Consider the following 72,089-nt stretch of genomic DNA (forward strand, 5'->3'; position numbering starts at 1 on the left):
TTTCTGTTGTTAGGATGATAGGTCGCTGGTACAGGCTGCTGTTGTCGCTGATAATTATTCACATACTGAACAGATTCATTGACAAGAGAACACTGATCCGTAGCATGAGAACCTGCACAAAGCTCACAAACCATAGCTATTTGATTAACTCCATACGTAGCCAAAGAATCAACCTTCATTGATAGCGCTTAGAGCTGGGCTGCAATAGCGGTGGCTGCATCAACTTCCAGAATACCTGCTACCTTGCCTGACGTCATCCTCTGAGTTGGGTTTTGATGCTCATTTGCAGCCATCGTCTCGATAAGATTATACGCCTCAGTATAGCTTTTAGCCCATAAGGCGCCTCCAGCTGCTGCATCGAGCATGGGCCGAGATTGGGCCCCCAAACCATTATAAAAACCAGTGATTACCATCCAATCCGGCATTCCATGATGTGGACATTTTCTCAACATTTCCTTGTAGCGTTCCCAAGCCTCGCACATAGATTCTGTAGGTTGCTGCGCAAACTGAGTAAGAGCACTCCTCATAGCAGCAGTCTTTGCCATTGGATAAAACTTCACCAGAAACTTTTGTGCAAGATCTTGCCACGTAGTGATGGACCCAGCTGGTTCAGAATGTAACCAGTCTTTAGCTTTATCCCTCAGTGAGAATGGGAAAAGCCTCAACTTGATAGCCTCATCAGTCACGCCATTATACTTAAAAGTGCTGCAGATCTCGACAAAATTCCTTATGTGCATGTTGGGGTCTTCAGTTGCCGCTCCTCCAGAAGAAACAGAATTCTGCACCATCTGAATAGTGCCCGGCTTGATTTCAAAGGTGTTAGCTTGAATAGCCGGAAGAAGGATGCTTGACTGAATGTCATCAATTTTAGGCCGAGAAAAATCCATAAGAGTTGGATCAGCTTGAACAATACGATCTCCCATGTTTACTGGTTCTTTCTGCTCAGTTCCTGAATCCGAATCCTCAAAATCTAACTTCTCCGGTGTATCAAGAACTTCGTCTTTCTCCTCAGCTGTATCTAAGGTCCTCTTGCGAGCACGAGAACGAGTTTGCATAAACGTTTGCTAAAGTACCTGAAACACAACCGAAAAGAGTAATTAACTACTACGTCCTAATCACTGAGTCCTAATGACCAATGATGGTAAGTACATAAACTAAACAAATACGCCGAGTCCCCGGCAGCGGCGCCAAAAACTTGTTAGGGCGAAATCACGCACTAATATTCACGCAAGTATACGCGTTCGCAAGTAATATAGAATACTTTCTAGTTCGTTCCCTCAGAGACTCAGACTAAGTTATTGTCTAATTAAACTCACTCACCAATGTATGATTACTTCTCAATGTTAAGATAACACTTAAAATTGTTGATTAAATATTAACTATAATTAACTACTTAATTAACCACTTAACTAACACTTTAATTTATCAATAATAAAACACTCATGAGATCACAACTTCATTATTACTTCCTTCTATAACCATTGTTATTACCTTTAGCATGTGACAGTGATGATATTAATCGAATAACACGAAACTGATAAAAGCCAACTTTCATTGTACTAATACCATTCTACCAAGCATCCACAATTAAGATAGAAGTTGAATAGTCATCAATTATGTTGAGTTCCTATATGTCTACAGAAATTGACAACACAACGATTTAAGCGCAAGTTATTCATTTTGATTACATAGGGCAAATAAAACTGTTAGAGTTACCCACTAATCATGCACAACGTACATGAACCTATGCTAGCATGGCAAGTTCTAAATCTCAAGATCCACCGTCGCTTCACAAGAGATTAACACCCTATCTTATATGTTTGCGACGCACATAAGACGAATACGCACAACCAATACTAGATATCATGCAATCATCACACACTAAAGTATTAAACAATTAACTAAAGAATTCCATAATAAATCCGTTACAACCCCATGATCACTATTAGCCCATAATAGAACTTATCGCCATCATGGGTTCATATGAAATCATGATAAACAAACACAAGAAAATAATAACTAAACTAATTATATTAAAACAGAGTACGTCACAAGAGTAAATAAGTCAAAGCAAGAAAACTAGCATCCAACGTTACAACGAAACAAGAATCACAAGAATATATGCTTCCTCTTCGATGCTGTGTGCTAAATCGGTCTTCTTCCTTATCTCCTTCGCTTCTTGCAAAACACAATCTAAAACATAATCTCCTCTTAATTCTCTATGAAAAACGTCTCAAATCTACCTATATAATAGTCCCATAAAACTCAGATTACATAGAAGTTGGAAGCCAAACAGAAGTAGAAGTCTAAAATAATATATCTTTTTCCCCAACCCTGCGCGGCCGCTCAGCATTTCTGCGCGGGCGCGCAAGGCTGCTGCGCGGCCGCTCAGCATTGCTGCGCGGGCGCGCAGGACCCTACTGGAAAATTTCCAGGTTTGCTCCGTTTCTTCGCCGTAATCTGCCCGTTCTTTTCCTCTCGCAATGGTGAACACATGCCAAGGCTTATTCTTGATGATTCCTTCTCCGAAATGCAACTAATACCCTGAAATGCATAAACACTAGAAAAACGCATCAAATACACAAAATACTTGATTTCAAGACACCAATTTAAGCCATTTTAAGACGTTCTAAGTGGTATAAAATGCCACTTATCAACTAGTGAAAGATCATTCAATAGCTTTATGAATCTCTCATATGTATCAGTTAGTGACTCATCAGATTTTGAGTCAAAGTGCTCATACTCCTGTGTGAGTATTGTCTTCCTGTTCTTTTTGATGACATTGGTTCCCTGACATCTCACTTCCAATGCATCTCAGATTTTTTTGCAGTCTTGCATCCAATCACCCTATTTGACATGACATTGTCAAGTGCACTATGAAGCAAGTGTCTTACTTTTGCATCCTTGCCTAGTGAAGATATGTCTTCAGTGGCGAGTTCTCTCTTTTCTTTGGGAATCATCTTCTGTGGCTCATTCCCAACTGCAATAGAAAGCTTTGTGGGCTTGTGTGGACCATCATAAATTATGTCTAAATATTCTGGACCTGTAGCTTCCAGAAACATGGCCATCTTCACATTCCATACAGGGTACTCAGACACCCTGAGCATAGGAACCCTGATGGTTTCATATCTATTGGTGTTTTGAATGGGTTGAACCTTTGCAGGTTCTTGAGGGTCTACAATCAATTCGATTATAAACATAAGTATGTAACAGAAAACAAGTTTATTCAATATATCAAACTCTGTTACAGTAGGTTTAATCTACTCTCTCAGTGATGTATAATATCACTAAGAGCTGCTAGGGCTACAATGAATAATATTCTCGTGAATGATAACACATATAGTGTAAACCCTAATCTGTGTTTATATACTATACAGTTACAAGATATCTCCTAATTGATATGATATATTCTGTTTCCTAAAGTACATCAACCAGAGATTATCTACTGTAGTCCATTAGCTGTACAACTCTCCAAGCATATCTTCTTTTGTTTAATCCAGATCCTCTCCTATAAATCATCCGCTTTTCATCCCTGAAATGTATCCGCACTTAAGTTCTGATGGCTTAAGTTCTGATAACTTCCTTTCTTCAGTAAGTTCTGATTTCCAGTTAAGTTCTGATGGTAAGTTCTGAAACTAAACAAATCAGATTAGACACGACATCACAAATATATCTAAAAGAATGCAACAATAATCTCATGGAGGTGTAGGTCCATCTTCGAATGAACAATCTGAATTGGAGGAGTTGAGGGTGATGTGCAAAATCCAAGCTGTTCCAATCAAAACTCTGGAGAATCAAATAGGGCAAATTACCAATGCTTTATTTAACCGATCACAAGGAACTCTTCCTAGTGATACAGAAGCTAATCCAGGCAAGTGGGAAGTCAAGGAACACTTGAAGGCAATCAACTTGAGGTCTGGAAAGGTAGCTAGCCCTAAAATTCATCAAAACGAAGAATCTGAAAAATTTCTCCAAAAGGTGGGCGCGCCAACACCCATATCATCAAAAAAGTGACCCAACCCATTTCCAGAATCTTATCCAAAAGCTTACCATCTCTCCTCGATGGTAAAAAACCCCTCTCCTTCGCTATGGGCTTCGATAGCAGCCTCGTACACTCCGCTTTAGCCTCCGGAGTAGCAAACCTAGACCTCACACCCCCAATACTTGAAGAATCGGTGGTGCTGTTGCTAACTTGAGTCCTTGCTTTCTTGGGTGCCATTGGATTTGAATAAGTTGAGAAAAGAGAAGTGTTTAAGAGAGATTTAGGTTTGAGAATTGAAAAGAATGGTGGAGATGATTGTGTATAAGTGTATGTATATATAGGGATTAAGAATTAGGTTTAGAATAGAAGTGGGATAAGATTATGGAATTAGTGGGGGTAATGGGGTGTAAGAATTGAATTGGAGAAGGAATTAAGGGAAGTGGAGGAGGGAAATTCGGTTGGTGTGTTTGATTTTGTTTTGAATTTTCGTTTTTCTGATTTTTTTTCTTCTACAGGAGCTCAGCGGGGCCGCCCACAAGGCAGCGCGGGCATGCCGTGTCCTTGGAGTTCCAGCGCGGCCGCCCCGCTTCCCAGCGCGGGCGCGCCGTACTTCTGTACTTTCAGAGCGGCCGCCCCGCCAGGCAGCGCGGGCGCGTCTGCTTTTGGAAAAAATACCCTGTTTTCTATTTTTTTTATATTTTTTTGTGTTTTCTTCTGCTTTTTCTTCCTTTTAACTTCTACTAATGTACAACAAGCTTGGGTTGCCTCCCAAGAAGCTCTTGGTTTACGTCGCTAGCTTGACGTAGAATCCCGAGATCAAGTGGACAATAAAATGGCACTAACCACCTCACGGTTTGCCGTATTCCCATAGTAATGCTTCAAACGCTGTCCATTCACCTTGAACGCTTGGCCTGGATCATTCTCAAAAATTTCCACCGCTCCATGTGGAAACATAGTTTTGATAACAACGGCCCTGACCAACTCGACTTCAACTTTCCAGGAAAAAGACGGAGACGAGAGTTAAACAAAAGAACTTGTTGCCCCGACACAAATGATTTGAGCATTAGACCCCTATCGTGCCACCTCTTGACTTTCTCCTTATACATTTTGTTGTTCTCATATGCTTGAAGTCGAAACTCATCGAGTTCATTCAATTAAAGCATTCTTTTCTTACTAGCTGCATCATATCAAGGTTCAATTTCTTCAAAGCCCAATATGCCTTGTTTTCTAACTCCACAAGCAAATGACATCCTTTACCATAAACCAACTGAAACTGTGACATGCCTAGTGGAGTCTTGTATGCTGTTCGATATGCCCAAACAGCTTCATCCAGCTTCAAAGACCAATCCTACATTGACGGACATACAACTTTCTCCAGAATAAGCTTGAACTCTCTGTTAGATACCTCAGCTTGACCATTAGTCTGAGGATGGTAGGCTGTAGCAATGCGATGATTCACATTATATCTTTGCATCATAGCAGTGAACTTGCGATTGTAGAAATGCAATCCCTCGTCACTAATTATGACTCTTTGAGTCCCAAATCTTGTGAATATCTTCCCGTGAAGAAAATTAAGCACTACATTCGCATCATTTGTCGGCAAAGCTTTAACTTCAAACCATTTTGACATATAATCGACCGCCAACAAGATATACTGATTATTGCAAGATGAGACAAACGGCCCCATGAAGTCAATTCCCCAAACATCGAAGACCTCAACCTCGAGTAGCACATTAAGAGGCATCTCATCCCTCTTGGACATATTAACAACACGCTGGAAGTGATCACACTTCAAAATGAACCGATGCGCATCCTTAAACAATGTAGGGCAGAAGAATCCTGCTTGAAGGATACGAGCTGTTGTCTTTTCTTCACCATAATGGCCTCCATAAACAGTCGAATGACAGTTTCACAAGATACCCTCTGTCTCGTTGTACGGAATACATCTCCTGATAATTTGGTCAGCTCCTGGGTGGAACAAAAATGGCTTGTAATAACCTTAATTTTTGGAAATATTTGAAACCCTGATGAATAATAACTTTTTGCTGATGATGCTGATTAAGGAAAATTATCAGACCACACTATATAGGAGTACTGTTATGGAAATTCTGAGATCTTATTAGTATTACATAAAGTAAATGAGTGTATGTAAAGGTCGTCAGAATTCAGATTCGAACACTTTTGTTTTTCCCGAAAATCCACCAGATGCCGAAAGGATTAAGTATAAGGTAACATAATTAAAGTGATTTTTATTTAAGGATTATAGCAGAGGATCATTAAAGGAATATAAGATATTAATAAAGGTTCAGGGAAGCCCAAGTAATGAGATTCCGTATATAATTCCTCAAACAATTAACATGAACGAGAGTTAAGCGAACCGTAAAACAGATACGTGGCCAAGAGACAAGCTTGTTCAAGAAGCCAAGGGGCTATGACATCATCAAACCATGGGATTTTGATAAGCGGCAACTAGGTGATGTAATGATGGTGACATAAGCATGGTTAATTAGATATTTGTCAAGAATTAATTCTAGTTAAGCATTTAAACTATAGCTAAACCAAGGTAAGTTGTTAACCAAGCAACAAAAACCACACAAATCATTTAATCAAACTAGAAACATTTTTACTTCACTTCTTCTTCCCTTGCTCTCGGCCAAAACCAGAGCAGCAACTTAAAATTGGCATATCTCCTACAATACTCACTCAAATATTATGTTCTATAGCTCTTTGGAAAGGATTTGAGATGACCTACAACTTTTGTTCACAAGTCTTGTCCAAATAAGCAAGGTAAGACCCTTATTTTTACAGTTCGTTCAATCAGACTATTAGGAACTTCAAAATCTAACTTTGTGTTTTCTTGATTGTTTGTGAGATCCAAGCTTGTATAAGGATTAATCAAGGTTGTAAGACTTCCTAGCAACTTTCCCCTCATAAATAAAGGTATAAAACTTCTGGACCTTTAAGTATATGTCGTTCGCCTAAATCCGAGTTACGAGCGATGAAACATGACCATTTTAAGTAACGGCATTTCGCGAGCGAACCCCGAAACCTCGAGTAACTTTGAGACCATAATTGAGGACCTTTAAATGATTAATCGAAATATGAAAGAATTATGTCAAGTGAATAAGGCAGTTAGTAAAGTTTTCGCGAAAGAGTCGCCTTAAAATTCGTAACGGTTAATTTATTAAAATTGGTGGAGCCGAGGGTACGCGAGTGATTAACGCAAATCGTTAAGCGTATAAGCGACTGTTAGGGTATGAGTGAGTTTTGACTAGTTTCTTAAGCGACTGTGGTCTAATTCCGGATTATATTGTTGTTCATAGGTTACCTAACCCACTCTAAGCTTAAGTCTATCTCGGAACACTCAGGCAAGTTTTCTACCCGTATAACTGTTGTTGTGATATATATATGTATATGCATTATCTTATGATAAGTGCATGATTGTTATTAGCAAATCTTGCGATATATTGGAGCATGTTGATATGATATATATATATGCATGCCTGTTTTGTAATCTTGATATCTTGTTATCGATTCATTTATTTATAAACTGCATAATACCTATGCCAGAGATAGACATTATTTGCATATACCCTTAGTATAGGGGACCCAAAAGTTAACATTTTTCTAAATCGGGAGGCTATGTTCCTGATTATATATATATATATATATATATAGTTTTCAAAACTATTAATCGAATAATGTTTATTCGATAGTTTTAATTTATAAGTGAATATTAGTTTGAATATTCATTCGAGGACTTACGACTCCATTTATTTTATTAAATAATATTCATTATTTTCTTAAAGAATAATGTTTCGCTATTCGCCAAGTATTTGAGAAATGATTGATACCGTCAATCATTCTTACCTTAAATATTTTCATAAAGTTATTTTCAAAACTTTTACTTCATTTGCTTTGATAAAAGCTATTCGTTATTTGAATATTATTTATAGCATAATATTCGGATATTCTTTGATTATCTTGGAATTGATTTATTCTATTAAATAATCCTTATTTTTAACACTTTCAAAAATATTTTCGAGTCTTTAAAATGATTTTAAAGGCTAGAGCGGATCCCAAAACTCGTTTTCAAATTTAAGATCTTCCTTTCGAAGGGGACTTGAATACTCGCTCAAAAATATGAGGGATCCGGCTCTGTGGGTTATTTTATATTCGCAACGAGGTTGCTGTTTTGAGAAAACAATTTGATTACTTGCCCAACGTTCGGGAAGTAAGTCCATCTAATTGAGTTGGCATAAGCGACGGGCCGAGGTACTGTCTATCAAGGTGTAAGAGGCATGGTGACAGTCCATCAACGCGTGAGTGGCCGGGTAATGGTCTAGCGCGAGGTCTTAATGCGGCCAGGGTGATGACCGACAAGGAATTCATCCATCTACTGGTAGAAAAGATTACTAATGGGTATTTTTGCCTAATCAGCAAGATATCGGGTTTATGCTATAGTTTTCTTCTTTCCAAATTCATTGGGTATTACAACTCTATTTTTACTGTTCAGAACAGAGGTTTTCAAGGAAAATATGAGATATATATATATAGGTGTATATATATCTATCGGGACTTAATGAAGTATCTCGTAACTTAATTTCTTTTGAATGATATTTTAAAGATTGATTCTATTCAAGTCTTATCTTGTAGTCTCATCTATGCGGTGAACTTTTGAAACTGATTATACCTTAAATGGTGGTAGTTCAAGTAGTATTTGGAAAATATATAAGTATATTGGAGTATCTTGTAACTTCATCTTTTCACCTTATATCTAGTAAATGATTATCTTATGCATGACAAAGATTTTCAAAAAAATATTGAGACAAGCTTAGATATATGAGATCACCTTGCAACGATATTTTTATATAGTTATAAACTGGAACTCTGTGTATATTATGTATGGAAGAGGACTTCCAAGATTTTGAAAAGTATATATACATATATACTGAATATTTTACGACTTGGTCGTGTTAAGATATCAAACTTGGTTCATTTCTGCTTGACCAAGACTTTCATGAGTACTATGAAGATGCTCATTTATTATTAATTATTATACATGTTATTTCGGTGGGCTTGTTGCTCACCCTTGCTTTATTCTTTTATCACACAACAACAGCTAGACAAGATGAACATGACCAAGCTCCCAATTCGCGAGCGAATAAGAAATGTTCCGTAGTTTCCTGTAGGCGTTGATGCCGCTGTAGCTGAGGTAGGAACTACCAATAGGCTAGGTTTTCAACTGTTGATGTACCAGACTTATGTATATTTATGAAATGTAATAATGGCAAAGAAAATGTAAATTTATTCAGAAACCCTTTTAAGGTGTAATGGTTTATAATTGTGGAATAAAATGACTTGTGTTATTTTTTTGGTATTCATCTCTGATACTATAACTTGTGGTGTGTGTGCATTTTGTGGGGTCACAATACGCAGTAGTTGGTTGTTTATTAAGATTAAGTGTTATTAAGGGAAATGGAACTTGTGACAACCCGGATCCCCGACCCCGGATTTGGGTGTGTTATATGACTCATCCATGTACCACTTCACCTCATGAAAAAACTTCTTCTTTTGAGCAGAATATAAGTCTGGAGGCGTAATGTTGCTCAAAAGGTAGTTCACAATGTCTGCGAACCACGGTTCCTCTTCTTGCACCCCAAACAACTGCTCATCCGGAAAAGACTCACGTATCAATGTCTTATCCTGTGAAGCCGTACTTGGATCTTCTAACCGAGATAGATGATCAGCAACTTGATTCTCAGTACCTTTCCTATCCTTGATCTCCAACTCAAACTCTTGAAGTAAAAGAACCCATCGAATCAATCTAGGCTTCGAGTCCTTCAAAAAGAGATAGCGAATAGCAGCGTGATTAGTGAAAACTATCACCTTCGTCCCAAGCAAATAAGATCGAAACTTCTCAAAACCGTAGACAATGGTTAAGAGTTCCTTCTCAGTAGTAGTATAGTTCAGTTGAGCACCATTGAGGGTCTTACTAGCATAGTAGACCACATGAAATATATTGTTCTTCCTTTGCCCAAGAACTACTCCAACTACATATTCACTTGCATCGCACTTCATTTCAAAAGGCTCAATCCAATCACGTGCAGTTATGACAGGTATCGTGATCAAACTCTTCTTTAAGCTCTCAAAAGCAGCATGACACTCATCATAAAACTTGAAAGGGACATCTTTCTCTAGCAGATTACACAACGGTTTAGAGATTTTAGAGAAGTCCTTGATGAATCGCCGATAAAAACCCGCATGATCAAGGAAACTGTGAATCTCCTTGACATAAATTGGTGGAGGAAGGTTTTCAATGACCCCTACCTTTGCTTTGTCCACCTCAAGACCCTTACTAGAGACCATGTGCCCAAGAATGATGCCCTCTTACACCATAAAGTGACTTTTCTCCCAGTTAAGAACAAGATTGGTCTCAACACACCTTTTAAGAACTACGCCAAGATTTTGCAAGCACTCGTCGAAAGAATCCCCAAACATAGAAAAATCATCCATGAACACCTCCATATTCTGACCAATCATGTCAGAGAGAATGGCCATCATACATCTCTGAAATATGGCAGGTGCACCACACAACCCAAAAGAAACTCTTCTGAAGGAAAAAGTACCAAAAAGACAAGTGAAGGTAGTCTTTTCCTGATCTTCTGGAGCGATGTAAATCTGATTATAGCCCGAATAGCCATCCAGAAGACAATAGTATTCATGCCCAGCCAACTTGTCAAGCATCTGATCAATAAAATGAAGAGGAAAATGATCCTTCCTCGTTTCTTTGTTCAACTTCCTATCATCCATGCAAACTCTCCACTCTATGACTGTTCGAGTATGAATGAGCTCATTCTTCTCATTAGCAACCACTGTGATGTCTTCTTTCTTCGGCACACACTGAACTGGGCTCACCCAAGAACTGTCAGAAATAGGATAGATGATCCCTGCATCTAGCCACTTGAGAATTTCCTTCTTCACAACCTCCTTCATGATCAGATTAAGCCTTCTCTGTTGCTCAACTGTCGGCTTGCTTCCTTCCTCTAGCAGAATTTTATGCATGCAATAAGAAGGGCTGATTTCCTTGATATTAGCTATAGTCCATCCAATTGCCGATTTGGACTCTCTCAGTATACTCAAGAGCTTTTCCTCATCATTACCTAAAAGGACAGATGCAATAATAACAGGCAAAATAGATGCATCACCTAAAAAGCATACCTTAAGTGTTCAGGCAATGGTTTAAGCTCGATTGTAGGAGTTTTCTCAATAGATGGCTTGAGACGCCCCTCAACATTTTTGAATTCTGACATTCCAAGAGATTCAAAAGGCATGTCCAGCCTTCGCTTCCAAGAAGAAGTATTTAAATACTGTAACTGCTCATCACCTTCATCATCTTCACTATCTGAATTTCCCAACAAGGCTTTCACTAAGGCATCAGACCATAACAATTGATCAAGTTCTGAAGTAACCACAAAATCGACCAATTCCACTTTTAAGCACTCCTCATTATCAGTAGGGAATTTCATGGCATTGAATACATTAAAAGTCACATCCTGATCCAATACTCGCATAGTGAGCTCACCCTTCTGCATAATAGTCAAGGTTCGGCCAGTAGCCAAGAATGGTCTTCCCAAGATTATGGGAATCTTTTTATCCTCCTCGAAATCAAGAATTATAAAGTCAGCAGGAAAGATGAGTTTGTCCTTCTTGACCAAGACATCCTCCACAATGCCTCGTGGATATGTAAAAGAACGATCGACCAACTGCAAGGACATATATGTAGGCTTTGAATCAAGTAAGTCCAACTTCTTGAAGACAGACAAAGGCATCATATTGATGCTAGCTCCCAAATCACATAAACACTTGTCGAACGACAAGTTTCCGATAGTGCAAGGAATAGTGAAGCTTCCAGGATCTTTAAGCTTTGGAGGCAACTTCTGTTGTGTCACAACACTGCATTCCTCCGTTAGAGCAACGGTCTCTAAGTCATCGAGCTTTACTTTCCGCGAAAGAATACCTTTCATAAACTTCACATAGCTAGGCATCTGTTCCAGAGCTTCAGCGAAAGGTATGTTGATATGAAGTTTCATGAACATCTCCAGAAACTTAGCAAATTGCTTATCTAACTTTTGCTTCTGCAGCCTTTTAGGAAAAGGAAGTGGAGGATAGACCTGTTTCTCCCCTGTATTACCCTCAGGAGGAGTGTGTTCCACAGTTTTCTTCATTATTTCCACTTCTACTTCCTTCTGCACATCTTCTTTAGCCACAACTTTATCTTCTGGAACTTGAGATTTTTCAAGATTCGCAACCTTCCCAGGCCTTAATGTAATTGCCTTTAACTTGCTCTTTTGCTTCCTTCTTTCCTGGAACTTCGGTGTCACTAGAGAGTGTACCAGGTTGACGATTCAGCACGACATTGGCAATCATCCCAATTTGATTCTTCAAGGTCTTAATAGAAACCGCTTGGCTCTTGCACATGAGCCTCAACTCCTCCAATTCAGATTTTTCATTAGATTTTTGAAGTTGGAGTTGTTGTCTTGGTGCATATTGCGGTTGTTAAAATCAGAAGGATTGAATTGCTTTGCTGCATATTGCTGATAAGGTTGTTGCACCGTATTCTGATTGTTGCTCCAGCTGAAGTTAGGATGATTGTGGTTATTGGGATGATAGGTGGCTCGAACTGGTTGCTGTGACCTCTAAAAGTTGCTCACGAACTGAGATGATTCACTAGAAATTGAACACTCATGCGCACCAACATAAAGCTCACAAACACCAGTGATCTGATTAACCCCATAATTAGCCAAAGAATCCACCTTCATCGTTAAAGGCTTAAGCTGAGCAGCTATAGCAGTAGCTGCATTTACCTATAGAATTCCTGCTACCTTGCCTTGAGGTAGTCGCTGAGAAGGATTCTGGTTTTCATTAGAAGCCATCAGTTCAATCAACTCATAAGCTTCATCATAGCTCTTAGCCCACAAGGCTCCACCTGATGCTGCATCAAGCATAGGTCTAGATTGTGCTCCCAAGCCATTATAAAAGTAGTTAATAATCATCCAGTCAGGCATCCCATGATGAGGATACTTTCTAAGCATATCCTTATAACGATCCCAAGCTTCACATAAAGACTCTCCCGATTGCTGTGCGAATTGAGTAAGAGTGTTTCTGATTGCAGCTGTCTTTGCCATATGGAAGAATTTAGTAAGAAACTTTTGAGAAAGATCTTCCCAAGTAGTAATAGAGCCTGGTGGTAGAGAATGCAACCAACACTTAGCTTTATCCCTCAGAGAGAATGACAAAAGCCTCAGCTTAAGAGCATCTTCAGAAACATTGTTGAATTTGAAAATGTCACAGATCTCGATGAAATCTCTAATATGCTTGTTGGGATCTTCCGTTGGAGAACCCCCAAACTGGAATAAGTTTTGCACCATCTGAATCGTGCTAGCTTTGATTTTAAAAGTGTTATCCGCGATGGCTGGTATGACAATGCTAGATGGAATATCATTAATCTTCGGTTGAGAGTAATCCATCAAAGCTTTCAGATTTGCTACTGGTTCTCCCATTGCAACGATCGCTTCTTCTGCAACTTTCTCAACTAAGACTTCTTCTTCTACTTTCTCCTCAGTAAGAACTTCTTCTACTACTTCCTCCACTTTATCCAGTGTTCTCTTGCGAGATCAAGAATGTGTTAGCATACACGCTCTCTAGAGTACCTGAAAAAGCAATAAGCAAACAAGTAAGTAAAATATCCGAGGGGTGTACTTTAACAACCACGGATGTCAAGCACATAAACTAAAAATTAACACCGAGTCCCCGGAAGTGGTGCCAAAAACTTGTTAGGATGAAAACACATGCTAAAATTACACGCAACTATACACGTTCACAAGTAATATAAAATTCTTTCTAGTTCGTTCCCACAAAGACTGGTTTAGGTTAAGTTCAATTTATCCACTTATACAACAAGGATATGGCTAGCGTTCAATGCTAAGACAATTAGCAAGTTGGTTTTAATTAAATTAGAAGATTATACTAACTAACATTAACTAAGAAAATTGAGGTTGAATTACCAATATGAAACAAACAGGTGATTCTAACTTCATTACTACTTCATTCAAAGTCATTGTTCTTTAACCTTAGCATACAATGGTGATGACAACTAATCAGATAACACGAAACTAGTAACGCCAACTTTCATTGCACGAGTACCCTACTACCAGACATCCAAAGAAGAGATAGAAGTTGAATATACACCAATTATGTTGAGACCCTATATGTCTATAGAATTTGACAACATAAAGGTTTAATGCGCAAGTTATCTATCGTGATTATATAGGGAAAGTAAGATGGTTAAAATTATATACGAATCATGCATAACAAATATATGAACCTATACTAGCATGGCAAGTTCTAAACCTCTAAATTCACTTTCGCTTCAATAGAGATTAACACGCTATCTTATAAGGTCGAGAAGTTCATAAGATGAATAAGCACAACCAATACTAGGATATCATACAATCACCACACACTAAGATATCGAAATAAATTAACTATTAAAATCTATAAGTAAATCCGCTAGAACCTCACGATAACGATTAGTTCATAACCGAACTCGTTATCACCGTGGGTTCCGATGAAAGGATGGTATAATAAACTAAGTCTTTATAAAATGAATTAATAATCAAAGTACGTAATCAAGAGTATTAGGTTCAATAAACAAGAAAACAAGCATCCAAGATTATAACTCAATCAAAGAATTATAAGTAAAAATAAGCTTTTCTTCTCCTTCATTGTATTTGTGTTCTTAGGTCTTCTCGTCATCTTCTCCTTAGTCTCTATTATTAAAACATCTTTAAGATGTCTTTAAATACCAGCCCAAAATAATCCAAAAGTCCAGCAGATCAATATTCTAGTAGCAATAGGATTCTGAAAAGCCGACCTGGTGCGGCCGCTCTGTGAAGCGGTGCAGCCGCCCTGACAAACTACAAACCGAGCGCGACCGCTCTATACTTGGGTGCGGCTGCCTTATATCTCAGAAAAAATTTATTTTCTTCACTTTCTTTTGCTGGTTTCTTCGCGCAATCATCCGAGGCTCCTTCCCTACACTCTTCCAAGCATAAGAACATTGTACAACCATTCCTTCTCCCGATTATGCCCTGAAATGCAAAATACTACAAAACCACATCAAATACATAATTAACTTGAGTACAAAACATCAATTCGAGCCTTTAAAAAGCATTCTGAGTGGATATAAATGCCACTTAACAACCTACTTTGTTTAAAGATGCTCATCAGTTCGTGTTGAGATGTGATCGCTGTAAATGATTTGGAAATATGTCCAAGAGAGAAAAGATGCCTCTCAATATGCTTCTCGAAGTTAAGATTTTCGATGTTTGGGGAATCGACTTCATGGGGCCATTTGTCTCATCATGCAATAATCAATATATTCTTTTGGAGGTGGATTATGTGACTAAATGGGTTGAGGTTAAAGCTTTGCCAACCAACGATGCTAATGTGGTGATCAATTTTCTTCATAAGCAGATATTCACATGTTTCAGTACTCCAAGGGTCATAATCAGTGATGAGGGATCGCATTTCTGCAATCACAAATTTACTGCATTAACGGAAAGATATCATGTGAATCCTCGTGTGGCCACAACTTATCATCCTCAAACTATTGGGCAAGCTGAAGTCTCTAATCGAGATATCAAGCGAATCTTGGAGAAGGTTGTGAGTCTATCAAGGAAAGATTAGCCGTTAAAGCTAGATGAAGCTATTTAGGCCTATATAACAACATTCAAGACTCCTCTAGGCATGTCTCCTTTCCAATTGGTATATGGTAAGGCGTGTCATTTGCCTACGGAGCTAGAACATAAAGCATATTGGGCTTTGAAGAAGCTAAAGCTTGACATGGAATCTGCTGGAGAAAAGAAAATGCTCCAACTTAATGAACTCGACGAATTTCAACTACAGGCTTATGAAAATAACAAGTTATACAAGGAGAAGGTCAAGAGATGGCATGATAGGAGGTTAGTGCATAAGACATTTATGCATGGTCAGCAAGTTCTATTGTTCAACTCTCATCTCCGACTTTTTCCAGGAAAGCTTAAGTCACGGTGGTCAGGTCCGTTCATCGTCAAAACTGTGTTTCCACATGGAGCTGTGGAAATTTTTGATAAGCATCTGGACCAAGAGTTCAAAGTAAATGTTCAGAGGTTAAAGCATTATTATGGGGATATGGTGAACTGTGAGGTGGTGATCGCCGTTCTTGTGACAACTTGATTTCGAAGTTTCACATCAAGCTAAAGATATAAAACAAGCGCTTCGTGGGAGGCAACCCACTTATTTTTTGTATTTTTGCTAAAAAAATAAAAAAAATCAAAAACCAGAATTTTTTCCAGAAGTGCGGCACGCCCGCGCTCTACATGGCGTGCCCGCGCGAGGTCCCTGGAAAAGAAAAAAAATAGTGAAAAAATAGAAAATCAGATTAAACCAAGCCCAAACCCGAAATTTATCCTAATTCTAACCCTATTTCTACACCCTAAACAACTCCCCACCCCTCCTATCTCTATCCTATATATATACATCTACATACATATAACACATCTTTTATACCTACAAACCCTAGCCTCTCCTACATACGATACTTACACCCAAATTGCTATCATTTGTGATTATAGCACCCATCCCTCGTCTACCGAGCATTCTATTATGGGTGGCACGGAGAAAAGATTTACTTCACTAGAGGCTCAGGCGGAGTTCACTAGGTTGATGTCTAATCCGAATAGCTGATTGCTAAGGAGATGGGACTTTTAATGATATCCCACACTTACAAACCAGTCTTAAAAGATTAATTTTAACCCACACTTACAAACCAGTCTTGAAAGATTAATTTTAACAAGTGATTTAATAAGTGTTTGTGCAAGTGACTCTTTGACTAAAAGACATGCTCTCGAAATAAATGATACCTGGTGTGAAGGTGCCTTATCATATAGTATTCCACAAAGTTGTTGGATTTGAGGTTATTTCTTATCATAATAAGAAATCAATCTTCTTCCACAAAGTTGACAGCTTCCTGAGATGCTTCTCCTGTCACTTAGGTTGACAGCTTCAGAGATGCTTCTCCTGTCTTTCTTTCAACCTGCGTAATCTATATCTATATAGCTAAACATGTTAAGCATAATATCTTTAGGGTACTATTGTCTGAAGGAGTTCTCATATTTTACTTGGTTGGAAAAGAAATAACAGGTAAGAGTCTGATCAATCATGTCCCGTTAAATGCTGCAAGAATGACTTCACTGTTGATCATCATGTTCACCAATCTTCCCAACTCCTTATACCTCCCAAATGTAAGATCACCAAGTGTTACTAATTGTGAGCTCCCAAAGGTCCCGAAGTATTCTAATCCAATCTGTAAATGTTAGGTCCCTAAGAGTTAGGTTCCAATCATAAACAGATTCGAGACCCGAAGTATCAAGAACCATATTTAGGTATATGGAATGGGATATGGTTTTTATCTTTCTTCCTCACTGTGAGTGTGTGATTCTGTTTTGTGTACCTCACATGTGTTTCACTCTTCTCTCCACTCGTGTTTACACTCATTCTCACAAGTATATCACTCCTCTCTTAGCTCCAAAATCTAGTTGTACCTGCAAGGAAAATCACCTTAGCCATCCTTAAGGAGGTCACATGTGGTGCAATGGGAGTTCACAAATCCCATCCTTGTTAAACTCATTAGATGAATCTGAGTCATAATCTACAAGTTTCTAGTTTCCCTTTTAGGGTTCCAGATTTGAACTATGGGAAGGAAAACAATGATCCAAAGAATTTAGCATAAAGATCAAAGTTTCCTTCTAATGTCTGTGAAGATATTTCCTTGTGACTCATCAGGTAATATCTGAATCATTGTCAACAAGTTGCCGATCTGCTCCCATGTCAGATCCACTATCCGCAGATACATCCAGGTTTATTAGTCTTGGGGCGGTAGACACTGACCACTAACATATGGCTATGGGATCAGTATCCTCTCCTAACACCTGTTAAGGCAATTGGTCTATTAAAGAACCTTGAACAATCGAATCCGACCATAAAATGGTCGAAACTCTTGTTTCCGTCAACTCTTCTTTTGTGTGTGTAACCTATCTTTGTGCATCAAGAATTGTTTAAATTTGAGGTGGTGACGCTACATCGGAGACCCTAGCCGACAAGCGAATTTCAATAGACGCACCCTGTTGAGAGGATGAATCTAGTAACTATTTTGTGCCTTTTCAGCCATTACATCTTTTTGAGAAGATGTATGGGGGCTAGCAGTTGTCTTTGTTTAAATACTACTCATATTTGTAGGAGACAGAGCTGCTGGGTTGACTTCCGAACCTTCCTTATGTGGTGCACTAAGGTACTTTCTCCGTCATGCTCATTCGTAATTCATTTTAGGGGTAAAAGAGTGTTGGTTAGTTCTGTTTCTGTGTTTGTCTTTATAGTCTGGGATAGAAGTTGTGGGTTTTCAACCTCACGACTATCAAATGAAAGAAGGCCATTGAAGGCTGAACCTATATCACAGAACATATGGCAATATAGAGATAAAATGCATTTAAGATCTATAATGAGTGAAAATTATGCATTTAATATTTTGAGAGAAATGATGTACCATAGTGATTTCAAAAAGATTTTAATGAAATAAGAAATCACCAATGTAGAAAGAAGTTTGATTTTCTCCTAAAACTGTTCGAGTGCACAAGTATGTTTTTATGAATAAAAAGATAAATGATTTGATAAGACACAGACTGATGACCTAGAAGTATTAAGAAGAGAAAGAAAGATTTTGTCTTTCAACATGAATGAGTTTTTGTAAAATCATTGATCACTTAGGGTAAAGTATAAGCAATTCTCATTCATATCAAAAGCTCCATAATCTATCTTTATAAAATTATAATCAACAATATTGTGTATTGATAAATAATCTTAATAAGACTGACTATGCTGCTGATTTCAAATTGTAGTGAATCTGTCAGATATAGCAAATCATATAAATCCACTATAACTTAAAATCTCACAATTATCTGCAACAAAATATTAACAATATATCATTGTCTGATACTTGTCTAGTACTTTGGATACCAATAATTATGTTGCATCCTATTTTAAATATTAAAATAAGATATCAATGAATTAAATACCAATTATCTATCAAAAAGATATTAGCATTTAATTTCAGATATCATACAATTGTTAACTCCTCACAACTGTAGTATCTCAAATAATACTGGTTCGATAAATAAAGCAACATTAACCAATATTGTTTTGTTTGCGATCTTAGAAATTTTTTTTAAGTTCCATATACTTTGATCCATTGAGTATTGCATCTATTATCAAATAAGTATAAAATTATTCTAACTTGACAACATATGGTTACTTCTAATAAAGCAATCAAACATTTTAACCATAGTTGTACTTAATAAAAATTTCCACACTTTCTATATTAGTATAAGTGACTAAAGATAAACATTGATTACTTGGAGGAGTTCTAAGTAATGTCACAAATACTAATATTTCATAATTAGTTCATAGTTAAACTCTTAACTAAATATCATTAACTGATATAAGTAAAAAATTACACACAACTAATCATGCTACAATCATATTCTGATTTCAGTGAATTTTCGAGATATAAGCATTGCTAAATTCACTAAAACCAAAATCTCATAATTAACTTATAACACACAAGTTACAATCAATATACTGGATATCAGTTGTTGACAAATTTAGTTATAATCAATCATGCTGCTTATTTATTTTAAGTTAGTTTGAATTATGGAGCAAATAAAATCATTGAATTGCTTCAATTTCCATAATCCAAATTACTCAAAATAAATATTAAATAAATAAATACTAAATATCTATGAGTTAGATACTAGCACCTAAATATTTATAATTATCCTTGAATAATCACCAAAAGGATATATGACTTATATACATGGCAATCACACTCTGGATAATTAGTAATTTTAGAAATAATTTCTAAGCATATAAAATATTGAGAGTTTTATACACATGACTTAGAAAATACTTCAATTTTCAATATCAGTGATTTTAGAAATAAGCATTGATTACTTAGAACAAAAATTCTAAATAATATCACTAATACTAAAAGTATCATAATTATTCGTACAAGATACAAATAACTATGCTGCATATTATTTTAATATAATTTAAATTATGAGACTGATATGGAATGGAATTGTCTACAATCATAATTTAAATCAGTTGAAATAATATTCAAACTTAATGCTATAATACTTAACTACCACAAATGTATATGATATTGTAATCATGATAATCAAGATAGTAGCACTAAGTACGAGGTACTGAATTACTGATAAATTCACAAGTCCTTTAAATATTGAAGATTTAATACATGTGAACTTATATAAAGAATTGCTTACAGATGGGATTTCCAACTAATATGCAATGAATGATATCCCACACTTACAAACAAGTCTTGAAAGATTAATTTTAACAAGTGATTTAATAAGTGTTTCTGCAAGTGACTCTTTGACTAAAAGACATGCTCTCAAAATAAATGATACCTGCTGTGAAGGTGCCTTATCATAGAGTGTTCCACAGAGTTGTTGGATTTGAGGTTGTTTCTTATCATAATAAGAAATCAATCTTCTTCCACGAAGTTTACAGCTTCCTGAGATGCTTCTCCTGTCACTTAGGTTGACAGCTTCAGAGATGCTTCTCCTGTCTTTCTTTCAACCTGCGTAATCTATATCTATATAGGTAAACATGTTAAGCATAATATCTTTCGGGTACTTTACTCCAAGAGTTTATAGTCCCTTAAGATATCTAATAATCTTGTTAATAGCTATAAGATTGGATTCTCTTGGATCCACTTGGAACCTTGCACTTTGGCATCTTGAGAACATTACATATTGTCTATTAGCATTTGAATAAAAGAGTGAGCTCGTCATACCTCTATAGCTTGTCATTATACCTGAGTTGCACTGATTAAGCTTTAGTGGTTTTTGTTGGTAAGTAGACTTGGCATGTTCAGAATCTTCCAAATTTTACATATTCAAAAGATCCTTAACTTACTTGTATTGCCATCATTCTTTTGGTTTACTTGTGCTCCTAAGAGAATTGTTCTTTTAGCTTGCTTGAGCTCCTAAAAGAATTATCCTAATAGCTTGCTTAAAGTAATCCCAAAAACAATTGCAACCTTTCCAACACGCTCCTCCATACCTACTCTACAATTACTTGGCAAATAATCTTGCACAAGTTTTTGTTAGTAGACCAACATATAACATTATCATTATATCACTGCACATATAAAACAATATGTTTGTGCCTAGTGATAAGAGAGTTATTAGTATAACGACTCTACTAGTTTATATTAAACTTGTAACTTCAGTTAGAGTGCCATACCATGTCCTTGACGATTGTTTGAGTAGTATACTAGTTCATACCAACTTGAAGTGAGCTTGTGAAGAAGAGATATACATAGTCCAATAGATCTGCAACTGAAAAGTCCATGAACTGTTGTGCATTGACTTCCTCTTTTGACTCACCAACCAGGAGTGCACTTATACACATCTACCAGAGTCCAATTCCAAGTGTAATGTGCGTCAGGTGCCTGATATGTCGTAATACCCTCAAGTCTCGTCACTGGTGCTATTTGTTAGATACTGCTTCCTGATAATAACCTAGCATCCAGTTTGGCCTTGTCCCTCGTAACAATGCCATTGTCATCCAGCTTGACTTCTGGTCATCCTAGTACCAATTATAAAGCTGTAATTTGGTTTGGATACCAGTTTCCCTACAATCTATTTGTTGACTGATTGAGTTCATCTTGCTTTGCAATCACCCAATCAATCCGGATCTATTAGAGCTTCTGTACCTTTCTCAGTTTCTTTTTCAGATAAAAAACTAGAGAAATAATCAAACTCACTCAGTAGCCCTGCTAATCATTACTCCACCATCTGAATCACTTAAGAACTAGACTCTGAGAATAATATTGACATCAAACTCTTTGTCTCAGCAGACATGTTCTTTAGTGTCCTCTAATTTTCAATGTGGTGTTGTGTCTGACTAGTTGATCCTTCTATTGCTCCCCCTAAGCTGTTGCTGGGATTTCCTGAAAATCCTTTCCCTTGCTGACTGGATTTATTGAAATAATGAGCTGTGTTATACACTGCCTTTCCATTGCTTGGATATAAATCATCAATACCATTAATTTCTCCTTTAACAGCTTGGAGCATTGAATTATTGAACTGTGCACTTAAACATTTAATCATCTTCTATTGATCAATCACAAATGCCCTGTAGGTTGTAGACTCTACTGAGTAGCCATGAAAAATATCCTAACAAGTCTTAGCTGCAAATGACAAGATCTTCAAACAACTGAAAACATTTCATTATTTGCTTCTGTAGAACATTCTCTCCAAACACTTTAGGTTATCCAGTGTTTGCTTCTGTAGGCCATTAACTCATTAGTGGTCTTCATGTATCCATCCTGATCAAGGCATGATCTTATTTGTTGCAAACTGTATTGATTGCTTCAGCCCTTTGGTATTTAGAAAGTCTTGATTAGCTTGATATCTCCCTTGTAGCTTTAATCAAGTTCTGGTTCTTCCTTTGTACCACTCCATCATGACACGGAGCTCCCAGTGCTGAATATGTCTCAGAATGTTCTTGATATTACAGATATTAATCAGAACTGCTTCTTGAATTCAGTCCCATTATCTGTCCACAAGATCATTTTTTTTACAGTTGCTTCCAGCTTGATCTTCTTTAATGTGATCAATCACCATCTGTCATGTCTTGTCTTGAGAATGCACGAATCAACACCTTTATGTTAAGAGTAGTCATCCACCATCACTAAAATATATCTTTATTTTGATGTGATGTTGTCTTTGACTTTTCTTACTGACATGCCTCACATTTATCATCCTTCTGAATTCCAGATGAGGCAGTCCTCTCACTAATCCCTTTTCACAAAAGAGTTCCTCCAGTTGATATTCAAGGGTGAGAGCTTCTAATTCCATAGCTAGACATTTTTCAGATAAAGCTTTACAGTAGAAACCATTGACTTCATCTTTCTTGAGATTCTAGTTTAGCTACGAGCATATCCTTTCCTTACTCTAAGAAGAACAAGCTTCTCAACCTTCCTGCTTAAGATGATACACTAATCCTTCTTTGAATTGACAATTTGTCCTTTGATGCAGAACTGTATGATAAGAGGATTTGTGCCTTGATTCTCCAGCAAGGAAGTTGCTTTAATTATTATCAGTGACTCCAATGATTAGTTGTTATCAGTGATAGCAATTGTTGAATCCCTGATGACTTCCCTTTTTCTGTATAGCTTGTCCCGTAATGAAAACCTTTGCTATCATCTCCAAAGATTATTGACAGAATAGCTTTTGTCAATCACATTTGATTGCGAGGCTCTTTTTTTGATCATATGCCTTGAGTATGAATTACCAAGAATACATAAGTATCAATTGACCTGTTATTTCCTGCACTCACAAATGGATTAACAGTTCTTAGTACCCAACTTATCAGTTTGGGTCCAGCTGGATTAGAGATTTTACTATAAATAGAGATACTAACAGCTGAAACCTTATCATGCTAATTCTTATCTTTGACTGACCATTTTCCCATTTTAACACCCTTGACAGAATTGTCTATAGGCTAAGGGAAAAATGGTTCCAACCTTACATAAGAAGGACTAGCAGTCTTTGCCCTTTTGAAATCCTAATCATGCTTTTTCTATAATTAATGCAAGTACTAAGAGATGCATTCATGGAATTGAAATAAACAAACATTGTATTAAGAATACATGGCATTCATTCAAAGACATTACACATAAAAATTAAGCAAGACATGCATGATATTGAACAAACAGACTTAACAGATAAATCACTAATTCTATCTAGTCCAATCCTGTTGATAAATCTCATCTAGCTATGTCAATCCAATTATAAATTAATACATCTTAACAAATAATTCAGATCAACTGAATAAATCACATTGTAATAGGATGCAGGAGATAAGCATAAAAAAAGGTCTTATATGCTGAAAAACATATATCTCACTAAAACAATTAATCATGTTCAAAAAATATTCAAACAATTATTTAAGATCATCTAAAGTAGAATGCACAAGTTATACATCAATCCTAGTTACCAGAATATAATCTAGTGAACTAGTTCAGCATTATCTATGTATGATGCTATCATGCTTGTGCGAGTATTAAACATTTAAACACTAAGATCTTATCATGCATTGAATATTGAGAACAAGATATTGTAATGGTTCAAGAAATTGAAACCTAAGATCTGTGAGTTGGATCATCTTCAGAGATTTGTATGAAAGCAAGATATTCATTATTCTCGTCATCTGATCCATCCCAACTCTTTGCCGTGCACTGTAAGTTTTGATTGGCTGCTTCCCTAAGAAAACATTCCACCCTTGTCTCAACTCTTCAACTGAATCCCTACTCATCCTTGTTTGTCAAGCTTCTTGTTCTCTTGTAGCAAAACCCCTGATAGTTACTTGACACATATGTCTTGTCATAACCGTATCTATCAAATCTTGTATCTGTCCCAACCTCAGTCTTCTAATCACCTCTTGAACTGAATTTGTAAAAGTCTCTGCTTCAGAATAGATAGGCTTGATCCTTGGATATAGCTTATGTACTCCTTGTGAATCTGATATGACCAAACTTCCCTGACATGTGAAATACTGCCCTGATGTCCAGTCCCTCAAGTACTTCTGCCTGAGCTTCTTCTGATTCAACTATCAGTGACTCTTACATTCTGTCCCGAGGTTCCAACCTTAATGCATGTAAATGAGATATTTGTTTGTCCCCACTATTCTCTCTGACCTCCACAATTCCTGCCTGTATGATCTCATTGATTCCCGGATAAATATAGGATTGGTACAAACCACTATGTGACTGTATAATCTGGAATCATAGAGTTGTCTTTAAAATCTTCGAGAAAAACTGTACCTGTAGAAATTTCATTCATTTCCTGCATTTGAAAACACAGTGGTATCCTATGGAGTAAGCCTTTGAGGAAATTCCACAATTTTCGTCTGTAGGTCTTGAAATCAGTTCCATTGGAGTAAGAAAACCATTATCTTCAATTTTCGTATTCGGGAATTTACCGTCTGTATAGCATATGGTCTTCGTTTTCTTCAAAAGATTAAAATCCACTTTAAAAAGCCCAGAGGAATCCTGAGTCTACAATACTTGAGTGCCCTTAATTTAATATTTAAGAAAAATTTAAATTTCTAATATTTTTAATTTTCTTAGAAAACAAATTAATCAAAAATAAATATTTACGTAAAATCTAATTTTCAAGAATTTCGAATTTTATTAAAAATAAAATAAAACGCAAATTATTATCTAAGAAAAATTTAAATTGAAGAATTTTAAATTTTATGGAAAAATAGATAAATCAGAAATAATTAATTAAGGGGCTACAAAAGAAATTGTTAAGTGCTATTTCTGTGGCGACTACAAGTTCACTCCTGTGTAACTTCTGTGGCGACTCAACCGACTTTTACTTGAAAAAGAAATTGTCTAGCGACTACAGTGTACATGAGGAATATAATTCTGCACTTAGTTTATTTCCCCATGCATGTGTGGCAACTACGTTATTGAAATAAATCGCCATAGAGAAGCTATGGCGACTAGGAGAGAACAAAAGCTGCAGTTTGCTCACACAGATGAGGGCCACTAATTTAACTTCTGCGCGCATGTATTTGTCAACCCGCCTGCTGCCTTCATTTCTTTGCCAACCAACTAATCACAGGGCTGCCAATTTACTTAATAAACAGAAGCTGCTATTTATAAATCAAAAACAAACTGGCAGCCTCAATTAATCAATATGGCAGCTAATAACTTGAATTTCCGAGTTAAAATTGGTAGAAAAAAATTATGAAAAGCCGAAAAAAATACACCCGAAAGAAATAAAAATAAATTTAAATTAAAACTTTTATTTACTAAAATTTAAATAGTAAATTAATTTAGTTAAATTCATAAAATAAATTTATTTAAATTAAGTTCATAATAAACTTATTTAAATTAAATTTATAATATAAATTTTCTAAATCAAATTTACTAAATAAAATTTATGTAAATGAAAAATTAATATAATAAATTATTTTTAAGGATCCTGATTTGTGTATTAATCAGTATGCTCTGATACCAATTGTTAGGTCCCGAATTATCGTAGAAGGGGGGGTTGAATACGATAATCACTAAATTAAAAATTCTTTCGAATCTTTAGCGGATATAGATATTTAGTGCTCGGTTAGTGGTTTCGTGTTCTTGAGAGGAATAGTGTTTGGAACGATAAAAATAACACAAGATATTCGGGAAAATATATATTCGTATATAAATCCTCGAGGGTGTTGCTACACTCCGGAATATTTCCGGTTACAATCTAAGAATAACAAAGATTCTAACTTCTACAAAGATTTACAAATCAAATCCTATACAATAATCTAACTTTTATTTGTCTAAGGATTTAATTACCGGGTAACGATTATAATGCCCCTGTGAATATACAAGAATTAAATCGGGCATTATAACATTACTCCGGTGAGAAGTTAAACGGATAAACAAAAATCTTGAACTTCTCTGTAAATCATTGCTGCCATTTTCACTTCTCTTTCGGGAGAGAAGATGAACAGAAAATGATCCAAAAATGAATGACTGAATCCTTCTGCTCCAAAGTGTACACTTTATCCAATAAAATGTATGGTTGAGGAGAGAGGAGTTTCTGTGGCGACAGGAAGCACAGGAGGGTTGTGTGGCGATAGGAGATACAGGAAAGTTGTGTGGCGACAGGGGGAGGGGGTGCTCTCTGTGGCGACACATTACTAAAACAACAAGTACATGTTTATGTACTTCACTTATACAAACCAAAAGCTAGTTCACGTTTTATTTGCTTTTTCTTTTTTTTTTGTTTTCTTTTGTTTCTTTTTTTATTTTCTTTTTATTTTTGTATTTTCTTTTTGCTTTTCCTTTTTGATTTTCTTTTCTCCTTTTTTTTCTTTTTCTATTTTTTTTTAAGTTTAAATTCTAATTAAATTAATTTATAAAATAAACTTAAATATAACTTATATAAATAATCTAATTTAGATTTATAAAATAAACTTATTTAAAGTTTATAAGATAAATCAATTTAAGTTTATTAAATAAATTATATTAAAGTCCACTAAATAAATTTATTTAATTTACCAATTAAACTTCGAGCTACGCTAGTCCCCTGAGCTGTTTAGCAGTGTACCCCGCACACCTCTTCTCGTACTTTAACATATAAATGTTCAATCCAAGTACGTTCCTCCACTTAACAATTCTTCTATAAATAATACCCAGATTCCTTTCACGAGCTGTTGACGCCTAGTGCAACTGGTCTGGTTCACAGATGACTAACCCCGATTCGGGTCTTCATATTATGGCCTTGATTAAATTGTTAAGCTTGCCTCAACTTTATTGCTTCAGACACTGACTGTCAATAAACAACTGTACTTTTACTGAAATCCTTTCTGGTACTTTAGATAACATCTTCATTAACCTCTGTCTATACCCTGTCTTCAATTCTTCAGATTCCTGTGCTTCGAACACTGTCTATCTTCAATCAATGCCAATACACTGAAATCTTCCGGTAGCACTTGTATACTAAATCTTCAATATTTCTGAAACCCTGAAAGTCTTTAACCTTTGTTCTTCACTGAGGCACGATCATATTAATGAACTTTTTTTAGTGACCTGTAGACAGACTTTAGGCCTTCTTCTAATCTTCTGATTCTTTGTATTTGCCTTGTCTTCATTCTTCCTGACTTCTTGTGTGGACGTTGTATTATTAATCTGTCCTGTTCTAATATTGTTATCGTGTTGAGTTATCACGTAACTGTTCATACGGCTACGCAGTCTCACCAACAATCTCCCCCTATTTGATTGTTAAACCTAACAAACAAATTAAATATAGAGGATAACTCAACTAACAACTAGAAAAATTAATGTACCAGGACTTGTAAATAAAGCTACTGGTTTTCTGGATCAAATACTGCATTTCCAGATTTCTTTAGTAACTGAAATGAAAGATGCTTGTTTCTCTAGCACTGAACTGATCTTCAAGTAGTTTCATCTTCATTTCCTTGGTTCTTCAAATCTCTGCCAGATAAAACTTCTCAGTCTTGAAGTAATCATCAACAACTTCTTTTGTACAACCACATTTCCTATTGAGAAGCACATATCTCTCTTGCTTCTGCCCTTATGAGAATCGACTAATTAAAGGAGATCACCTTCGTCTACCACCTCTCCCGTACAATAGGATCCGCAGATAAGAACTAATGGTACTCCCCTTTTAGAGAATAACTTCTTCCCTTATGAAGAATAGTGATGAACCAAACCACTTCTTCTGATCACTAGGAAATCACCTTGTGTTTACCACCTCTCCCGTACAATAGGATCTGTAGTTACAAACAACAATGGTGCGGTGTAGTGTACATATGCTTTACCTTTTTCCTCCTCCCTACTATTTCTCCCCTTAGTTGAGGAATCCTCCAAACTATTATATAAGCTTTTATCTCCCCCTTAGAGAAGGAATGTATGCTGTTGTCTGAAGGAGTTCTCATATTTTACTTGGTTGGAAAAGAAATAACAAGTCAGGGTCTGATCAATCATATCCCGTTAAATGCTGCAAGAATGACTTCACTGTTGATCATCATGTTCACCAATCTTCCCAACTCCTTATACCTCCCAAATGTGAGATCACCAAGTGTTACCAATTGTGAGCTCCCAAAGGTCCCGAAGTATTCTAATCCAATCTGTAAATGTTAGGTCGTTAAGAGTTAGGTTCCAATCATAAATGGATTCGAGACCCGAAGTATCAAGAACCATGTTTAGGGATAGGGAATGGGATATGGTTTTTGTCTTTCTTCCTCACTGTGAGTGTGTGATTCTACTTTGTGTACCTCACATGTATTTCACTCTTCTCTCCACTCGTGTTTACACTCATTCTCACAAGTGTATCACTCCTCTCATAGCTCCAAAATCCAGCTGTACCTGCAAGGAAAATCACCTTAGCCATCCTTAAGGAGGTCACAGGTGGTGCAATGGGAGTTCACAAATCCCCATCCTTGTTAGACTCGTCAGATGAATCTGAGTCATAATCTACAAGTTGCTAGTTTCCCTTTTAGGGTTCCAGATTTGAACTCTGGGAATGTAAACAATGATCCAAAGAATTTAGCATAAAGATCAAAGTTTCCTTCTAATGTCTGTGAAGACATTTCCTTGTGACTCATCAGGTAATATCTGAATCATTGTCAACAAGTTGCCGATCTGCTCCTATGTCAGATCCATTATCCGCAGATGCAACCAGGTTTATTAGTCTTGAGGCGGTAGACACTGACCACTGATATATGGCTATGGGATCAGTATCCTCTCCTAACACATGTAAAGGCAATTGGTCCATTAAAGAACCTTGAACACTCGAATTTGACCATAAAATGGTTGAAACTCTTGTTTCCGTCAACTCTTCCTTTGTGTATGTAACATATCCTTGTACATCAAGAATTGTTTAAATTTGAGGTGGTGACACTACATCGGATACCCTGGCCGACAGACGAATTTCACCCTATTGAGAGGATTGATGTGTAAAATAACTGCAAGTGCACAGTGGTTAATTGTAGCAAATACAGGTCGATCCACAGAGACTATGAATTTTCAAAACCCTAACAATTTAAATCAGGAGAACTAGACAATAAACTTTGAGAGGAGTTTGAATTAACCTAATTAGAAAATAGATCAAATAATATGAAAACCCAGGAATCCGAATCCGTTAATCAATCACAATTAAAATCAACTCGCCCTAAAATAAATTCTCTTTTCTTCACAAATAAATTTTAATTAACGAGACAAGCATATACTATGAAACTTGTTATCTAATAATAACCCATCAAAACTTCATGGAGCAAGTATAAATTATGAAAAATAAACCTGGTAACAATAATATATACAAATCACTTTGTCAATTAAACAATTAAACACCAAGAAAAATCAAGAGAATCAAATAATATGAACGAGAAGATATCAAAGCAATTAAATTAACTTCCTCTTCATCCTAGGGCACAAATTTAGCTACACATGATAAAAAGATGAACAAAACAAATAACTAATTGGGTGTCTTGGGTGTTGGAATGTTGAATGTGTAAAATACAAGAGGGGATACCCATATATATAGAGAAAATATGAGGGTTGGGTTCTTGGAATACAAATAGGATTCCTAAAGTAAATTCTTCTTCTTCTCCAATAAGGATTCTATTTATCTTCCAATTCCCTTGACTTCTAGAATAGACCACCTCCTTCCTTATTTGCTCATTTTCTAACTCAAATTCTGATTTTATCAAAACAAAGTAAAACAATTTATTTATTAATAAAATTATGAAAACATACATAAAATAGGTATTAATAATATGTAATAATATGGACCTATCAAATGCCCCCATACCTATCTTTTGCTCGTCATCGAGAAAAATCAAAAAGAAAAATGCTAACTAAGAAAAGTCCTATGCTCCTTTTCGTATGCGTGACGGGAAATTTTAGGTTTACAAACCCGTTAAACTCATAGACGATCTCTACAAGAGGAGTGTTGTCTCCTGAGGGTTTACAGAAGATATACCCATAAAATCTGTGAAATACTCTAGCAAGTGTCCGAACTCTATCAACAATAACATTCATCGGTGTCAACACAAGAATTTTTAGGAAAATACATGCCTTTAAGACCCTTCTTATTATAGCCAAGATATAGGTATCAACAATCCACTTATATCGACTCTGAACATTTACAAAAAAAAACCCCAGGTGTGTCATGAAAATAGGTCTATGAAGAATCAATTGAGTAAGTATATTTCCTCTTTTTCAACCAATATTGAACATACCCAATCTCTATCAAAATAAGTATCAAGCCAAAATTCACAGTTATTTTTTTAACTGACTATGTAATGTCCGTTTTCTTAAGCTTTCTATGTTACCCATGAAGCGAGCTTTGGGCCAATGACTCCCAAACCAGATGGTCTTAGGGCACTAGGTTTTGACATACCCCTACAGACTTAATTACTCGAGTAACAAAGGCGACAAAACAAGACTGGTCAATTATACAACTTGTGCCCATCATCTCAATTTTTTTCTCTTTTTTTTATTTGTGAGGAATATTGGGTATTGAAGTAGTTTATTCAAGCATCTCTTTTTTTCTTTTCTTTTTTTTCCGCAAAAATTGATTCGACATTGTTTCAACATGTGGGCTCTGTCTCAGATATCGAAAACTTCCCTAAACAATCTTTCCTACTAAGACCTTGTGCAAATGTGCCGTCTTGGACTCTTAAGTAAAAATTCATTTTACACAAGTTTCATGAAGACAACCTTACTACGTTTTTATCATCTTAAGGCATTATATATATAAGTTTTGAAAAAACTGCTAACACCAACTAGTATTAAAGTTCAAGAGTGGACTGGACAACTTAGCTAAAATATCTCTGATTTTTTGTATTTTTTTTTCATTTTTTCAATTTTTTTGGTTTTTTTTATATATGTAAGTACTACTAAACCCCTCCCTCATACCTAAATCATGCATTGTCCTCAATGAATGCAAATGGGAGAAAAATGATAAAGTAAAAGGACGAGAATACCTGATATGGACATGATAGAGGAATATAACTAACTATTATACAACAAGAAAACTTACTTTGATCACGCATCAATGAGGTGAATCATCTCTTCCTCAGAATTAACTGGCAGTTCTAAAAATGGCTTAAGCCTTTGACCATTAACTTTAAAAGTTTCACCAGTTTTAGGATTTTCAATTTCAATAGCACCATGAGGAAAAACAACTTTAACAACATATGGTCCCTCCCACCTAGATCTCAATTTCCCAGGAAAAAAATGCAGCCTAGAGTTGTACAAAAGAACTTTTTGACCCGGAGAAAAAGACTTTCTCAAAATAGATTTGTCATGCAAAAGTTTAGTTATTTCTTTGTATATCTTAGAATTTTCATAGGCATCATTCCTAATTTCTTCTAACTCAGATAGTTGTAATTTCCTATGGCTACCATCAGTGGGTAAATCAATATTTAACTTTTTAATGGCCCAATAAGCTCTATCTTCAAGTTCAACAGGGAGATGACATGCTTTACCAAAAACAAGCCTATAAGGAGACATACCCCAAATGGTCTTAAAAGCAGTACGATAAGCCCAAAGTGCATCTACCTACCTAACAGACCAATATTTCCTATTTGAATTGACATTATTCTCTAGAATTTATTTGATTTGCCTATTAGAGACCTCTACTTGACCACTAGTTTGAGGATGGTAAGGTGTGGCTAACTTATGAGTGATGGAATACTTCCTCAAAAGAGACTCAAACTGATGGTTTTTGAAATGCTTACCCTGGTCACTAATTATAGTTCTAGGCGTACCAAATCTAGAGAAAATATTCTCTTTCAAGAACTTAAGAACTACCTTGTTATCATTAGACTTAGTTGGTATGGCTTCGACCCATTTAGACACGTAAATAACCGCTAAGAGAATGTAGAGGTTACCAAAAGAATTAGGAAAATGACCCATAAAATCTATACCCCATACATCAAAGATCTCGATAACTAAGATTGGATTCATTGGCATCATGTTTCTTCTAGTTATCTTTCCTAAGTGTTGACACCTACTACAAGCGGCACAAAATTCAGCAGAATCTTTAAACAAACTAGGCCAATAGAAACCACATTGAAGTATTTTAGCAGCTGTCTTTTTAGCACTAAAGCGACCTCCATAAGCCTGATCATGGAAAAAGGAAAGTATACTTATAAACTCATGGTTTGGAACACACCTCCTAATGATTTGGTTTGGACAATACTTAAAAAGATAGGGATCGTCCCAGAAGAAGTATTTGGTACGTGAGAGAAATTTGGATTTTTCTTGTTTAGACCAATGAGAAGGAATGTCACCAGTGATAAGGTAGTTAACAATATCAGCAAACCAAAGAGTGGTAGATATGGAAAGAAGATGTTCATCAGGAAAAGACTCATTCAAAGGCATATCAATGGTGGGCTCCACTATTAAACGAGAAAGATGATCAACAACAACATTTTCAGAACCCTTATTATTCCTGATGTCTAGGTCAAACTCTTGGAGCAACAAGACCCACCTAATCAATCGGGCCTTCGAGTCTTTCTTAAAGAAGAGATATCTAAGAGCAGAGTGGTCTGTGTAAACAATGATTTTAGAGCCTATAAGATATGACCTAAACTTTTCAAGAGCAAACACTACTGCTAGAACTTCTTTTTCATTGGTGGAGTAGTTAAGTTGAGCATCATTTAGAGACTTACTAGCATAGTATATGACATGAGGTATCTTATTGATTCTTTGCCCTAAAACTGCCCCTACAGAATAGTTAGACACATCACACATAAGCTCAAAAGGTTGATTACAATCGGGGGATTGAATGATGGGGGCTGAGGTTAACTCTTTCTTAAGATGTTCAAAAGATTGAAGACATTCATTAGAGAACTCAAATTTTATGTCTTTAGAAAGAAGATTGGTCAACGGTCTAGCCTTTTTGCTAATATCCTGAATAAAGCGCCTATAAAAACCAGCATGTCCTAAGAATGAACGGAATTCTTTGATAGATTTTGGTGGAGGTAGATTAACAATGAGATCAATTTTAGCTTTATCAACTTCAATTTCCTTTGATGAAATTTTATGACCAAGAACGATTCCTTCTTTAACCATGAAATGACACTTTTCCCAATTAAGAACAAGGTTTGTTTCTTTATATTATTTTAAAACTAAGTCAAGATGATTAATACATTGATGAAAAGAGGAACCAAAAATGGAAAAGTCATCTATAAAGATTTCTAGGAAGTCTCCTACCATATCAGAAAAAATGCTCATCATACATCTTTGAAAGGTGGTAGGGGCAGTAGTGAGACCAAAAGCTAAGCGACGATAAGCAAAAGTTCCAAAAGGACAAGTCAAAGTGGTTTTTTCTTGATCCTTGGGAGCAATGGGAATTTGGAGATATCCAGAAAAACCATCTAGGAAACAGTAGTAAGAGTGACCTGCTAATCTTTCTAATATTTGATCAATGAAGGGTAGAGGAAAATGATCTTTCATATTGGCAGCATTAAGTTTCCTATAATCAATACACATTCTCTAACCAGACTGAACACGAGTGGGAACTAGTTCATCATCCTCATTGACAAAAACAGTGATCCCTGACTTTTTAGGCACTACTTGAACAAGACTGACCCATGAACTATCAGATATAGGATAGATGATTCCATTATCTAGACATTTAAGGATTTCTTTTCTAACAACTTTCTTAAGAGTCCGGTTTAACCTCCGTTGTGGTTCTCTAACCGGTTTAGCATCATCAACTAGGTGAATCCTATGTTGGACAATGGTAGGGCTGATGCCCTTGATGTCGGATACGCTCCACCCTATGGCTTCCGTACTCTCTCTAAGTACATATAAGAGTTCTTCTTCTTGAGAAGGGGTTAAATCAGATGAAATTATGACTGGAAGAGACTTAGAAGGACCTAGAAATATATGCTTAAGAGTTTCGGGAAGTGGTTTTAGTTCTAATTCTAATGGACTTGCCTTTACGGATTCACTAGCTTCAAAAAGTGGCAAAGGAAAATGTTCTAACTCTTGGTCGGAACTAGGAATGGTGGACTCGAACATTTCATTGACCTCATTTTTATTTCTAGTATCATCCCAATCTTGACCAAAATAATCTTGACAAAAGCTAAGGACATCATCAACATTCATGATTTCATTATCAACTAACTCATCAATAATATTAACATCTATGGTTTGGTCAAAAAGCTCATTGGGTTGTTTTCCTACATTGAAAATATTGAGATCAATTGTCATATTTCCAAAAGTAAGTTTCATTAATCCATTCCTACAGTTGATCAAGGAATTAGACGTGGCAAGAAAAGGTCTTCCTAAAATGATGGGAATTTGATTTTTCAGATTTTTGACTGGTTCGGTCTCTAGGACAACAAAATCAAAAGGAAGACAAAATCACCAATCTTAATCAACACATCTTCAACTATACCGTTGGAGTTTTGACAGAACGGTCAGCAAACTGAAGAGTAACACTGGTCTTTTTAAGTTCACCTAAACCCAAGGCTTGATAGACAGATAATGGAAGAAGATTCACACTAGCTCCTAAATCGAGTAAAGCTTTATCAACGAGGGTATTACCTATGACACAAGAGATGGTAGGACAACCAGGATCCTTATACTTCACAGGGATTTGATTTGACAAGATAGAACTAACATGAAAGGCTAGAAAAGCTTTCTTAGGAACTTGAGTGGTTCTTTTATGAGTACACAAATCTTTTAGACACTTAGCATAAGAGGGAACTTGTTGAATTGCATCTAAAAGAGGAATGTTAATCTTGACTTGCTTAAAGACTTCTAAAATCTTATCTAACTGAGCAGATTGTTTGTTTGAGATAAGTCTTTGAGGAAACGGAGCTTTTGGCTTAAAGAATTTTTCACTAAACGCATCAGAGTGGGGTTTTAAAGGTGGTTCTTTGGATGGTGATGACTGATTAGATTCAAAAGTTTCAGGATTTGAAGATTGTGGAAGACTAGAATTCAAGAGTAGAGGATTTGGTTCAGATGTTAGCTTATCTTCCTGATGAGTATTAACACCAGCATGATTGTTGAATTGATTTCCAGACCTTAGAGAGATGACAGAGTTCACATTTTCATAAGACTTTTGGTTTTGATAAAATTTAGGATTAACCTCGGGTTGACTAGGGAAATGATTTTTCCCTCTCTCACTTATTGTGTTTGCCAATTGACTACCTTGGACCTCTAGCTTAGATATGGCTTGTGTGTTTGAATTTAGCAACTGCCTATCTTGGGTCATAGCTTGCATGGAAGATTGTTGAGATTTAAGTAAAGCCTCCATACTTTTTTAATGGAATTCAATTTCTTATCAGATTGACTAAAACCAGGAGGGTTTAAGGGGACTGAGTTAGGATAATGACCATGATTTTGAGGAGGATATGTGTTGGGGTTTTGAGTTGGGTATGGACCAGGATTGGGCTTTCGAAAAGCAATTTGAGGATTTTGATTAAACTGATTATATTGACCTTGGTTCCATGAGAAATTTGGGTGATTCTTCCAACCAGGATTGTATGTGGGTGCATATGGATCATTCCTAACTCTAGGTTGAAACATAACATTGACTTGTTCACTTTCAGGGCAATTGTCTATTACAGGATTAGGAGAACTACAATTTGCACAGATAGAAAATTGAGAAAACACATTTTTGGTTTCTAAGGCCTCTAGACGTTTAGTGAGTATAGCTAACTTAGCTTCGGTTGCAATAGAATTACCAACTACGTGTAAGCCCTTAGATATTTCAGGTTCCGAATTAGGTTCCCTAGTTGACTCCCACAACATTGTTTTTTCAGCTAACTCTTCAAAATATTTCCAAGCTTCTTCCTTAGTTTTATCCATAAATTTACCTTGGCACATAGACTCTAACAAAGCAGTGGTTTGACTGTCTAAGGCTTCATAATTTTTTTTACAAAGTCTCCATTTTTATATACCATGTTGAGGACACTTAGACAAAAGCTTTTTAAAATTTATCAAAATACTTCCAAAAAGACTCATTTCGATTTTGTTGAAATTGGTTAATTTCATTCCTAAGTCTATTTGCCTTATGGTTTGGAAAATATTTTTAAGAAAGATAGACACAAATCCATCCCACATGGAAATAGAATTAACGGGTAGACTATACAACCATTATTTAGCCTCTTCTTTTAAAGCAAAATTAATAAGTATGAGCCTAATGGAGTCTGAGCTAAGTTGTTGGAGTTTTTGTAAAGCACATACTTCCTCAAATTCTCGAATGAAAAGATATGGATCCTCTCCCTCTACCCCATAAAACCTAGGTAACATGCTAATATGTTGATGTTTAATTTCAAAATTATTCGCGGTTACTTCAGGTAGGACTATGCATGAGATTTCAGCAGAACGAGCGGGTTAACAATGGTCTTTGAGTGAGACAGCCATGATTACAGGTGGAATTGCCACTTCTTCTTTTGACTCAATTTTAGTGGGTGAAGAAAAGTTAGTGGGTGAAGAGAAGTCGAGTTTGAAGGGTTTTTAGCACATAAACGCAACAAAAACGTAAATTTAAATCTTAAAAAAAACCGAAACCCTCCGCAGGATCCTTGCGAAAAATAATATTTAATTCGTAGTTCAGTATGTTTACCTTAAGAAGCTTTACGTTAATGGAAAGATGGAGGTCTTTAATAGCGATCCAAGAACGATGAGCGGAGATCCCTAGCAGCTGCTCCTCAAGTGTGAAGCACTCCACTGGTATCCACCAAGAGATCAATGTAATGGAGGAGGAAGAGGTTGAGAGAATTAGTTGGCTCCCTCTATTTCTACTTTAGAATTAGGGTTTTTATTTGGGTTGAGGCAAATAGGATTTATAATAGTATATTTATAGGCAAAATTTTCAGCTGAAAATTTTCCATAAAATATTATTATTATTAACCCTTTAATTGATTATTCTTATTAACCAATTAACTAATAATTAAAACAGCGTTTAATCATTAATTTCTTTTTTTAAACACTTTAGCAAAATAATTCTCTCACTTCATTTAATTTCCAAAATTAAATTCTTAATTAATAATATTAAGAATTAATTAAATCTCATTTAATCAATTATTAAATCTGCTAATTAATTATTTATTTCATAAATAAATAATTATCAGCCATTATTAATTAATTCATCCACATTAAATCATTCTCTTTTATGGTGTGACCCTGTAGGTTCAATCTTAAGCCGGTAGTAGAAATAAATAATAATAAAACTATTTTATCATTATTTATATAAATTCTCTAATTCATTAAATATGATTAATTAATTAATCATATTTATTCTACATCGTGAGGGATACTTCTCAGCATATCGCGACTATCCGGATAATACGAATTCACTGCTTAGAATATCAAAGAACCCATTCAGTGAATAGTTACCGTACAATCAATTCCTTCTATCCTGTAATGTCACGATTAAATACAAGGCATGGAACTTGTGTCAAGCCTATCTTATTTAATCATTTGCTTTCCCATTCACTATGCTTAGTTCTATTTAATGTAAATTAGAAACTCCTTTCTAGTTTCATTCACTCTGGCCAGAGATTTCTGAACTAGCATAACTGGATCAGCATTGAACATTCTCTTCCTTCACTGGAAGGGGTAGATCCTTTATTGATCATACACTATCTTCGTGTATAAATTCCTATACCCAGTAGAGCCCTTATAATTGTCCCCGGAGACTAAGAACTAAACCAAAGCATAGTTCAGTGTACACAAGATGACTATGATGACCTCAAATCTAAGGATACTTGTACAACTATCACTATGTGAACAACTGCTGACACGTGAGTGAACTCCATCAGTTAGTCAGCTGTGTGAGTCATGTTCAGTGAACTTATTCTATAATAAGCACCTACATACTAGCTATAGTGTCACCACACAAATGTCTATGAGAACAGACATCCTTCATAATGAAGCAAGCATAGTATGTACCGATCTTTACGGATTACTAATTACCAGTTAGTAATCCTATGACCAGGAAATATTTAAGTTCAGAGTTATCATCTTTTAGGTCTCATTATTATGATCTCATCATAATCCATGAAAAGCTTTGCTCTAAACTATGGTATATCTTATTTAAACACTTAAATAGATAAAGCTCGCAATAAAACCAAAATAAGTCTTTTATTAATATCAATGAAATCAAAACAGATTACATAAAAGTTATTCCTAAATCATCATACATGATTGGACTTAGGACACATCTCTTTCAATCTCCCACTTGTACTAAAGCCAATCACTCTCGTATCTAATACCCATCTTGTCTTTACGACAATCAAAGTGACTATGAGAAAGTGGCTTTGTTAAAGGGTCTGCTATGTTGTTATGTGTGTCAACTCTCTTGATGTTGACATCTCCTCTTTCAACAATCTCCCTAATCTGATGAAAGCGTCGCAAAACATTTCCTTTAAGAAGTATGTCATCCACATACAATACAAGAAATGTTACCACGCTCCCACTAACCTTCTTGTAGACACATGGTTTATCTATGTTTTTGATAAAACCAAATTCCTTAATTGTCTCATCAAAACGGATGTTCCATCTATGAGAAGCTTGCCTTAAACCATATATGGTTCGCAGCAGCGTACATACTAGGTGTTCATTTCCCTTGGAAAGAAAACCCTCTGGCTGTGTCATATACACTTCCTCTTCAAGTTTCCCATTGAGGAAGGCCATTTTCACGTCCATTTTCCAGATCTCATAGTCGTAGTAAGCAGCAATCGCCAGCAAAATCCGAATTGATTTTAACAGGGCTACAGGCGAAAAAGTTTCATCAAAGTCAATCCCTTGCCTTTGTTTGAATCCTTTTGCCACGAGCCTGGCCTTATAGGTCTCCACCTGGCCATCTGCTACAATCTTTCTTTTGTATACCCACTTACACCCAATAGGCTTAACACCTTCAGGCGCCTCAACCAGAGTCCATACTTGGTTGGTATACATAGATTCTATTTCGGATTTCATGGCACTATGCCATTTCTCTGAGTCAACACTACTCATAATTGTCCCTGGAGACTAAGAACTAAACCAAAGTATAGTTCAGTGTACACAAGATGATTATGATGACCTCAAGTCTAAGGATACTTGTACAACTATCACTATGTGAATAACTGCTGACACATGAGTGAACTCCATCAGTTGTTCAGCTGTGTGAGTCATGTTCAGTGAACTTATTCTATAATAAGCACCTACATACTAGCTATAGTGTCACCACACAAATGTCTATGAGAACAGACATTCTTCATAATGAAGCAAGCATAGTATGTACCGATCTTTGCGGATTACTAATTACCAGTTAGTAATCCTACGACCATGAAATATTTAAGTTCAGAGTTATCATCTTTTAGGTCTCATTATTATGATCTCATCATAATCCATAAAAAGCTTTACTCTAAACTATGGTATATCTTATTTAAACACTTAAATAGATAAAGCCCACAATAAAACCAAAATAAGTCTTTTATTAATATCAATTAAATCAAAACAGATTACATAAAAATTATTCCTAAATCATCATACATGATTGGACTTAGGACACATCTCTTTCAGAGTTGCCTTACTACTTTAGGAGATGAAAGGTTAAAGTGTCTTATTAATCTAGATGAATGGTCTCGAACCCAATTACTTTGCATATAAGACAAGTAATCACGTAGCAGAAAAAAGCTATAATTAAACACCCAAAAAATTGGAAAATCAAAAAGAAAATCTTTGAGCTATGGGTAATCCTAAAAATAATCTAGACATTACCAAACTTTTGAACCACCAAAAATTCTATAAATCTAGATTTATTCAAACCGATTGGCCAGGTAAGCGGGGGCACTTCCTTGTAAACAAGGCGCTGAATTAGAGAACCGCTAGCCTAGTCACCAATCCAAATTGGCCAGGTAAGTGATACACTTGCCTTGTCACCAAAAGTTCGAATAATTCCAAATTTACTTCCTCTTTTAGGTACCTTCCTAATTAAGCTCGAAATCCTAGAGGCCAACGTCTACTTAATTTTATTAAGGTGGGTGAATGCAAGATGAAGGAATTAGTGATTTGTGGGCCAAGGAAAGGGTGATGAAATCCCTCACCTTATCTTGTAATAAGGTGGCGCCCTTAAGATATATTAGATGATGCAGCACACAAAGAACAAGATAATAAACACTTATGGATGCACTACACTACGTGTATTATTCTAAATTGTACGTACCTCTTTCCTCCAGCAATCACCACAATTGTATAAGATGGAAAGCAATAAATACAAAAAGAAAATCTAGATGATGTGATCCTACGTGAGAGAATGAATGATGCAACAAATTGGTTTTTAATTATTAATACCTATTTTATGTCCGTTTTCGTAATTTTATTAATAAATAAATTATTTTACTTTGTTTTGTAGGAAAATAAATTAAATCAGAATTTGAGCTGGAAAAGGAGCAAATAAGGAAGGAGGTGGACTATTCTAGAGTCAAGGGAATTGGAAGATAAATAGAATCCTTATTGGAGAAGTAGAAGAATTTACTTTAAGAATCCTACTTGTATTTCAAGAACCCAACCCTCATATTTTCCCTATATATATGGGTCTCCCCTCTTATATTTTACACATTCAACATTCCAACACCCAAGACACCCAATTAGTTATTTATTTTGTTCATCTTTTTATCATGTGTAGCTAAATTTGTTCCCTAGGATGAAGATGAAGTTAATTTAATTGCTTTGATATCTTCTTGTTCATTTTATTTGATTCTCTTGATTTTTCTTGGTGCTTAATTATTTAATTGACAAAGTGATTTTGATATATTATTGTTACCAGGTTTATTTTTCATAATTTATGCTTGCTCCATGAAGTTTTGATGGGTTATTGTTAGATAACAAGTTTCATAGTATATGCTTGTCTTGTTAATTAAAATTTATTTGTGAAGAAAAGAGAATTGATTTTAGGGCGACTTGATTTTAATTATGATTAATTAACGGATTCGAATTCCTGTGTTTTTCATATTATTTGATCTATTTGCTAATTAGGTTAATTCAAACTCCTCTCAAATCTTATTGTCTAGTTCACTTGATTTAAATTGTTAGGGTTTTGAAAATTCATAGTCTCTGTGGATCGACCTGTATTTACTACAATTAACCGCTGTGCACTTGCAGTTATTTTACACATCAAGTTTTTGGCGCCGCTTTTGGGGACTATTGTTAATTTTTACTACTTGATATTTAATTTTTCGGACTAGTTTTTTTTGTTTTCTCTTTATTTTTTAGGGAATCGTGAAGCGGAGGAAAGTTTGGACAAGAAGATCGCTAGGAGGCCTCGCCGTCTCTTTTGGAATTTTTGAAAGCACTTTTCGGTATTCCGTATCACCTCTCTATTTTTTTCTCACTTTTATTATTGAAAAATCCAAAAAACAAAAAGTATTTGAAAGATTCAAAAATATTAGTTAGTTAATTGTTAAAAACCAATTTGTTGCATCATTCATTCTCTCACGTATGATCACATCATCTAGATTTTCTTTTTGTATTTATTGCTTTCCATCTTATACAATTATGGTGATTGCTGGAGGAAAGAGGTACGTACAATTTAGTATAAAACACGTAGTGTAGTGCGTCCATAAGTGTTTATTATCTTGTTCTTTGTGTGCTGCATCATCTAATCAATCTTAAGGGCGCCACCCTATTACAAGATAAGGTGAGGGATTTCATCACCCTTTCCTTGGCCCACAAATCACTAATTCCTTCATCTTGCATTCACCCACCTTAATAAAATTAAGTAGACGTCGGCCCCTAGGATTTCGAGCTCAATTAGGAAGGTACCTAAAAGAGGAAGTAAATTTGGAATTATTCGAACTTTTGGTGACAAGACAAGTGTATCACTTACCTGGCCAATTTGGATTGGTGACTAGGCTAGCGGTTCTCTAATTCAGCGCCTTGTTTACAAGGAAGTGCCCCCGCTTACCTGGCCAATCGGTTTGAATAAATCTAGATTTATAGACTTTTTGGTGATCCAAAAGTTAGGAGCCGTCTAGATTATTTTTAGGATTACCCATAGCTCAAAGATTTTATTTTTGAATTTTCAATTTTTTTTGGGTGTTTACTTATAGCTTTTGTCTACTACGTGATTACTTGTAGAGGGAGAGGATCCATATCTTTTCATTCGAGAATTTGAGGAAGTATGTGCTCTACAAAAACTCCAACAACTTAGCTCAGACTCCATTAGGCTCAGACTTATTAATTTTTCTTTAAAAGAAGAGGCTAAACAATGGTTGTATAGTCTACCCGTTAATTCTATTTCCACGTGGGATGGATTTGTGTCTATCTGTCTTAAAAAATATTTTCCAAACCATAAGGCAAAAAGACTTATGAATGAAATTAACCAAATTCAATAAAATCGAAATGAGTCTTTTTTGAAGTATTTTGATAGATTTAAAAATTTTTTGTCTAAGTGTCCTCAACATGGTATAGAAAAATGGAGACTTTGTAAAAAAATTTATGAAGCCTTAGACAGTCAAACCACTGCTTTGTTAGAGTCTATGTGCCAAGGTAAATTTATGGATAAAACTGAGGAAGAAGCTTGGCAATATTTTGAGGAGTTAGTTGAAAAAATAATGTTGTGGGAGTTAACTAGGGAACCTAATGCAGAACCTGAAAGATCTAATGGCTTACACGTAGTTGGTAATTCTATTGCAACCGAAGCTAAGTTAGCAACACTCACTTAACGTCTAGAGGCATTAGAAACCAACAATGTGTATTCTCAATTTTCTATCTGTGCAAATTGTAGTTCTCCTAATCATGTAATAGACAATTGCCCTGAAAGTAAACAAGTCAATGCTATGTTTCAACCTAGAGTTAGTAATGATCCATATGCACCCACATACAATCCTGGTTGGAAGAATCACCCAAATTTCTCGTGGAACCAAGGTCAATATAACCAGTTTAATCAAAATCCTCAAACTGCTTTTCAAAAGCCCAATCCTGGTCCATACCCAACTCAAAAACCCAACACATATCCTCCTCAAAATCTTGGTCATTATCCTAATTCAGTCCCCTTAAACCGTCCTGGTTTTAGTGAATCTGATAAGAAATTGAATTCCATTGAAAAAAGTATGGAGGCTTTACTTAAATCTCAACAATCTTTCATGCAAGCTATGACCCAAGATAGGCAGTTGCTAAATTCAAACACACAAGCCATATCTAAGCTAGAGGTCCAAGTTAGTCAATTGGCAAACACAATCAGTGAGAGAGGGAAAAATCGTTTCCCTAGTCAACCCGAGGTTAATCCTAAATTTTATCAAAACCAAAAGTCTCATGAAAATATGAACTCTGTCATCTCTCTAAGGTCTGGAAATCAATTCAACAATCATGCTGGTGTTAATACTCATCAGGAAGATAAGCTAACATCTGAACCAAATCCTCTACTCTTGGATCCTAGTCTTCCACAATCTTCAAATCCTGAAACTTCTTAATCTAATGAGTCATCACCATCCAAAGAACCACCTTCAAAACCCCACTCTGATGCGTTTAGTGAAAAAGTCTTTAAGCCAAAAGCTCCGTTTCTCAAAGACTTATCTCAAACAAACAATCTGCTCAGTTAGATAAGATTTTAGAAGTCTTTAAGCAAGTCAAGATTAACATTCCTCTTTTAGATGTAATTCAACAAGTTCCCTTTTATGCTAAGTGTCTAAAAGATTTGAGTACTCATAAAAGAACCACTCATGTTCCTAAGAAAGCTTTTCTAACCTCTCATGTTAGTTCTATCTTGTCAAATCAAATCCCTGTGAAGTATAAGGATCCTGGTTGTCCTACCATCTCTTGTGTCATAGGTAATACCCTCATTGATAAAGCTTTACTCGATTTAGGAGCTAGTGTGAATCTTCTTCCATTATCTGTCTATCAAGCCTTGGGTTTAGGTGAACTTAAAAAGGCTAGTGTTACTCTTCAGTTTGCTGACCGTTCTGTCAAAACTCCAACGGTATAGTTGAAGATGTGTTGATTAAGATTGGTGATTTTGTCTTCCTTTTGATTTTGTTGTCCTAGAGACCGAACCAGTCAAAAATCTGAAAAATCAAATTCCCATCATTTTAGGAAGACCTTTTCTTGCCACGTCTAATTCCTTGATCAACTGTAGGAATGGATTAATGAAACTTACTTTTGGAAACATGACAATTGATCTCAATATTTTCAATGTAGGAAAACAACCCAATGAGCTTTTTGACCAACCCATAGATGTTAATATGATTGATGAGTTAGTTAATAATGAAATCATGAATGTTGATGATGTCCTTAGCTTTTGTCAAGATTATTTTGTTCAAGATTGGGATAATATTAGCAATAAAAATGAGGTCAATGAAATGTTAAAGTCCACCATTCCTAGTTCCAACCAAGAGTTAGAACATTTTCCTTTGCCACTTTTTAAAGCTAGTGAATCCGTTGAGGCAAGTCCAACGAAATTAGAACTAAAACCTCTTCCCGAAACTCTTAAATATATATTTCTAGGTCCTTCTAAGTCTCTTCCAGTCATAATTGCATCTGATTTAACACCTTCTCAAGAAGAAGAACTCTTATATGTACTTAGAGAGAGTAAGGAAGCCATAGGGTGGAGCGTATCCGACATCAAGGGCATCAGCCCTACCATTGTCCAATATAGGATTCACTTAGTTGATGATGCTAAACCGGTTAGAGAACCACAACGGAGGTTAAACCCGACTCTTAAGGAAGTTGTTAGAAAAGAAATCCTTAAATGTCTAGATATAGGAATCATATATCCTATATCTGATAGTTCATGGGTCAGTCCTGTTCAAGTAGTGCCTAAAAAGTCAGGGATCACTGTCGTTGTTAATGAGGATGATGAACTAGTTCCCACTCGTGTTCAGTCTGGTTGGAGAATGTGTATTGATTAAAGGAAACTTAATGCTGCCACTAGGAAAGATCATTTTCCTCTACCCTTCATTGATCTAATGTTAGAAAGATTAGCAGGTCACTCTTACTACTGTTTCCTAGATGGTTTTTCTGGATATTTCCGAATTCCCATTGCTCCCGAGGGTCAAGAAAAAACCACTTTCACTTGTCCTTTTGGAACTTTTACTTATCGCCGCTTAGCTTTTGGTCTCACTACTGCCCCTTCCACCTTTTAAAGATGTATGATGAGCATTTTCTTTGATATGGTAGGAGACTTCCTAGAAATATTTATAGATGACTTTTCCATTTTTGGTTCCTCTTTTCATCAGTGTCTTAATCATCTTGACTTAGTTTTAAAATGATGTAAAGAAAAAACCTTATTCTTAATTGGGAAAAGTGTTATTTCATGATTAAAGAAGGAATCGTTCTTGGTCATAAAATTTCATCAAAGGGAATTGAAGTTGATAAAGCTAAAATTGATCTCATTGCTAATCTATCTCCACCAAAATCTATCAAAGAAATCCGTTCATTCTTAGGACATGCTGGTTTTTATAGGCCCTTCATTCAGGATTTTAGCAAAAAGGCTAGACCGTTGACCAATCTTCTTTCTAAAGACATAAAATTTGAGTTCTCGAATGAATATCTTCAATCTTTTGAACATCTTATGAAAGAGTTAACCTCAGCCCCCATCATTCAATCCCCTGATTGGAATCAACCTTTTGAGCTTATGTGTGATGCGTCTGACTATGCCGTAGGGGCAGTTTTAGGACAAAGAATCAATAAGATACCCCATGTCATATACGATGCTAGTAAGACTCTAAATGATGCTCAGCTTAACTACTCCACCACTGAAAAAGAAGTTCTAGCGGTAGTTTTTGCTCTTGAAAAGTTTAGGTCGTATCTTATAGGCTCTAAAATCATTATTTACACAAACCACTCTGCTCTTAGATATCTCTTCTCTAAGAAAGACTCGAAGGCCTAATTGATTAGGTGGGTCTTGTTGCTCCAAGAGTTTGACCTGGAAATTGGGGATAAGAAGGGTTCTAAAAATGTTGTTGCTGATCATCTTCCCCGTTTAATAGTGGAGTCCACCATTGATATGCCTTTGAATGAGTCTTTTCCTGATGAACATCTTCTTTCCATATCTACCACTCCTTGGTTTGCTGATATATATTGTTAACTACCTTGTCACTGGTGACATTCCTTCTCATTGGTCTAAACAAGAAAAATCCAAATTTCTCTCACGAGCCAAATACTTCTTTTGGGATGATCCCTATCTTTTTAAGTATTGTCCAGACCAAATCATTAGGAGGTGTGTTCCAAACCATGAGTTTTTAAGTATACTTTCCTTTTGCCATGATCAGGCTTGTGGAGGTCACTTTAGTGCTAAAAAGACAGCTGCTAAAATACTTCAATGTGGTTTCTATTGGCCTAGTTTGTTTAAAGATTTTGCTAAATTTTTTGCCGCTTGTAGTAGGTGTCAACACTTAGGAAAGATAACTAGAAGAAACATGATGCCAATGAATCCAATCTTAGTGATCGAGATCTTTGATGTCTGGGGTATAGATTTTATGGGTCCTTTTCCTAATTCCTTTGGTAACCTCTACATTCTCTTAGCGGTTGATTACGTGTCTAAATGAGTCGAAGCCATACCAACTAAGTCTAATGATAATATGGTAGTTCTTAAGTTCTTGAAAGAGAATATCTTCTCTAAATTTGGTACGCCTAGAGCTATAATTAGTGACCAGGGTAAGCATTTCAAAACCATCAGTTTGAGTCTCTTTTGAGGAAGTATTCCATCACTCATAAGTTAGCCACACCTTACCATCCTCAAACTAGTGGTCAAATAGAGGTCTCTAATAGGCAAATTAAACAAAAAATAGAGAAAACTGTCAATTCAAATAGGAAAGATTGGTCTGTTAGGTTAGTAGATGCACTTTGGGCTTATCGTACTGCTTTTAAGACCATTTTGGGTATGTCTCCTTATAGGCTTGTTTTTGGTAAAACATGTCATCTCCCTGTTGAACTTGAACATAAAGCTTATTGGGCCATTAAAAAGTTAAATATTGATTTACCCACTGCTGGTAGCCATAGGAAATTACAACTATCTGAGTTAGAAGAAATTAGGAATGATGCTTATGAAAATGCTAAGATATACAAAGAAAGAACTAAACTTTTGCATGACAAATCTATTTTGAGAAAGTCTTTTTCTCCGGGTCAAAAAGTTCTTTTGTACAACTCTAGACTGCATTTATTTCCTGGGAAATTGAGATCTAGGTGGGAGGGACCATATGTTGTTAAAGTTGTTTTTCCTCATGGTGCTATTGAAATTGAAAATCCTAAAACTGGTGAAACTTTATAAAGTTAATGGTCAAAGGCTTAAGCCATTTTTAGAACTGCCAGTTGATTCTGAGGAAAAGGTGATTCACCTCATTGATGCGTGATAAAAGTAAGTTTTCTTGTTGTATAATAGTTAGTTCTATTCCTCTGCCATGCCCATATCAGGTATTCTCGTCCTTTTATTTTATCATTTTTCTCTCATTTGCATTCATTGAGGACAATGCATGATTTAGGTATGGGGGAGGGGTTTAGTAGTACTTACATATATAAAAAACCAAAAAAATTGAAAAAATGAAAAAAATATTAAAAAAATCAGAGATATTTTAGCTAAGTTGTCCAGTCCACTCTTGAACTTTAATACCAGTTGGTGTTAGCAGTTTTTCAAAACTTATATATATATAATGCCTTGAGACAATTTGAACGTACTTGAGTAAGGTTGTCTTCATAAAACTTGTGTCAAACGAATTTTTGCTTAAGAGTCCAAGACGACACATTTGCACAAGGTCTTTGTAGGAAAGATTGTTTAGGGAAGTTTTCGATATCTGAGACATAGCCCACATGTTGAAACAGTGTCGAATCAATTTTTGCGGGAAAAAAAGAAAAAAAAAAGAGATGCTTGAATAAACTACTTCAATACCCAATATTCCTCACAAATAAAAAAAGAGAAAAAAAATTGAGATGATGGGCACAAGTAGTATAATTGACTAGTCTTGTTTTGTGGCCTTTGTTACTCGAGTAATTAAGTCCGTAGGGGTATTTCAAAACCTAGTACCCTATGACCATCTGGTTTGGGAGTCATTGTCCCAAAGCTCGCTACATGGGTAACATAGAAAGCTTAAGAAAACGGACATTGCATAGTTAGTTAAAAAAATAACTGTGAATTTTGGCTAGATACTTGTTTTGATAGAGATTGGGTCCGTTCAATATTGGTTGAAAAAGAGGAAATGTACTTACTCAATTGATTCTTCATAGACCTATTTTCACGACACACCTTGGGATTTTTTGTAAATGTCTAGAGTCGGTTTAAGTGGATTGTTGATACCTATATCTTGGCTATAATTAGAAGAGTCTTAAAGGCATGTATTTTCCTAAAAATTCTTGTGTTGACACCGATGAATGTTATTGTTGATAGAGTTTGGACACTTGCTAGAGTATTTCACAGATTTTATGGGTATATCTTCTGTAAACCCTTAGGAGACAACACTCCTCTTGTAGAGATCGTCTATGAGTTTAACGGGTTGGTAAACCTAAAATTTCCCGTCACGCCTACGAAAAGGAGCATATGACTTTTCTTAGTTAGCATTTTTTTTTGATTTTTCTCGAGGATGAGCAAAAGATAGGTATGGGGGCATTTGATAGGACCATATTATTGCATATTATTAATACCTATTTTATGTCCATTTTCGTAATTTTATTTATAAATAAATTGTTTTACTTTGTTTTGTGGGAAAATAAAGAAAATCAGAAATTGAGTTGGAAAAGGAGCAAATAAGGAAGGAGGTGGACTATTCTAGAAGTCAAGGGAATTGGAAGATAAATAGAATCTTTATTGGAGAAGAAGAAGAAGAATTTACTTTAAGAATCCTACTTGTATTCCAAGAACCCAACCCTCATATTTTCCCTATATATATGGGTCTCCCCTCTTGTATTTTACACATTCAACATTCCAACACCCAAGACACCCCATTAGTTATTTGTTTTGTTCATCTTTTTATCATGTGTAGCTAAATTTGTTCCCTATAATGAAGATGAAGTTAATTTAATTGCTTTGATATCTTCTCGTTCATATTATTTGGTTCTCATGATTTTTCTTGGTGCTTAATTGTTTAATTGACAAAGTGATTTTGATATATTATTGTTACCAGGTTTATTTTTCATAATTTATGCTTGCTCCATGAAGTTTTGATGGGTTATTGTTAGATAACAAGTTTCATAGTATATGCTTGTCTCGTTAATTAAAATTTATTTGTGAAGAAAAGATAATTGATTTTAGGGGGAGTTAATTTTAATTATTATTGATTAACGGATTCAGATTCCTGGGTTTTTTATATTATTTGATCTATTTACTAATTAGGTTAATAATTAGGGCGGGTCTCTGTGGAGTTTGAATTAACCTAATTAGCAAATAGATCAAATAATATGAAAAACCCAGGAATCCGAATCCGTTAATCAATCATAATTAAAATCAACTCGCCCAAAAATCAGTTCTCTTTTCTTCACAAATAAATTTTAATTAACGAGACAAGCATATACTATGAAACTTGTTATCTAACAATAACCCATCAAAACTTCATGGAGCAAGCATAAATTATGAAAAATAAATCTGGTAACAATAATATATCAAAATCACTTTGTCAATTAAACAATTAAGCACCAAAAAAAATCATGAGAATCAAATAATATGAACGAGAAGATATCAAAGCAATTAAATTAACTTCATCTTCATCCTAGGGAATAAATTTAGCTACACATGATAAAAAGATGAACAAAACAAATAACTAATTGGGTGTCTTGGGTGTTGGAATGTTGAATGTGTAAAATACAAGAGGGGAGACCCATATATATAGGGAAAATATGAGGGTTGGGTTCTTGGAATACAAGTAGGATTCTTAAAATAAATTCTTCTTCTTCTCCAATAAGAATTCTATTTATCTTCCAATTCCCTTGACTTCTAGAATAGTCCACCTCCTTCCTTATTTGCTCCTTTTCCAACTCAATTTCTGATTTTATTTATTTTCCTACAAAACAATGTAAAACAATTTATTTATTAATAAAATTACGAAAACGGACATAAAATAGGTATTAATAATATGCAATAATATGGACCTATCAAGGATGAATCTAGTAACTGTTTTGTGCCTTTTCAGCCATTACATCTTTTTGAAAAGCTGTATGGGGGCTAGCAGTTGTCTTTGTTTAAATACTACTCATATTTGTTGAAGACAGAGCTGCTGGGTTGACTTCAGAAAATTCCTTATGTGGTGCACTAAGGAACTTTCTCCCTCACGCTCATTCGTACTTCATTTTAGGGGTAAAAGAGTGTTGGTTGGTTCTGTTTCTGTGTTTGTCTTTATAGTCTGGGATAGAAGTTGTAGGTTTTCAACCTCATGACTATCAAATGAAAGAAGGCCATTGGAGGCTGAACCTATATCGCAGAACATATGGCAATATAGAGATAAAATGCACTTAAGATCTATAATGAGTGAAAATTATGCATTTAATCTTTTGAGAGAAATGATGTACAATAGTGATTTCAAAAAGATTTTAATGAAATAAGAAATCGCCAATGTAGAAAGAAGTTTGATTTTCTCCTAAAACTGTTCGAGTGCACAAGTCGGTTTTTATGCCTAAAAAGATAAATGATTTGATAAGACACAGACTGATGACCTAGCAGTATTAAGAAGAGAAAGAAAGATTTTATCTTTCAACATGAATGAGTTTGTGTAAAAGCTTTGATCACTTAGGGTAAAGTCTAAGCAATTCTCATTCATATCAAAAGCTCCATAATCTATCTTTATAAAATTATAATCAACAACATTGTGTATTGATAAATAATCTTAATAAGTCTGACTATGCTGCTGATTTTAAATTATAGTGAATCTGTCAGATATAGCAAATCATATAAATCCACTAGAACTTAAAATCTCACAATTATCTACAACAAAATATTAACAATATATCATTGTCTGATACTTTTCGAGTACTTTGTATACCAATAATTATGTTGCATCCTATTTTACATATTAAAATAAAATATCAATGAATTAAATACCAATTATCTATCAAAAATATATCAACATTCAATTTCATATGTTATACAATTGTTAACTCCTAACAACTGTAGTATCTCAAACAATACTGGTTCGATAAATAAAGAAACATTAACTAACATTGTCTTGTTTGCAATCTTGGAATGATAGGCCTCAATGATACTATAGAAGGGGGTTGAATATAGTTTCTACAATCAATTCGATTATGAACACAAGTATGTACCAGAAAACAAGTTTATTCAATATATCAAACTCTGTTACAGTAGGTTTAATCTACTTTCTCAGTGATGTCTGATATCACTAAGAGCTTCTAGGGTTACAATAAATAATATTCTCGTGAATGATAACACTTATAGTATAAACCCTAAGCTGTGTTTATATAGTACACAGTTACAAGATATCTTCTATTTGATATGAAATATATCTCTTCCTAAAATATATCAATCAGATATTATCTTTTTACAAGTCTTTTGGCCGTCCAACTCTTAAAGCATATCTTCCTTTGTTTAGTCCAGATCCTCTCCTAGAAATCAGCCGCACTTTACTTCTGAAGCATATCCTTCCTTATGTTCTGATATTACAAGTTCTAATACCTTAAGTTCTGATATCTTCCTGTCTTCAGTAAATCCTGATTCCCAGCTAAGTCCTGATATTAAGTTCTGAAATGAAACACATCATATTAGTCATGACATCATCAAACATATCTAACAATCTCCCCCAACTTTTATATTATGAAAAATGTACAAGTTATAAACCTGATGATGTCAAAAACATTTAAGTACAAATGCAATGAGAGTTTATTTAGACAACTAACTACAACTTACATTCCTTGCAGCTTTTACCAATATTACTGAATCAATCTGAATCCAAAATGATTCTTGACAAAGTTTGATATCAGCTTCTCTTCTGCATTTCTCAGGACTTTAGCTAATTTAGCCTTGACTTGCTGCAGTTCTTCATCTTGACTTCCAATCTGGTAGATGGCAGTCCTAAGTGCTGAAATTTGATTTCTTTCTAATCCATCACCAAGTCTGATTACCCTTGGATGAGAGGAGTCTTTATTGTAGCATAGACATTTCTCTTTCAGAATAACTTCTATCTTAGCAGAATTCTTCTTCATTGGAATTTCTCTTCCATCATCTTCAACTATCTTTGGAATAAATTCTGCAACCCTTGATCCAGAGATTCTGGCTTTATACCTTATGGTCTTCATCATGAAATTTGACCATCTTCTGGTAAGCTCAGACTTTATCTCCAAAAGATAATGAATGAATTGAAGTTCTTTAAGAGATTTGTTCAGCACATCTGATTCTGACATTATGTATGTTCTTCCATCTTCAAGAAATAGAATCAGCTTTTCCTTGACTTTACTCTTATCATGAGTATCCATTACCACTTGAGCAGATATAACCTTGTCAAGGTGTTTCTGTGTAACTTCCTCAAGTGGTTTGTCAGTTAATAAAAATCGATCTTTGATAGTTACTTCAACTCCTGTTTTCTTCTTGGCTTGATCCTAACCCAGATCTGTCTCTTGCTTCTCTGGCATTCACTCCAACAGTCATGAAATCAGATAGCAGTTTACTTTGCTTAGGATCTAATGGTTTAACATTTTTTTTAGGAGTTTCTTCTTATCAGAAATTACCATCTTGCCCAAATCAACTTGAACTCTATCAGAGGTTGATATCTTGACGGCTTGTTCAGGATTTGCAAATTCTTCTGTAGCTTGCTGTTCTGAAATTTCTTTAGGATTTGTCAAGTTCTGAACTTCTTCACTCTGAACAACTTGAGCTATGTCAGAGGTTGTCTTAGATTTTTCTGTCATCTTTCTTCTTTTCAGAGTTTCAATAATTTCATCTTCTGCAGCAGCATCATCAAAGACTTGAACCATCTTGCACACGGGATCCATCAGAATTTGAGGAATCTTCATTTTCTGCTTCTTGACTGTCTCTCCAACTTTTACTTTTCCCTTGTCTTTGGGACCAGTAGTAGTTTAAGATCTAGTCCTTGATCTAGGAATCTCTGTGGTAGATCTTTCTTTTATCACAATCCCCTTTTCTTTTGGCCTTGATGGTTTTTTAGCATCAGAAGCTTTTGACTTTGGTTTGCTCTTCTCAGCAGCAAATTTAGCTTCTTCTTCTCTTAATTCCTCTAAATCCACTCCTGGATTATCCTTAAGAAATAGTCCCCTGGCCAGTTCTTCATCAATAGTATGAATTTTGGGATCCTTGTAAAAGAATGTTGCTTTATTTCCCTTGAATTTCAGAGTCTGCAAAAACTTTTATGAATCTTGGCTTCCAGCTTGAATCATTACATCAGAAGTAGTTGTTAGAACTTTATCATCAGAATTTGTGATCAACAAAGAAATATCCTGATTTTTAGGCTTCTTTCCTTCCTTATTCCTCCTTTGAGTAGAACCAGACAATCTCTGATGAGAACCTGTCTGTTGAGAAGGAATCCTGCTCAATTGCTCTCCTTGACTGTGACCTCTACTCTTATCAGAGTTTCCCTGGTCATCACCATGATCATCCTTTTTCTTCAGTGTCTTGATTGGTGAGCATTTGGACTTAACTACCTTTTCCCCCCTTTTGGCATCATCTGTCAGGAGTAGTGAAAGAAGAAGTTCCACTGAAGATTGGATCTCATTTAACTGAGTCTGTTGAGCAGCCTGATTTTGTAATACCTCATCCAGTTGGGCCTGCTAATGGACTTGAACAAGCTCAATAGCCTCTACTTTTTCATGAATAGGTCTGATAAACCCCTTCTTGTCTATCTTTTGCATCATTTCCAGCTTATCAGCTGTCTCTTGAAGTTTATCAACCTTTGCATGAGTCATGGAGTTCTAGTTGGTGCTTGAAGTCAGAACTTGTCAGCAACTCATCAGCAACTCATCAACTTTTGAAATATGCTCTGACCGAACATGTGGGCTAGGAATAAAATCAGTATCATTCCATTTGTGCATCCACTCAGCCCCTCTGAAGGTTTCCTCCCATGGTACTGGAGCCTCTTCCTCAAACTGAAACAAAGCCTCCTTTCCTGTAGGCAATGAAGTATTTACTGGAGCTGACTCTCCAAAACTTGCTAGAATCTCCTCATCTTCAGATAACACCAATGTGTGTGTGGCTGTAGGAGACTCTGAAGCATCTAAATTCTGATCTTCAGTATCTATATCCAGAATTGGAGTAGATGGTATCTCAGCCTGTAGAATTGGTGAAACAGGAGATGTTGGTTGTTTTGCTGGTGGAGCTTCCAGATAGAGAACAGAAGGTATATTCAAATTATGAATATCTATTTCATGACTTGTCTCTTGTTCTTCAACATCATTTGTAGCTTTAATTGGAGAGTGAGGTGGAGAAGTCACAGATTCTTGTACGGGTTCTGATCTTTGGTCTTTAGGAATTTTAGATTCCTTTATCAGAACTTCCTCAGCTGCTGGAAGGGCTTCAATCACAATAGGTTCTGATGAGATCAAATATTCTTGATCCCCTTCCTCAGCATCTTCAGTATCGTCAGATTGAGTTTGTGCAAAATGCACACCTGCTCTCACCTTCCTTAATTTTCTAGATGGAGGAGTGATATGATCTGTATCAGAACTTGAAGGTCTTTTCCTTTTCAAAATCCCAGAACCCTCAGCTTCATTCTGTTTCTGAGGAGTTAACTCTTCAGCTTCTATTATCACAGGTTCTGATGCAGGAACCTGGACATGTTCTTCCTCATCTGATTCATCTCTCAGTATCAACCTTCTCTTTCTCTTTGGTGGAGATTGAGGAACATATTTTGCTCTTGAAGATTTGTGTCTGGATGTTGTAGCAGATTTTACAAATGGCACCTTTTGAGAAGTACCAGAGGTTGGTTTTGTTTTGGATTTGAAAGTGCTGACAACTGGTATCTGCTGAGAGACACCGGAAGTGGATTGTGGTGGTTGAGAGGGTGCAACTTCAGGAAATTTGGGTGTGTATGTGTTGGGGTCAGAGTTTACTAAGAACTGTTTTACAGATAGAGGAATTTGAAGAGGTCTTAGTATGTCTTTCTTATTATCAGCAGATAACAAGTCTGTGAAGGCCCTTTTATGAAGTTGAAAAGTTTGAATCAAGTCACTAAAGACTTGGGGCTTTTCAGAATAACAAAAACTGTAATAAGCTCACGGAACCTAGCAAAATAAACAGTATTTGGGTCCACTTTCATCCTATCCCCAATAAACCCAAAATAGCAGTAGCATAATCAAAATAAATTTGATTAAGAAGTGCATACCCTATTTGCTGACTCAGAATTGGAATAACATCAAAATTTGGGCATTTGTTGGCAAAGGCTCTGGTGATGCAATCGAAAAAGAAGCTCCACTCCCTTCTGATGTAGGGCTTCTTTAGCTATCCCTGCTTGGATAGACTTTTCTTATAGCCAAGATTGGCCATCATGCTCTGTAGAAGTGGATCCCCAATCTGAGCATTGAAAGCACAATTTTTTGGCAAATGCAGAGCTTGTCGAATAGTAGACAGGTTAACCAGGTGCTTATCTTCCCCAGTTGTGAAAATGATGCTTGGAGACCCATATTCACCACCATCATCATAGACTCCAGTCCTCCAAAACTCCAGTATTTGTGTTCCTGAGAGTGCTTGTGGTTGGGTCAATGCATACCCAAACTCACTGCGAGCAAGAAAATCTTGAATGAAGTGAAGATCTGAAGGAGCGTCGTCCCTGCTAAGAATAGCCATATAGTTGTTGGGGACGAACTTGGATCCATTAAAGATAACGTCCTCTGGTGCCATTTCTGTGAGAAATTAAGTGAAATAATGTGTGTGTAGAAAGTGTTTGATAAAATGCCTGTAAGAAAGTAGCGTCTAGTAAGAGTGTAAGAGAATAAGAGAGATGAGAAAAGAGTGAGAAAGTAGGTAAAAGATTGTAAAATCTTTTATCTCTCATATATATACGCTCCACTTATTACAACGGCTAACTTCTGAAGCTGAACCAAACTTTTGACACCTGGCAGCATGTAATCAGTCAAAACATTATTAGTGGGCACGGTAAACGTGTAGTAGTAATTGTGCACATGCAGTTGTCAAAATAAACACGTTTCCCATTAACCAAAAGATTAGCAATGTTTTTATCTCACTTAAGTATTTTCTGAAAATATGACTGTTACAGTAAATATCAAAAATAAGTCAAGTAAATAAATAATGGCACGTAAGAATCAGGATTTGCATCAGAACTTGACTATTATCAGAATTTAACGGTCATCAGAACATGGCTTCTGTACTCAAAAAGATGAATGACTGTTTCTGTGTTTCTTCACACAAATACTGACTGTTTTCTTTAGAGTTTAATCATCAGAATATAATCAGAACTTATCCTCAGAATTTATGCAAATAAAACTTAACTGTTTATCAAAAATAATTTAATCACCACAGTAATTTTCATCATTCATATGGAGTGATAGCGTGTGTATGTGCAAATGATCAGATAAAGATTAAAGTCTGATAAACTTCAGTATATCTTAGAAGTAAGGCATAACTAAGAAAAATGCTTAAAATCTGTCTTGAATTGAAGTCTACTGTAGAATAAAGTTATGCAAGAATCCACCTCAACTGTTTGTAATTATTTTATGCATCTTTTGAAATTCTTTTGACAAGGGCTTCTTAGTGTAAATGAGTTACAACTGCCATCAAGATTTATGCTGTTATCAGAATATTTCTCCAGTAATCAGAGAATGTGAAAAGTCACCAAAAAAATTAATTTGCTTTTCTAATGCATATAACTTAAAACCAGCAATGCACTTGGATCTTCCCTTTCAAAGGAGTGCCTGATTTCAATTTTTTTTATTTTCTTCAGATAAGTGAGGCTTATCAAGCATGTAGTTCATCCTTAAGATTTACTGACATCAGAATTTAACAGATAAGAAGCAAGAATCTAGTTTGTGACTTAGTAATAAGATACAAGAAGTAAATTTAACTAAGATCAAAATCAGAATTTGCTTTTGTTATTGATTTCCACATAAATAACAAATTCAAACATGGAATACATAGTTTGTTAAAGACTACTAAGTCAGCATCTAACAAGATAATCCTCATTGAATTGAATAGTCACAGAACATTCAAAACACTTTCAGAGTTTATAGAATCACATCAGATAATAGGCAGTGTTTAATATGTTACAATTTAAGCACAGATTATAGTAAGATAAGAAAATCTGTAAACACTGATCATAAAGTCTGATGTATGAGAACAAAAACTAAACAGATTTTGAGAAAGAACCTGAAACCATTCCAAGTTCATTTACCAGTCTTGTAAAAGTAGCTTCACATAGTGGTTTTGTGAAGATATCTGCTAGTTGTTGATCTGTTGGAACAAAATGCAATTCCACTGTACCTTCCATTACATGTTCCCTTATGAAATGGTACCTAATGCTGATGTGCTTTGTCATTGAGTGTTGAACTGGATTTCCTGTCATAGCAATAGCACTTTTATTATCACAGTAAATGGGTATTTTAGAAAATTCTAACCCATAGTCCAGTAACTGATTCTTCATCCAAAGAATCTGTGCACAACATCTTCCTGCAGCAATATATTCTGCTTCTACAGTTGATGTGGAAATTGATTTCTGTTTCTTGCTAAACCAAGAAACCAATCTGCCTCCAAGAAATTGGCAGCTTCCACTAGTGCTTTTCCTGTCTATTTTGCATCCTGCAAAATCTGCATCTGAGTAACCTATTAGCTTAAAATCTGATTCTCTAGGATACCACAATCCTAGATCAGCTGTACCCTTGAGGTACTTGAAAATTCTTTTTACAACTATTAGACGAGGTTCTCTTGGATCAACCTGAAATCTTGCACAAAGACAGGTAGCATACATGATATCTGGTCTACTTGCAGTTAAATAGAGTAAATAGCAAATCATACCTCTGTAGTTAGTAATATCTACTGATGCTCCAGTATCTTTATCTAACTTGGTGGCAGTGGCCTTGGCAGTGGATGCAGTTGAACTGTCTTGCATTCCAAATTTTTTGAGTAAATTTCTGGTGTACTTGGATTGAATTATGAAAGTACCTTCTTCAGTTTGCTTGACTTGAAGTCCCAGAAAATAGCTAAGTTCTCCCATCATACTCATTTGATATTTTGACTGCATTAGATTTGAAAACATTTCACAAAGTTTGGCATTTGTAGAACCAAAAATGATATCATCAACATAAATTTGGACTAAAAGTAAGTCCTTGCCATGGTTGATATAGAACGGAGTTTTATCAATTATTCCTCTGATAAATCCACTTTCCAGAAGAAATTGTGCCAGACTTTCATACCATGCTCTTGGAGCTTGCTTTAGGCCATAGAGTGTTTTATCAAGTCTGTAGACATGATTAGAAAATTTTGGATCTACAAATCCTGGAGGTTGTTCAACATATACCTCTTCCTCTAATTCTCCATTGAGAAATGCACTCTTTACATCCATTTAAAAGTCTTTAAACTTCTTGTGAGCAACATAAGCAAAAAATATTCTTATGGCTTCCAATCTAGCAACTGGAGCATATGTTTCATCATAGTCAATACCCTCCCGTTGAGAGTAACCTTTAGCAACCAGCCTTGCTTTGTTTCTTGTAATTATGCCATCACTGTCAGTTTTGTTTCATAACACCCATTTTGTGCCCACAATGGACCTGTTCTTTGGTCTTGGCACTAGGGTCCAAAATTTATTTCTTTCAAATTCATTTAACTCTTCGTGCATTGCTTGCACCCAATCAGCATCTTGAAGAGCTTCTTCCACGTTCTTTGGTTTAGTCTGAGATAGAAAGAAATGATAGAGGCATTCATTTGTTGTTGTTGTTCTAGTTCTGACACCTGCTTCAGGATCTCCAATTATTAAGTCAGGTGTGTGTGATTTAGTCCACTTCCTTGCAGATGCAAGTTGATCTCTAGAACTGGATCCTCCCCCATGATCTATGCTGTCTCCATCAACATTTTCTGATGCTCCCCCTGAAGTTATGCTCTCTGAGATTCCAGAATTTGAGTTGGATCCTTCAGGAATTGAAGAATTAGAGTTTCCAGAATTATCAGAATTTGGCTCATCAGAACTTGAAGAGCCAGTGACTGGTTCTGATGCTTCTTGAGAGTCTTGAGGTGTAGTATGATCATTAGCTTGCTCCCCCTGAACATGTGCATTTTCATTTGGAGGAGTTATCATAGTTTCAATGACATCAGAATTTAACCCTTCAGAACTTACATAATCAGGATTTAAGTCATCAGAATTTACAGAATCAGAATTTACATCTTCATTTTCAAATCTCAGTTGATCATGATCATTGAAATCTTCAAGTCTAGTAATCTTTTTATCATTAAAAGATACATTGATAGATTCCATGACAACCCGTGTTCTTAAATTGTAGACTCTGAAGGCTTTTGTGGAAAGTGGATATCCAACAAAAATTCCTTCATCAGCTTTTAGATCAAATTTTGACAGGTGTTCAGGATGAGTCTTAAGAACAAAACACTTGCATCCAAATACATAAAAGTATTTCAGATTTGGCTTCTTTTTCTTCACCATCTCATATGGTATTTTTCCATGCTTGTTTATGAGTGTAGCATTCTGTGTAAAACAAGCAGTCTGCACAACTTCAGCCCAAAAATAGGTTGGTAGCTTTGCTTCATCAAGCATAGTTCTTGCATCTTCAATAAGAGTCATGTTCTTTCTTTCTACAACTCCATTATGTTGTGGAGTTCCAGGTGCAGAAAATTCCTGCTTTATTCCATGCTCTTTGCAGTACTCTTCCATGATTGAATTCTTGAACTCAGTGTCATTATCACTTCTTATTATTTTAACAGAATCTTTGACTAAGTTATCCAGTTGTCTGACATGATCAGTTAGAGCAGATGCAGTTTCATTCTTCTTGTGCAAGAAATACACCCAAGTGTATCTTGTGAACTCATCCATTATAACCATTTAGCATATTTCTTTTTTGCAATAGACATGACATTGACTATATCAAATAGATCAACATGCAGTAAGTGATAAGGCTCAAGAATTGAGGATTCAGTTTTGCTCTTGAATGAAGATTTTCTTTATTTTGCCTTTTGACATGAGTCACAAACACCATCAGGAGCAAATATTTATTTTGGCAGTCCTCTCACAAGATCTTTCTTTACTAGCTCATTTATGTTGTTGAAATTTAAATGAGAGAGTCTCTTGTGCCAATTCCGGCTTTCTTCAATTGATGCTCTGCTTAACAAACAGATTGCAGAACCATCAGAATTTGTTGAAAGTCTGGCTTCATATATGTTACCATGTCTGTAACCTTTCAGAACTACTTTGCCTGTAGAATTACTTACAACTTCATAGTGTTCTTCAAAGAAATCCACATGATAACCTCTATCACAGATTTGACTCACACTTAGCAGATTATGTTTAAGTCCTGAGACAAGAGCTCCTGATTCAATTATGACATTCCCAAGATTGATATTGCCATATCCCAGAGTCTTTCCCATGTTGCCATCTCCATAAGAAACTCCTGGGCCAGCTTTCTCCATAAAGACTGATAGCAGGGCTTTATTTCCAGTCATATGTCCTGAACATCCACTGTCCAGAACCAGGATGTTTTTCATGTTGCTCTGCAATCACAAGACCACTATTGGTTACTTTTAAGGACCCAGACTTGCTTGGATCCTTTGGCCTTGTTAAGTTTATTAGCATTTGTAGCTGATTTAGTTTCAGAGTTTATGCTAACATGCTTTTTATCAGACTTTATATCAGACTTTGCATCAGAATTTACACTAGAAGGAATTACACTAACTTTCTTCAAAGAAGGTTTTATTTCATAATAATCATAGTACAAACTATGATATTTCTTACAAGTATAAATAGAATGCCATAAACTACCACAATGAAAACAAGGATTTTGTGGTTTAAACCTAACAGACCGACTCTTAACTCCTGATCTAGGAGGTAAAGAGTTTATATCTTTATTTTTCCTGCAAAAAGAAGCAAGATGGTTAGAGTTTCCACAATTATAGCATTTCTTTCTAGGAGCATTAGGAACATGCATATAATTATTACTTTTATTCACACCTTCCTTTCCATTCCTATTTTTCCTAGCTTCCTTTACCTTGTTCACATTTTTAATCTCTTTCAGCTGATACTTAAGCTGCTTCTTTGTCATTAAGCCAATGTTTACCAAAGCTAGTTTATCCTGTTTTAATTTGTCAGAAGTTGACTTTTCTTTGACTTCTGTTTTAGAGTTTTTCATCTCTTCAGAATCGGACACAACAGTTTTTGCATCAAATTTAACAGGATTTACCTTCGGCTTAATTGGCAAAGTCCCTTTCTCACTTTTACCATCTTTATAACCTAACCCCTCTTTCCAGTTTCCACTACTTAGAATATTCTGAGTTGTTTTTCCTGAGTTAGTCCAAGTCCTGATGATTTCTCTTTCTTTTTCTAATTCAGTTTTTAGATAATCATTCTGTTTTCATTCTTAACATACACAGCATTATCTCTCTATGTCTGAATAATGTTCATCTTGACTAACTCTTCTTCAAGATAGCTATTTCTGTTTTTGTATTTTAGATTTTCATATTTTAATCTTTCATTCTCTAAAGTCTGATCTCTATAGCTAATATAAATGTTTTCAGAAATAATCTCAACTCAGTAATATCTTCTGTATCAAAAGCAAGAGTTGATAGAGGTACCTCTAGTTTAGCAACATCAGAACTGCTATCAGTATTTGCCATTAAGGCATAGTTCACCTCTTCTTCAGATTCTGAAGTGTCTGCCCAGTTTTTCTTCTTTGTAATAAGTGCCTAGCCTTTATCACCTTTTCCTTTCTTGCAATCAAGAGAGATGTAGCCTCTTTTACCATAATTGTAGCATTTGACATTTGAATTGTCTCCTCTGTCAGACTTTCCTCCTTTGCCTTCAGTCTTTCTGAACCCTTTCTTGTCAGAACTTCCACATTTCCTGGAAAATTTCTTATCCTTTCTGAATTTCTTGTAGGATATATTAGTGATTCCCTTCACCATAAGAGCACACAGTTGCATCATCTTTGCATCAACATCCATTTCAGATAAATTTTTAGGTTCTGAATCATCATCATCAAAATCTGATGACTCTGAATCAGATTGTATGATGAGAGCCTTTTCTTTTGCCTTCCTAGAGACAATTGGCTTTTCTTCAGCCTTTAAAGCAACTGTCTTAGACTTCCCTCCATGCCTCTTCTTTCTTTGCTCCATCTCAAGTTCATGAGTCTTGAGCATCCCATAGATTTCATCAAGAGACATATCAGCAAGTTCATAGTTGTCTCTTATTGTAGTAGCTTTCAAATCCCACTTTTCAGGAAGAGCTAGTAGGAATTTCAGATTTGAATCTTCTGGATCATATTCCTTATCCACTAGTGACAGATCATTCAATAGCTTTGTGAATCTGTCATATGTCTCAGTTAGTGACTCATCAGATTTTGAGTCAAAGTGCTCATACTCCTGTGTGAGTATTGTCTTCTTGTTCTTTTTTTTATGGCATTGGTTCCTTGACATCTCACTTCCAATGCATCCCAGATTTCTTTTGCAGTCTTGCAACCAATCACCCTGTTTGACATGACATTGTCAAGTGCACTATGAAGCAAGTGTCTTACTTTTGCATCCTTGCCTAGTGAAGAGCTGTCTTCAGTGGTGAATTCTCTCTTTTCTTTGGGAATCATCCTATGTGGCTCATTCATAACTGCAACAGAAAGCTTTGTGGGCTTGTGTGGACCATCATAAATTCTGTCTAAATATTTTGGATCTGTAGCTTCCAGAAACATGGCCATCTTCACACTTCGTACAGGGTACTCAGACACCCTTAGCATAGGAACCCTGATGGTTTCATATCTACTGGTGTTTTGAATGGGTTGAACCTTTGCAGGTTCTTGAGGGTCTGGTATTTTTTCTTGATCAGACATGATTGATTGTTTATTTGGATCTTAACTGTTTATAAGCTTAACAGATTGGCTTTGATACCACTTGATAGGCCTCAGTGATACTATAGAAGGGGGTTGAATATAGTATCTACAATCAATTTGATTATGAGCACAAGTATGTAACAGAAAACAAGTTTATTCAATATATCAAACTCTGTTACATTAGGTTTAATCTACTCTCTCAGTAATGTATGATATCACTAAGAGTTGCTAGGGTTACAATGAATAATATTCTCGTGAATGATAACACTTATAGTGTAAACCCTAAGCTGTGTTTATATAATACACAGTTACAAGATATCTTCTAATTGATATGAAATATATCTCTTCCTAAAATATATTAATCAGATATTATCTTTTTACAAGTCTTCTGGTCGTCCAACTCCTAAAGCATATCTTCCTTTGTTTAGTCCAGATCCTCTCCTAGAAATCAGCCGCACTTTACTTCTGAAGCATATCCTTCCTTAAGTTCTGATATTACAAGTTCTAATACCTTAAATTCTGATATCTTCCCGTCTTCAGTAAATCCTGATTCCCAGCTAAGTCTTGATAAGTCCCGGTATTAAGTTCTGAAATTAAACACATCAGATTAGTCATGACATCATCAAACATATCTAACATAGAAAAATATTCTAATTTCCATATACTTTGATCCGTTGAGTATTGCATCTATTATCAAAGTGTTTAGGAATTTGCAAATAAGTATAAAAATTATTTTAACTTGACAACATATGGTTACTTCTAATAAAACAATCATACATTTTGACCATAGTTGTACTTAAGAAAAATTTCCACACTTTCTATATTAGTATAATTGACTGAAGATAAACATTGATTACTTTGAGGAGTTCTAAGTAATGTCACAAATGCTAATACTTCATAATTAGTTCATAATTAAACTCTTAACTAAATATCATTAACTGATATAAGTCAAAAATTACACACTACTAATCATGCTACAATCATATTCAGATTTCAGTGAATTTTTGAGATATAAGCATTTCTAAATTCGCTAAAACCAAAATCTCAAAATTAACTTATAACACACAAGTTACAATCAATATACTTGATATCAATTGTTGACAAATTTAGTTATAATCAATCATGCTGCTTATTTACTTTAAGTTAGTTTGAATTATGGAGCAAATGAAATCATTGAATTGCTTCAATTTCCATAATCCAAACTACCCAAAATAAATATTAAATTAATAAATACTAAATATTTATGAGTTAGATACTAGCACCTAAATATTTATAATTATCCTTGAATAATCACCAAAAGGATATATGACTTATATACATGGCAATCACCCTCTGGATAATTAGTAATTTTAGAAATACTTTCTAAGCATATAAAATATTGAGAGTTTTATACACATGACTTAGAAAATACTTCAACTTTCAATATCAGTGATTTTAGAAATAAGCATTGATTACTTAGAACAAAAATTTTAAATAATACACTAATACTAAAAGTATCACAATTATTCGTACAAGATACAAATAACTATGCTGCATATTATTTTAATATAATTTAAATTATGAGACTGATATGGAATGGAATTGTCTACAATCATAATTTAAATAAGTTGAAATAATATTCAAACTTAATGCTATAATACTTAACTACCACAAATGTATATGATATTGTAATCATGATAATCAAGATAGTAGCACTAAGTACAAGGTACTGGATTACTGATAAATTCACAAGTCCTTTAAATATTGAAGATTTAATACATGTGAACTTATATAAAGAATTCCTTACAGATGGGGTTTCCAACTAATATGCAATGAATGATATCCCACACTTACAAACAAGTCTTGAAAGATTAATTTTAACAAGTGATTTAATAAGTGTTTCTGCAAGTGACTCTTTGACTAAAAGACATGCTCTCGAAATAAATGATACCTGGTGTGAAGGTGCCTTATCATAGAGTGTTCCACAGAGTTGTTGGATTTGAGGTTGTTTCTTATCATAATAAAAAATCAATCTTCTTCTACGAACTTGACAGCTTCCTGAGATGCTTCTCCTATCACTTAGGTTGACAGCTTCAGAGATGCTTCTCCTATCTTTCTTTCAACCTGCATAATCTATATCTATATAGCTAAATATGTTAAGCATAATATCTTTAGGGTACTTTACTCCAAGAGTTGATAGTCCCTTAAGATATCTAATAATCTTGTTAATAGCTATAAGATTGGATTCTTTAGGATCCACTTGGAACCTTGCACTTTGGCATCTTGAAAACATTACATGTTGTCTATTAGCATTTGAATAAAAGAGTGAGCTCATCATACCTCTATAGCTTGTCATTATATCTGAGTTGCACTGATCAAGCTTTAGTGGTTTCTATTGGTAAGTATGTCACGCCCCCAACTTAAGCAGCAAATTAAATATAACTATTACAACATTTTAAAAGAAGTATACATAACCAACTCCAAGATCTTACAGTTTAGGGTTTGGAACAACCCAACACTACCATCTATTACAACTGATTTTAAATAGTGAGTCCTCACACAAAACTACTATCTCTTATTCTACCTGAGCTCGAACATAAGCATCAGCATCACAGGTCTTACAGCAGTCTGCTTGAATCAAACCATAGCTGCTAACTGTAATATCAGGGTAAAGCAAGGAGTGAGCCAAATGCTCAACAAGTGCTAACAGTACGATACAAAATATAAATCGAGATATACATTAAAGAATGACAATGGAAAGACATAACCAATGATAACGAGGGATAAAACTATGAGTGATGGCATCATTTTTACTTGTATCAAAATAATTTCAAAATCATGTCTTAATCAAAATCATTTTATGATGCTACGGATTACAGCCGGTGATCAGCCGCGAAGTAATCCCGAACCTCGCTGGGTTCTAAAACATTAATGGGAATCCCTAGGCAACTTTTAAGCGTAATATAAGTGTGGAAAGGACTCGCGTCTCAGTCCAGATCCACCATTCAAAGAAAACATTTATCCCCCTTTGGGACTGAAAACCCACATTTTATTTATTTCAAAAACTGATGCCGAATTATAACAAAATCTCTTTTTACAATAAACATTTTTATCAAGGGATTATAGTTCAACTCGAAACACGGGAAAATATGGTACTAAATCTCAGGGCCATGATTCACAAAACTATACTCTATTAAAGTAACTGAATGGTTTTCATATATCAAAGATTTAGACAATGGGATTTAGTGAGGCTATTGGATATTATAAAAAGGGTAATGCCAAATTGGGCTTTAAGCAATGGTTTCTCATCAAGGTTCAAGTGCTGGATCATCAAGAAGGTAAGCTTCATGAATACTAAGGGTGTTAAGGTGTGAAGAATGATCTTTAACTCAGGACATATCAGAATTGTCAAGCTTTAGGATAAGAAAGAGGGTATCAATCAATGAGGAATCACGTTGGTAAGTATCTGACTATCAGAGTTCAAGGTAAGGTTCTATAGGGGTTTAAGTATCAGGATGAGATATTAATACTTAAGAATCATTAGCATGTTAATCAAGAGGATCAATCAAGTATTATAACAACTCTTTATTTTATCATGACCTTCAACTATCATGAAAAGACTTTTGAACTACTTGCAATATGTACTCGAGGGTTCATGGCATCTCTATATAATTCAAAGATAAACATAAGATACGTTTGATTTAATATATCAAATGACACAGGATAGTTGTAGCAATGTATGAATTATTAGCAGTAAATACGAAGGTCAAGTTGAATCACTTGTCTTGAGAAAGGCTGGTCTGGTCTGACTGGTAGGAGCAACTGGAGCTTCACTCGACCTTTATGGCAAGTTTTCCCTCGTCTCGAGATCCTACATAAATAATAATAATCCTCATTATAATATATTCTCACCAACATAACCTATTTACAACCCGAAATTAAACACGGATGGCACATAGGCCTATATGCACTTAATTTTATATTCACTTTTAAATTACAATTGTACACACATAGCCACATAATCACATATCATATATTAATACCAAATAACACCATATGCACCATAATGCAACACTAGGCCTGGATGATCTCGACTCACAACTTAAGTCACTTGGTCGCTAAACTAGACAAAACCTTCAAATTTTTTGGCTTCCTAACTCAATGTGCCTTTACTAAACTATCCTAGACCTATTGACCCTAACTTGTGCTTTTTGCTCTACTGACCTTATACTATCTTACAACTATGGTGGTCAACCTAAATCTCACTCCTAAGTGTTCTAAAACTATGTGATAAGTGAAAGTGCTCACTAGTGCAAATTTCAGAATAACAACTATAGTTTCTTGAGTGCATTAGACACTCTTAAACTACAAGTTTTCCTTCAAAACTTTTACACAAGACTCTCCTGACCTAAGGGCATCTCCTAAACTTGATGTGGCTCAAGGGCCTGGCTTGGGCCTAAGCTAAAATCCAAGGTTCCCCTGTTTTTCTGGGCAAAAACGCCCTGACTTGAATTAACTTTTGACACATGGTTCTAACTCATATCCTATGAACTATGATTGGACAAACTTCTCTGACAATCCCTCTAACTAAGGCCCAATAGGGCCTAATGAGGGCCTACCCATGACATGGTCAAATCTCCCTATTTCTAAGTTGCAACAAAACTGTCCCCTGCTGGACAGATTTTGTTATTCTACTTGTGCACCTAACCAAATGACATGCAAACCTCCAACCAACACCTAAAACCTTTTATATACTCCCAATACTAACTTCTGGTGGCTTGGGCCTCAAAGTGCACATCAATGACATGGTCAAAACTCACTCTAAACCTCAGGGTACTAAACTGATTTTTCTGCAGAAACTATAACTCTCCTTTCTCCAAGGTTTTGACTTGACAAACTCAACTACCAACAACCCAATACCCAAACCAAGACTTAATCATGGTGATCTACTGAACTAACTCCCTTATTCTCAAAATAACTTTGGTGGAGATCATCCTTTACCTATGGCACAATTATGGCAAAACAAAAGAAACTACACTTCACAACTCACAAATCATCAAGTTTTTGAAACAACAAGATATGCATTTTTATAAAAGATAACCACGAATTATTACCATGCATCAAGGAGCATTAATCAATATTAACACCTTATTTCTACTGAAATTAAAGCTCACTAACAAAATCTTTCCAAATGATCAAAATCTTATAACATTCTAAGAGAAATCCACATGCATGCATGTCCTCGAGTTTTGCAAGCCAAACAACATGTTTTCTAAATATGTTTTACCAAGAAATTTACATGCAAGCCTAGCATGAGTTATATCTAGATGATCACTTAGCATGCAAGGAGTTTCATCAAATTTTCACCATAAAATTCAAGCCACTATCACATAAACATGCAAAAATTGAAGAAAGCAACAAGAATAGTCTTAAGGACCATTCATTCGGCTCCCCTATGGTCATGGCCGAATGAAATGGAAGGGAATGGCCATTTAATCATCAAGAGTTTCCTTCTCAAGACTTGGCGCTTATTCATTCCTTGTAGTCCTCTTCAAAAACAACCCTAAACTCACAAGAATCAAGGTTGTATTTTAAGTTTCAACTAAAACCATAACATGCAACTTTAAAACTTGAACTTTTTACTCAAAACTCTTTGAAATATATATGATCAATGTATGGGAAGTAACATTTACTTGTGTAGAAGGTGGAAACTTGGTGGAGGAATGAAGAAAATGGGGAGGGGGTTGGTCTCGGCTGAAAACCCGAGAGGAGGGAGAGGAGGGCCGAGAGTGAGAGGGAGGAGGGAGGGAAGAAAGAGTGTGGTGGTGAGTGGAGTGTGAAATGATCATGGCACTTGCTTATTTTATGGTTTTTGATTTGACAAAAATGAGTGGGAATGAGAATTGACAAGACTATCCCTTCACTTATACTTGGTTCATTTTGCATGCAAGGGTAAAGAAGGAATTTGGCTAGAAAAATAAGAGTTAGTGGGGTTGGAATTGCCTCTTTAGCCCTTTGAATTGAATAGAAAGGATTTGCATGTAAGGACAACTATGTAATTTGCTAATTATGACAATTAACACTTATAAAGATTTATTTTTATAAAATAAAATGCAAGTTCAAAAATTATAAAATTTATACCATAAAATAACTTGGATTTTTAGAAATTTTATAAAACTACTTTTGAATTTTGTGAAAAAATAACTTTTTTAAAAAGATATTTATTCAAGGTTTAAGATATTCCTTATAAATCAAAAATGAAAGAAATAATTAAACTTTTGATTTGAAAAATCATATACCACGTATCGAAAATTTAAGACGCAGACATTCTCATTCACACAAGCATACAATAGTTGAATATATTGGCATTCGGCTTTATAATTACACCAAATTTTACAATTAATATTACACAGAAATGCTGGTTGTAACATCCTCTCCCCCTTAAGGGATTCTGTCCCCAGAATCTAAGAGAACAGATGAGGATACCGGGAACGCATATCAGACTCTAACTCCCAAGTCGATTCTTCGACCTTAGGGTTCCTCCAAAGCACTTTTACTAACTTTACTGACTTATTTCTAAGGCTCTTCTCTTGCCAGTCGAGTATTTTAATCGGTTGCTCCACAAATTATAGGTCTGCCTGAATTTCTACAGGTTCATATTCTATCACATGGTTAGCGTCAGGATTATACTTCTTAAGCAACGACACATGGAACACATTATGCACATGCTGATACTGAGGTGGTAAGGCCAACTCGTAGGCTACCTTCCCTACTTGACTCAAAATTTCAAAAGGACCTATGTATCTAGGTGCTAACTTCCCTTTCTTGCCAAATCTAGACAACCCTTTTCTAGGTGACACCTTCAACAAAACAGCTTCGCCAATTTGGATTTGAACATCCTTACGCGCTGGATCTGCATACTTCCTCTGTCTATCTTGAGCAGCAAGCAACCTTTTCTGAATTAACTTGACTGAATCATGCAACTGTTGTACCAATTCCGAGCCGAGAATTCTTCCTTCTCCTACTTCATCCCAACTTGTTGGTGATCTACATTTTCGCCCGTACAAAGCTTCGTATGGTGGCATGCCGATACTGGAATGATAGCTATTGTTGTAAGAGAATTCAATCAACGACAAGTGATCGTCCCAACTTCCTGCAAAATTGATTGCACAACTGCGCAACATGTCTTTGATTGTTTGAATTGTCCTTTCGCTCTGACCATCAGTCTGCGGGTGGTATGCCGTGCTCATATTCAACTTCGTGCCAAGACATTCCTGAAATTGCTTCCAGAATCTCAACTTAAATCGGGGATCTCTGTCTTAAACTATTGATACGGGTACTCCATGCCTCAGTACGATTTCGCGCACATACAGATGAACCAATTTGTCCAATGATGACTTCTCGTTTATTGGAAGGAAATGCGCCGACTTCGTAAGACGATCAACTATAACCCATATTATGTCATGCCCGGATTTCGTTCGCGGTAGTCCTACTATAAAGTCCATAGCGATATTTTCCCATTTCTATTCTGGAATCTTCAGGGGCTGAATTAATCCGCTTGGTCGTTGATGTTCTGCCTTCACTTTCTGACAAGTATAACACTTCACAACCCATTCTGCCACGTCTCGCTTCATATTTGGCCACCAAAAGTTCTTCTTTAAGTCTCGATACATCTTGGTACTTCCCGGGTGGATTGAAAATTTCGAATTGTGGGCTTCATGGAGGATCTCATTCTTTAATTCAGGTACATGAGGAATCCAAATTCTGGAAGAAAACCTTAGTATCCCTTGCTCATCCCTTTGAGTATTAATCTCCTCTCCAGATAACTGATTCTTCTCTTTCCCCATTACTTCTTATTGACACCTCTTTATCTTTTCCACTAGTGTTGGCTGAAAGGTCATTGCACGACAAACTTCCTCAACTTTTCCGTAAGCACAAGGTTCCAGTTCAAATCTCTCGATTTCTTCAGATAACTCTTTTGATGTTATCATCATATTCAGTCTCTCCTTCCTACTCAGAGCATCGACCACAACATTCGCCTTTCCAGGATGGTAATTTATCGAGCAGTCATAGTCCTTGATCAATTCCAGCCATCTCCTCTGCCTCATATTGAGCTCCTTCTGAGTGAAAATGTACTTTAAACTCTTGTGATCCGTGTAGATTTCACACTTCTCTCCGTAGAGGTAATGTCTCCAAATCTTAAGTGCGAACACTATGGCGGCTAGTTCCAAGTCATGCGTCGGGTAATTTAACTCATGCGGTTTCAACTGTCTTGACGCATATGCGATCACTTTACTGTGTTGCATCAACACACAACCCAAACCCATATGTGAAACGTCGTTGAATATTACAAAGTTCCCTTGATCATCTGGTAGCACTAACACCGGAGCGGTTACCAATCTCTGTTTCAACTCTTGAAAGCTAACCTCATATTCTGCACTCCATTCGAACTTCTGATTCTTTCTGGTTAACTTGGTCAATGGCGTGGCGATTTTCGAAAAATCCTTGACGAACCTTCTATAGTATCCTGCCAAC

The 72,089-nt window shown here is 35.6% G+C and overlaps 2 protein-coding genes, 2 non-coding genes and 1 pseudogene across 4 annotated transcripts; 4 read left to right on the forward strand and 1 right to left on the reverse strand.

Annotated features, from left to right (window-relative positions):
* The first annotated feature begins 423 nt into the window (after positions 1 to 423).
* LOC141694186 (small nucleolar RNA R71) lies at positions 424 to 530 on the forward strand. The gene has a single exon (XR_012563512.1). It is a non-coding gene; the product is annotated as a small nucleolar RNA R71 (small nucleolar RNA).
* Positions 531 to 13,048: 12,518 nt separating this feature from the next.
* On the forward strand, positions 13,049 to 13,155 carry LOC141694732 (small nucleolar RNA R71). The gene has a single exon (XR_012564016.1). It is a non-coding gene; the product is annotated as a small nucleolar RNA R71 (small nucleolar RNA).
* Positions 13,156 to 15,793: 2,638 nt separating this feature from the next.
* LOC141691695 (uncharacterized) lies at positions 15,794 to 16,261 on the forward strand. Its single transcript, XM_074496455.1, has one exon. The coding sequence runs from the start codon at positions 15,794 to 15,796 to the stop codon at positions 16,259 to 16,261; it is 468 nt and encodes a 155-aa protein (XP_074352556.1).
* Positions 16,262 to 31,745: 15,484 nt separating this feature from the next.
* Positions 31,746 to 32,213, reverse strand: LOC141691696 (uncharacterized). Its single transcript, XM_074496456.1, has one exon. The coding sequence runs from the start codon at positions 32,211 to 32,213 to the stop codon at positions 31,746 to 31,748; it is 468 nt and encodes a 155-aa protein (XP_074352557.1).
* Positions 32,214 to 44,818: 12,605 nt separating this feature from the next.
* On the forward strand, positions 44,819 to 47,919 carry LOC141691697 (uncharacterized; annotated as a pseudogene).
* Positions 47,920 to 72,089: the final 24,170 nt, after the last annotated feature.

This window comes from Apium graveolens, chromosome 10 (assembly GCF_009905375.1).
Source record: "Apium graveolens cultivar Ventura chromosome 10, ASM990537v1, whole genome shotgun sequence".
Lineage (NCBI taxonomy): Eukaryota > Viridiplantae > Streptophyta > Magnoliopsida > Apiales > Apiaceae > Apium > Apium graveolens.

Excerpts from the sequence above, each read along its gene's own strand:
- LOC141691695 (XM_074496455.1), top strand. The coding sequence starts at position 15,794 with ATGTCTCCTTTCCAATTGGTATATGGTAAGGCGTGTCATTTGCCTACG.
- LOC141691696 (XM_074496456.1), bottom strand. The coding sequence starts at position 32,213 with ATGTCTCCTTATAGGCTTGTTTTTGGTAAAGCATGTCATCTCCCTGTT.